This window comes from Drosophila tropicalis, unplaced genomic scaffold (genome assembly GCF_018151085.1).
Source record: "Drosophila tropicalis isolate 14030-0801.00 unplaced genomic scaffold, ASM1815108v1 contig_845, whole genome shotgun sequence".
Lineage (NCBI taxonomy): Eukaryota > Metazoa > Arthropoda > Insecta > Diptera > Drosophilidae > Drosophila > Drosophila tropicalis.
In genome coordinates, this window is record NW_027173338.1 from 2,777,082 (window position 1) to 2,849,170 (window position 72,089).

The 72,089-nt window shown below is 36.7% G+C and overlaps 1 protein-coding gene and 1 long non-coding RNA gene across 2 annotated transcripts; one reads left to right on the forward strand and one right to left on the reverse strand.

Moving 5' to 3' along the window:
• The first annotated feature begins 2,628 nt into the window (after window positions 1–2,628).
• On the forward strand, window positions 2,629–4,079 carry LOC137581191 (uncharacterized). The gene is made up of 2 exons (XR_011033096.1): window positions 2,629–2,723; window positions 2,791–4,079. It is a non-coding gene; the product is annotated as an uncharacterized lncRNA (long non-coding RNA).
• Window positions 4,080–12,607: 8,528 nt separating this feature from the next.
• On the reverse strand, window positions 12,608–57,298 carry robo2 (roundabout 2). Its single transcript, XM_068294561.1, is given in 15 exon segments — window positions 12,608–13,951; window positions 16,563–16,866; window positions 18,568–18,731; window positions 19,169–19,415; window positions 19,483–19,578; window positions 22,580–22,976; window positions 23,050–23,169; window positions 23,227–23,394; window positions 23,396–24,165; window positions 24,263–24,394; window positions 26,126–26,266; window positions 26,338–26,625; window positions 28,013–28,115; window positions 29,405–29,595; window positions 56,614–57,298. Coding segments are annotated over 15 exon segments (4,554 nt in total). The 5' UTR covers window positions 56,918–57,298; the 3' UTR covers window positions 12,608–12,822.
• Window positions 57,299–72,089: the final 14,791 nt, after the last annotated feature.

Genomic DNA, 72,089 nt, shown 5'->3' on the forward strand with positions numbered 1-72,089 from the left:
ATGCATAAGCGATAAAACCCTTCCTGCCGTTGTTGTTGCGAAACGATATACAAAGTGCTTAAGAGAGAATTTTTAGAAAGAGCGTTTAACACTCTACCGCATTCAGGGACAAATATAGCTTTCCATTTTTATGAATATTGAATATTGCAAAAGGGCAAATAAGAAACGGTTTTGGTGGATCTGCATTTGATTTTAGTATATTTAAGTATATTTCAGTAAAGCGACCTAGTCAGATGTATTTTTTAATCCACTATCAAAATCAATATTTTAATCGTAATGTTCTTCATATATTACTTTATTGAACTATTTTAGATAATTTGACTGCTAAACAAGGATAATAATGTTCATGTTGTAAAAGAAAAAACAAGAGCAAGTTTTTAAAAAAATTATGTTTATTCTTTAATAATTTTCAAATTTAATGTTTAAACGCGTTGCAAGCAATAATATCAAACAATAAGTAATTGCTTGTACTTGACTTGAAGTGCAGAATATAAAAAAATATAGAAAAACATAATCTTGACTTCAAGCTGGCAAAGCTCAGTTAATCATTTTCTTAGATAGCTGGAATATTTGCGATAATTTTTTCTGTTACTTCTTGTGTCTTAAAAATAAATACATTAAAATAAAAAGTTTTCTTATTATCGTTAGAAAACTTATTTCTTTTCCAACTACAAATACGACCTTCCGATATATCGCCTAAATATTTTCCCTTTCCAATGTTCCCCATTGTTATTTCGTCATGATGTATATCAACATTGACCGATGGAGGACTCCTGCGACGACGACCACTCTGAGTCCAACAATTATATGAATCATTAGAAAATGGTGTCATAGCTACACTGATTTCATATCGATATTTTGGAACATCTTCGCTTTTTTCAATTACAGTTTCCTTGCTAAAGATCAATTTATTAGCGTTTGTCAGATTTCCCACAGTGTCAAAAATACATTTACTAGAATTTTCCTGATTAAATTCTATTAGGAGGTAAGCCCTGTATTTGGCATCGTGCTCAAACAATTGGCAATGAAACAAATAACCAGCTCGATGATTCTGTATCGTCGTATTGCTGTATTCTGCTTCAATTATAGCTTGAGTGTTATTTGTTGAAATGACAACGTTACTCCAAGTTAACGCTAAGCTATTAGTCGATCGAACATCTTTCAATAGCAAAAGCTTTTGACTAAAGGAAGTTCCGAATGGGTGCGCTAATCGTACTGTGACTTTTAAGCCCTCACCAGAAAACTTATCAGTTTTCGATCCAGCGAATGAAGTTTTCTCCACTTCCAAAACGTCAACGTAGTAAATTCTTTTGCTCAAAGACTCTGTATACACGTAAGATTCGATGATCAACTCCTTCTCCTTCCGGTGCGGTGCAGTCAAAGCTGTCGAATACATGTTCATGTCCTTAAAATTTGGTATTTTTTCAAGTTCTGCATCTTTATCTCTGGCAAGCCAATTGATCCTGTCTGCATTGTTTTTAGTGTTGAATAATGGATTATCCGGAAGATGTAGTGGCTTCTTCAAGTTCGGACAATCGCCTGGATTGGTGATCCAAGAACGCAAATCACTTAGAGACGCACGCATATTAACTTTAACTGGCCAACTTTTTAAGAGCCATTCAATTTCCACATTTGTTCGATTTTGAATGAATCTGTTTTTTACAATAATGTTAGAATTGGGTGACAAAATATTCTGAAACTGCGTTTTCACTTCATTCGCTCTTGACACTTCATATCCTTCTTTGTCGACAAAGTATAAGTCCGCACACTTTTTGTTTCCATAATATTCAGGCAACGATTTCATTAATTCAGCACGCACTGCATTCAGCTTGGCGTCGTTCTTTAGAGTGATAGTGGTTTCTTGGTCGTCACTTATCTGAATCGTGATTGTGGCATTTTGATTTTCACCAAACACTTTATTACATTCCTCTGTGTTCACCAGTTTTCGGCGTTCATCCTTTTTAAGAATAACTATTCCTTCGTCCAAGAAAGAGTCACTGGATGAAAGGTTTAAGATATATCGAGCTTCTTTAAAGGAAACCTTATCCGAATCAAAGGAGTAATTTGCACTTTTGCCATTTATTTCAAAGCAAATCAATACCGCCGCCTGAAAATTGCCAATAAATACAGCAATGCAGTTGAAGAAGATGTAGACTATTAACGAATATGTAAATTTCATTACGAGTTTTTGCAATTACATCTGCACTGTGGAAATTGAAAACTTGCAGTAATTTTTTTATCGATAAAATTGAAATATGTTTTAAATCAAAGCACAGTGGTCGACGTCCTCAAGACGTCGACTACACCTATTTTTGAAAATAACCCCGAACCCCGGAGTACGTATGTAAATACAATTTTTTTTATTTACAAGTTTGGACAAGAATCTAATATTTGCTTTGGAATTTATTGTACCCTGGCATTTGATGTAAATTTGAGTATTTATAATGTGGTCCACTGTGCTATAATGTGAGTTGAACAAGCGAGTATTGAGGAAAGAAACAGATAAAGACGGAATTCTCAGAAATCGTGCTTAATGAGAATTTGCCTCGTAGTTTGCGATAAGGAAAGTGAGAAATGATTTGAGCAGATCAGCAGTCGATTCGAGCATTTTAGTATATTTCACTCTGGCGAGCTTGTCATATGTGTTTTTGATTTCAACAATAAAATGAAGTGTTTTAATTCCTTTATTCTTATTGTGCTGGTGTTTTCAATCATTTTTAATGGTGGGTACATTAATAAACCTACCACCGTCGACTTTTAAATTTACTATTTTATTAAAATACTTTTTAGATAACGTCACTGCTGAGCCTTTGCGAAATTGTTCATTTATCAAACCAGAACATTTTATACTTTACACTTACGATTTGAGTTATGGCTGGAAAACGGCGAATTATTGCAGTGTCGAAGAAATGAAAACTAAAACTGTTGCTCAATTTTTGCACGATCTTCAAGGAAAACAACAAGATTTGGCATTTAGCTCGCAATCCGCTTGGGAGAAAGTGACAGGTCAAAATGAGGAAGACAAAGCTTTTTCTACTGTTTCCTTGGACACTCCCTTGTGTGAAGTAATTGATGTACCGAGAAATGGAAACTCAACTCAAGATCAATATGTTTTATATGTAGGCACCTACTCGTATTCGCTGCAGAATCTGACAAAGAGATTTATAAAAGGCCTCATCTACGACCAACTAACCAGCCTCTTCAAGTTGGGTGGCTTATCGCCAATTACACTCGACAAAAACTTCCAACCCAAGCTTTTATTTTCCCAAACTATGGTTTATTTGAGTAACCGGAAAATATCCAGCACTAATGCATCCAACACACTTGAGTTTGAAAAATTTTTAGCTGTAATTCCTTCAATTATCCTACCTAGGCAAAGTGTAATAAACTCAAATGAAAAAGGTAATATAAAAGTGGGATACGGTGTTGTGTCGCTTATAAATGAAAAATCTCAATTGCTTATTGACGAAAACCAAATCGAACTAAATCCGGACTTTCGCGATAAACTCTATGAGGCTGCCAACAAGAATAATGTAACCAATGTGGAACGTGCAACGGAAATAATTGAAGTATTAAATAATTTTGGTTGGTACGTCGCAAATCACTTTGTTCTTGGTGGAAGATTCGATGTTTCTGTACAGTTAACTAAGAAAAGGAATTCTGTAGCAGTTTTGAAAAATATTGAAAACAAAATCGATTACCAATGGCATGGAAATAACACACAATTTACTAAAGAAGAAAATGTGACTACCACGTTGGACGGGGCGAAAGATATGAAGTCGTACAAGGATAACCTAGATGATCAACAAAAATGGAAAATCATTTCTGTGAAAAACATCATACCATCTTGTAAGTTTCTTTTCAAGAATGATGCCCACTTGATGGGTGAAATACGACGCTTGATTATCAGCCACGCTCATTTACCAGATATTAAAAAACTGCAACCAAATATTAATATGGTGCAGTATGTCAATGATTTGTGGTCGAAATACGTAACACCTTTTTAAGTAAAAAGAACAAAAATTCATATTTTAATTTATAAGTAAATGAATATAAAGGAATTAAATTAAAAAATGCAACGAATTATGTATAGTTTATTACCAACTTATAGAAGTGACGAATTCGGTTCTATGTAAAAATTCTAAATATACCCTTAATATTTGTTGGAAAATAATACTTTCTTAAACCTTTGTTGTTGGCCAGGATCTTTAGCTATGTCCATGGTGCGAAAGTCAATAAGTATGCCCTCTGGTTATAGAAATGTTTTCATGACAGCTGGTCGAGTACTTTTGAGTGTTTAATGAAGAAAAGTTTATGGCAAGACAACCCGCTGATGTGTGTATGTGTCAATATATCTGTATACAATTGTCAACTGCAATTTTTGTGTTTAATGCTGCCTGAAATAAGATTTTTTCGCCCCCATACAGGATGCTGTAAGCATTTCTTATGTCTAATATTTGTAATTTGAGCTTACAGTAATGGAATTTTTAAGTGAATGTCACCGAAATGCAAGAAATACAAAATAACAGCAAGAAGTCTGCTCAAATATGCAAAGACTTTTCATACACACACACATACACATCTAATATCTTCTTCATGTGTATTTATGAGATAGAAGGAAAATGGCATCAAAAGCAGATTGGGGGATAAAAAAAAAGAACACATTTTGTATGCTTGTTTTTGGTGTTTATTTGTGCTTATATGCACATCATCTATCATGAAGAGAAAGACGTCTCTCTCCCCCCCCTCTCTCTCACTCTCTCTCTGTCACTCTCCATCTCTCTGTTAAGCTAGTGCATCAATTTTCATAGTTCCAGTTACATTACGTATTATGATTGTTATTAACTTAAATAGAAAATACTTGACTGTTTCATAAATCTTATCCCAAAAATGCTGCCTGCTGGTTTTTTCCATTCTCTTTGGGTTGTGGAGTTACTCAAAGTTCAGATGCTTGCTGGGTGAAGTAGATTTATGCTTTGTTGTCCTCATAGTGAGTTGAGGGTGGTAGGTGTGTGTGTGTGTGTGTGTATGAGGGGTGATGATGATTGGTGCTCCATGTCTTTAAGTATGTAAGACCTGCTCTGGTGGTGGGTTTTAAATTTCCAGGAATCATATTCAATGCCAAGGAAAATGTAAATAAACAACTCTATTAGTTTGGCGAACAGAGCGCGAATTTTGAATGTGAATTTACACCAATTGTAAACGTTGTTCAGACTTTAGTTTGTTGAGTATACTGAACAACTAAATCTAAGACAGCTGCCTAGAATGACAGCTGGTTTCACAGTTTCCTATCGAAATGAATTCCTTTACCTCTAAAAAAAACACACGCCTTATAAAACATTTTTTTTATAGAGTATTGTATATTTATATTATTAATCAGCCATAATTTTAAAGGAAGCGAAATAATTTTGCCTTTGGTTGAGTCATGGAACTAACCACAAGTTAAATTAATAGCCTAAACTTTTTCAATTGATTTAAAATCTCAAAAGCATTTGACCTGTTCTGAGCAGAGAATATCTATATTCAGTAACATTTAATCCATCAACTCTGTCTGTCTTTGTCACTGCTTGCTCTGTTGGTTGTTTGACCAAAAGTTCAATTAATTACACACTTCATTTAGATCTTTTTTTGTAAATCTTTTTGAAGAGCTACGCACATTTGTCACACGCTTCCTTTCATCGGACTCATTCGTATATCATTCAGATTGCTTGTCGTTTGCCCTTATCCTTGGAGCTTTTCAATATTAATTGCATGGACGACGAAAGAGAAATCCGAAATCTGAAATCCTTGTTTGGGGTCAGTTTGCTTGAACACAAAGGATTTGTGCAAAGGACCGTACCCATGTCTTTGTCCGAAAATGTTCCTCCATTTTGACTTTTGATGAATGGACAAGAATTCGACATGACATGAATGAGAGCATTTTAAATAAATTAGTTGCATTAGAAACGAATGGCCAAAGATACGCTTATAGCTAAATTGATTGAGCCTTGAGATTTACATTGGAACCCCTCATATACTTATGAGTGAGTGTATAAATCAAAGAAAATTCAGATGAGAAATTGATGTAGTCCTCTTGAACTTTAATTAAAAATGCCAAGCGAGGAAAATTTATAACCTTGAGGTTATAAATTAAGCTAATAAACCACAAAAAATTGTTATAAGTTAATTAAGCTAAATGAAAAGCCTTTAAGCAATGCTTTATGAGCTCATGAGCTGAGCGAAGAAGCAGAACCCCAAAAGACCATAAAGGTAAAGGTAAAACGACTCGTGGAGTCGAATGATGGAGATAAATATATCAACTACAAGAGCGATGAGACAAAGACAAGGCCAACAATAAGAACAAGAACGAGACAAGACAAATGTCTGGCAATTTGGCTAAATGGCAAACTTTGGATAAGTAAAACATGCTCCAGAGCATAATCAAGACAATAATTATTATTGTCATGTGTGTATTTTGTACCAAAAGTTTCACATGTCTACATAAAGAACTTTCGTTTCGTCTAGTAGACACTGAACTATTTTATTCCACCACTTACACTGGGACAAATAACCCATTCAAGGTGCCATAAATTAAATAATGAACATCTTAATGCTAAAACATATATCAGCAAGATACAGATATAGTTTTTTTTATTCAAAATAACTATTGTAAAATGATTAAAAAGTTGAATTTCATGAGCAAAAATACTACAGAGTTTTGACGAGGAAAAACATCTATATGTAGCCCAGTGTGTCACGCCTTCAACTCCTCATTTACTGAACGTGTGTTAATTATGGCCATCTGCTAGACGAGCACCTAGAGAGAGAGATGGAGAGGGAGAGGAAGAGAGAGAGAGAGAGAGAAATGGTAAATGTTGCCTGGTTTTGGCCTGAAATCGCATTAAGGAAATTGCCTTGAATGGCATACCTATGCAAACATAAATAGTTGTCGTCTGACTGTCTCCATTGTTTTCAGCCATCAGAAGTAACCTGCCAGAAGCCGCTTAAAGGCTTTGCTCCCTCTTCAACTCGGTTTCTCTAGCTCGGTTCGTTTTTATTAGCCAACAATGCACATGGCGTAGGATTCCTCTACCCATCCATTATATAATTGTGAATGAAAGCTGGCATTAAGTTCTGTGTACATACTGATTGGCATTATGATTTTTCTATTGACATCCTTGAGCACTAAAGTATGCAGTTCTGATAAGCCTTGGCTCTAGTGTAAGAAGAAAAGCACCTGAAAGTCACATAATTTAAACTCATTAAAATAGACTAATGATGTGGTTTTTAAATTCCTGTATTTGGTCATTTTACTAAGTAACGATCTACTACAAATTTCGATGAATTTTCGTTTTGCTACTCTAGACAACTTGCACAATTGTTTATGTAGTCCTAAAAATTTGTCAGCTAATCTTATTTTAAGCATTCTGTGGGCGTGTCATGACTTGGCCAAAATACTGTGTATATTAATGCGTTTGTTTAATGAGCTATAAGTATCAGAAAACTGTGTAAAGCCATTTTGCTGGGATGGGGATGAGAAATTCTCATTGAGGATGATGATGGCGCCGCTAAGTATGCAACAAAACTTTTGACAAACGATGCTTCTCGGCGACCAGGCAATTAATTGTTAACTTGATGAGTTGGCAGATATACACAGATATATATATTGCAGAGCAAAATTTACTATATACATATATATAGATATACAAATTATTCAAGTCATGGCCATCACATTACGTCTCATTACCGCTTAGAAGGGAAATCATTCATTTCCACACCAGAAATGAAAATGAACCGAAAATTTTTCCGTCACTTTTTCAAGTGATTTTTCAAGTTGCCAAACAAACATAAAGTAAAGCAACATAAAAAAGAAAGAAAGAAAGAAAGTCACCCTCAAACAAACAAACAAACAAAAAATGTACCTAAAAGGAAAAGAGGAGGAAAAATACTTTTCAATTGAATTGATTTTGAATGCGTTTCGCCCCCCTCTTCCTTTCTCTGTCTCTGTCTGTTGTCTGGACTGGTCCATTGCCATTGAAAAGTGCGTACCAACTGAAATTTCGACTCCCCACCCTCAGGAGAATTGAATGAAATTTTTTTTGTCTGGTTGTATGTCTGCCACGCCTACGACAGAATGCACTGATTGACTTTTGCGTTGACATTTACGCTGGGTTATCTTTCAGTTAAGGTGTGGTGGGGGCTGGGTAGATTGTAGAGCTGCAGGGGCTTTCCCCATTTTCACTTTTGTTCTGCTTGTATATTTCCACAATAAACGCATTATGCTGCCATTAGTTGAGTGCCAGAGACTTCCGCTTGTTTGCCAGTTTCCGTTTTTTGTTTGTTTGTTTGCTTTGTTGTTCAGTTCGTTTCGTTTTTTTTCTTTCATTTTCACCTAACAATATAAAAATGCCAACTCAATAGGGGAGGACATAAAGCTTGAAAACTTTGCCTGCAATGAATTGTTAATTTACTTAAACAGGTTTTCCCATTGCTCCCTTTTGCTAGCATTGCAAGTGAAATTAAGCTTTGATTTTCTATTTCTACCAAAAACTATTAAAATGTGATTAGTGTGTGGGGAAACTTTTTATTATAAATAAGAGCTTTTTAGTTAGACATACTAATTTAAGAAATAGTTACCGAATGGTTGCCAATTTCTATATGGATAAAAAATCGGATTGTTAAGCCTAAATTAGGGAACACTTGATCATCTGCTTGAAATAAACTTCAAATCAACTTAAAAACAGTTTTTGGGAATCGCAAATTTAAATTTAGTTTTGTTCACATCGAATCAAACTAATCTTGAATTAGTAAGATAAAAACGATTAGATAAGGGATGAGCTCATTAAGTTGTGTCACTACAAATTGCATTTGATAATAATAATATGACATTTGCAATATTTAGTTCGGGAACCATTAAAATGATGAAACTTCTAAGCTCTTCTTAAGTTCACAGAATAATAAAGCCATCACGAACACGATAGGATTTCAGATAGCCATATCAGAACTTTAATCAATTGCCTTAATCGTATAACAATTGTAATTAAAATTTACGCCTTCAAGAAATAATTGCTTATGTGGTTTTAGAAGATGTAAAAAATTTGATGAAACGTAGTCAATTTCGACTTGATAATTATTGCAAGGTTTTTATGTTTGCAAATTGTTTTCCGTCCATTTTTTTCGCATAGTAAAAAGCTGTCATTAATATGTATGTGAACAATCATGGGCAATTGTTTTTGCAAGTATCTTTAGGACATCAGACAACACATCGTTATGATGCTTTCGCTCGCTTGTCTCTGGCCTCCCCCCTCTGGTCACATACTCTCCCACACTACCCCTTCCCATGCCACACTCTGACAGCGTAAAAATAACACATAATCATTTTATTAGCTTGAAGGAACGAAAGGACGTTGGTTCACTGAAGCGTAGCAACGTTCCGGCGGATTGTTCATCCTGTTGCTATCATCAGATACAAGATAGAGAGAGAGAGAGAGAGAAAAGAAGAAATAATGATAGAGAGAGGGAGAGCAAAGATAGAGCTAGAGAGAAAGTTGTTGGCAATGACTGAGCCAAGTTGAGGACGTGTTGGCGTTAATATCACAGTTGATGTTGCTGTTGTTGTTATTGCTGCTACTTGAGTTAACATGTTGCATTAAAGGCTCCAATCATGTGTGTATGTTGCTGCGGGTGTGTGTGTGTGTATGTGGACGAGCTGGAACGACCATCCAGTCAGTTGAAGTTTTCTCGTTAGTGAAACTAATTATCCGTTGTCACTGTCAGCAAATTTATCGTTAAACGTTAGGTGACAAGCTGAAGCCAACACAAACTGGTTCCAATCATGATTCAAGTCCATTCTAAAACGTGTCGATCAACTTCAACTCTTTCTTTTTCTTTTCGCTGCATAAATGGGAATAGAAACCGAAATTTTATTTTGCATTCTACTCAAAAGTATGCTTTTAAAATGTGATTTTTATATTTTTCATAACAAGTTTTTTCGGTATTTTTATTGTCGAATTTAAAACGAATTCTAAAGAAATAAATATTTTTAATTTTTTCTAATTAAGAGATTCAGCCAGCAATTGTATATTTCTTTAGAATTCGTTGATAACGAATTTATTTTCTTATGACGAATCATACAATCTTTTCTGTAGAATCTCTCGTAAAATTTATACTTTAGAGTCCGACGTTTGATAACAATTAATAAGCCGATGCTGCTCGTGACCATATGTATATATAAATATTATTAAAATAGATCTGAATTATTTATGTTGGAAGTAGATCTCTAAGACTTTCTAAGCTGATTCACAGGTAGCCAAAGAAGATGGCATCGGTGCAAAAACTTAGCAAAAATCTATATATAAATTGGGGTTTACCATTTAAAGCTCCATCCTCTTAAACGTTATCAGGTTTCGGCTATAAAGCATCACCCTTTGACCGATGCCATTTCTTTTGCTTAATACTGATTAAATTTGCATTAAGTATTATGATTATAATTTTTCTGTTTGCCTTGCGCCATGCGCATTCTGAAACCGCAGTTCACAAATGTTGCCCCATCCATTTCAAGCACCGGAAATGGTTGTCGATTTGCAACAAATGGCCACCGGATGTTACCGCATGACGCACGTGAGACTGCAAAACTCTGAAAACATTTTTCCCTTCAGCTTTTTTTTTTTTTTTGCTCTACTCGTCGTAACTCAAACCCTTTGGGCCATTAATTGCCTAGCACGTAATTATTTTGTAGTTAAAATGGGCGCGGTTGCCACACTCACACATACACACACACACACACATCTCTCAGCCAACTGACTTTTACAACAAGCCATGCATAATTTGGGTTTTTAGAGTTTGCAGCTAATTAAAAGCGCGTCGTTTTGTTGCAATTAGTCGACAGGAAAAAAAGGGTTCCAGCAGACGCACGTTTTTTTGGCTGGTTTGAGTAGAGTATTGTTATGTGGCATTTGGTCTGACAAAAGATTCTTGACGCACAGTTAGTTAACTCAAAAGCTAAATCACTGTACTTGACCAATTCTTCTGCAAATACACATTAGCTGTAATAACAAAGAAAGATCAACGGAAAACCTTCAAGTAATAGCAATTATTTGATTTGTTCAATGTGGCGTATACTTGATTTAATGCTTACTGTGATTGTATTCGTTTCTAAATAGTTTTTTGTTCCATCTCATTAATTAAAAACACTTTCTTTCATTCATATTTGTTCATAATTATGGCATTTGCATTTTCGTTTTTATTATTTGCATATTAATTGCTACATTTGTGAATACTTGTGCGTATTCAATATCAATAATAATAATTACAATTACAATTACAATTACACATAGACATAGTACACTTCATTTCACTTGCGACAAAAAACAACAAAATGCTAATCAAATTACATACCTACCATATAATATATATATTTATTTTATTTATCATGTTTTTGTTTTGCTTTTTATGCACTTAATCGTTTTCATAATGAACTTACATTAATAGATAATTAATACACGTTTATGTGTGTATGTATGCGATATATATGTATGTATATAAAGACATTTTTCGGCACATTTATGCATATTATCTAATTATGATTATACATTATGGGATTAGATATATGTATATATAATTGTCTGCCTTAAAAGTACAGTTCATTAGTGCGTATCTTGTGTATGAAAATGCATAAATGCATTTTAATCAAAATCTGTGAAATTGAAGGAGTTGCCTTGGTGGTATTTATGAGAGTTTAATTATGATTTGTATTAAACAACAACTAAATATGTATATAATATAATCATTAAATTACTATATATGTATATATGCACAATTGATACTCAGCTGTTAAGTAAATTTATTGTAAAGTTATTTATTTGCATAATTTTTGTATATGGTGTTTATTTACATTTATGGCTAATCTAATTAATTAAAATATATAATTTATTCTTGCAGTTAAGTAACAAACGAAATGCTCTGTCTGTCAACTTATGCATGACCCATCTCAACTAAGGTAGATTTATATATATATATGTGCTATCGGTATCTAGGAGCAGGCTTTACCTATTTGAGGCCTGCATACTTGGAGGAACTTATCATACGTTTTGTTCTCAATAACATGTACAATGATTTTCTATATCTAAGCTACATTTAAACACACAATGGTGAGGATAGAGAATGGAAATAGATTAATCTCTTAGGATATTTATATATAGTAGGTAGGATAGGTAGAATTGAGAGAAAGTAATAAGTAAGTCTATCACTAGCACTAGACAAATCCTTGGATAAAGCTTGTCGCACACTTGATGCGTTTACAAAAAGTTGTTAAAGTTTTTTGTTAAAAAAATGAAACCAGTTTAATGCTAAAATTAAATGAACAATTCATATCCGTTCATCAGAATCAGTCTCAATCATGGTCACTTGTTTTCTGTGTATTAAGTGACGAAATTGGCATTGGCTTTTACAAAATTTCTTAATCGAGATGTCTCAGATAATATGACAAGGTGAAAGAAATCATTACAAGGAATAATCAAAGAAAATTTAACTTGATTAAAAGCTAGTCAATGAAGTAGCCTTGAAGTAGTAAAGTAAATGCTTTCCAATTATATTTTATTCATTTTCCATATCGTTTCTATCACATGTGCAGGCTCACAGTGATTATTCCTGCAATCTTTTAGTCACTTTATCATTTCGTCCTTACTCGAAATTCTCGACTCCACCATTATTAAAACGTTCGCACCAAGCGAGCAACTCCCTTACCTCCCTGGCGTACAATTGTTCTTGGGATTGGGATTGAGTTTGGTTTTGGGTTTGAGTTTGGGATGTGATTAGAGATGAATTGCTGCTGCCGGCCAAGGGTCAGACATTGTGTGGCTGATTGCTGCTGCTGCCACTGCCTGTATTGCTGAGCAAACTTCTTTCGCTGGCCACACTGCCAGGTGCATAGATCAGTTCATTATTCTCCTTTGGATCTGGGCAACCGGCGGCCTTGCTACGATTGCTACGCAGACTCTGTCCACGCCATGATTGCTGATGATGGTGATGCGGATGATGCGGATGATTTGTTGGCATTATATGTTCACCTGTATGCTGGGGCACCAGTGGCAGCAGTTGTTGTTGCTGCTGGGATACTTGTTGCTGTTGCTGCTGCTGCTGCTGTTGCGGGGGCTGTGGCTGCTGCTGCTGCTCATCGACCTTTACATAGAGTCTCTCCATATCATCAAGATCACCATCGGCAGTATGATATAGGGCCTGTTCATCATCATGGGACATAAGCATGGCCATGGGTGATGGTGAGCCACCGCAACCGGAATCGGCTAGGCCATTATAACAGAATGAAGAGCCATCTAGATCGAGTAGATTCTGCTGCAGCTTAGAATCGCCAACATTTTGCGAATTAAGGACCTTGAAGCGAGCACTATCTCGTCCAATGCTGCAGTTGGGCGCCATCTGCGGATGACGACGAACACTAGAAAACTGTGACGATGAAGCGGAAGATGGTTTGGTCTGACCAACGACTACAACTGGTCCTGGTGCCGCCTCATAGGTATGACAATTGCTCAGTTTATTTTCTGTAATATGCATATGCATATGCTTGTCCTTGGGATAATAATAATTCTGCTCCGAATACACTGATCTGGCCGTGGGATTATTGCTGGGATATATCTCGCTTGTCGTCGACATTTGCTGATAGATATTATTCGAATGCGAGACTCCCGGATGAAGCTGTTGCTGCTCCTGCTGTTGCTGGTGTTGTTGCTGCTGTTGCTGGTAATGGGGATGCATGGGTCGTTGAAGGCCATAACCGACTGCACCTGGCCGTTGTTGATAACGTGGCTGTGGCTGCTTCTGTTGCTGTTGGTTAGGATTGAGTATGGCCGAAGTGGCATAGGGAGCTGGCGACCCCCTTCCATATTCACTTGGTGCTTTGCCGAAACTGGACACCTCGGCATAGTCGGTGGGTATATTCGAGTATTCGCCAACATACCTGCAAATGAAGAGATAAAAAAAGAGAAGAGAAAAAAACAGTTATTACTTGTGCTGTGCTCTGGCTGCGGCATGTTTATTACAATATTTCCTCAACCCAGAGGGGAGGGGGTAAAAACACAACCCTTCTTCTCAGACTCAACTCATGGCCATATTTTTGGTCTGTTATAAATTTGTCGGTTCTCAGAATTTATGTGAGGTGAAAAATTTGCATACATTTTTTTTGTTGGTTTCTTTGGTCTCATGTGGCAAAATGGATTTTTGGTAGCAACTAAGCGCTAAGACCATGTACTGGGAATAGTTAGTGGGTATTATCATCGTTAGTCTAGAATCAGCCATTAAATAAATTATGGGATTAAAATCGAAAAAAGGTGAAAAACGATGATAGGGCTAACAACAAGGTGAAAATGTTTTTAAAACCTTCTTCCTCCTCCCAGGCACCCACTTCACACCCCTTGTCCGTTTATTTTCGTATTTTAATACTGAAAGCGGATTAACATGGCGCCCATCGAACCAAAAACCAGAAATGCGCTGCCTTTTTTATTCATTTAAAGGGAAATCCTTCTACAAAATATGCGGCGTATTGATGGAGTCGCCATGGCAAAGACTTTCAATGAGTTTTTAATGCCCTTAATGAAAAGGCATGGCAGAGAAGCAGGTACATTTCGTAGACAGGAGGGGGATATAAAGTTATGAAAAAGGGTAAAACAAAATGTAATGCACAAAGTATTGAAATATCTCATTGGATTCTATAATAAACATTTCATATTCTTTACAAAGTGTTTGTGAATTTTCTAATATATACACACAAAAAAAGGTAAAGTTTGAGTGAATATATCCTCTTTCCCTTTAAATTAACAGGATATGCTTTTATTTCCCATTATTGCCATTATGAAGGGTTCTTTTTGCGCACATATGATAGTCATTACTGTATGATTACTTTTATTGTTATTGTTATTACCGCATTTCGCACACTATTTTGTTGCAATTATTAATATCCTTCTCTCTTTTACTCCCACTTTGGAAGGATGTGAGTGAATTGGCGAACAGAGAGGGCATTTTCAATTTGCGTTTTTAATGACTAATTAAGTGTGCAAAATAATTATTATTATCTGGGCAACGGAAAAAAAAAATTGCTGGCAAATATTATTATAGGTCGGTAGTAAAATAAATATAAATGAGACAATTTATTTAAATTTTTATTGTGTTTAATATTTATTTTGTGTTTGCTTTTTTTTTGGCCATTGTTCTCGTTCTATCCATTTTTTTGCATGACTCTTCAGCTTTTGATGGTTGATTGGCATTTAATTGCAATTTGTGTGGGACAGCAACTGAATTGGCATGAATGTGAATCCATCTGCCCTTACACACACACACACACACACACACACACACAACATTAATTTATTTTTGCACAACATGAGCTAGATTTTAATATTTTAAAGATGGAAATTTGTAATTAAGCTGATTAAAATATGTGCTTTAAATGAATGCCCAAAAAAGTATGCTATACTTTTAGCGCTTAGTATGCACACTGCTGAACAAGAAATCTTTTAATCTATTGTCAATATAAACAATCAATTTATTCTAAAATTTCATTTCGGCAAAACTCATTTCCGTTTATTTCGTGAGTATATCGCGATTTGATATTTGTTATAATTATTTCCTCTCCATTAAAAAAGGGGAACACAAAAATTAGCAACAAATAAATAACAATTACGGTTTTAGACTCGTTTTTTTCCCTCCATGCTGCTTTTCGAAACATATTTTATACGCATGTTGTTCCCCCCATTTCAATTGGTTTTTGTTTTTAGTCTGCATTTGCCAGCGGCCAGACAAATAAATTATTGAGAACTCGTTTTTAGGCCTGCAATTGTTATAAACGATTTTAACTCACAGCCACAGACTAGCAGTAAAAAAAAAAAAACTAATTCGAAGTGCGTAAATAAAACATTTTAAAGGTGAGAAGTCTGATGGCAAATTTATTTGCTATATGCGCAGTACTCAGACTTAAAAGCTTCATTGAGTCTAATGAAATATTGAAAATAAACAAACGAAATCGTTGGAATCAAATGGTGATCAAAAAAGTTAAACCTCAATTGTTTTGTGTTCTTAAGGTTCACCTCCTTTATGATGCACATTGGGTTTAAAATTTCAACTGAACTGAATGAAGTAAAACAGGTTTAAAGCCCTTAAAGTATTTGATAATTACACAATGAAAAAACTGTCTCGTAGAGTTTCAGGCGTTGCTTGGTGTGTGTGTGTGTGTGTGTGTGGGTGGGTCCTGAAAAACTACTGTCCACTGGGCATTGCCCAAAATCAACATAAATAGCGTGCCAACGTTTCTATTCCTAACTTGATTTTCATGGCGACAACGAAAATTCAAAAAAACAAAATGTATGCAAAAGAGAAAAAAACTCACGGGAAAATGCCTTTTTTTTTTACTCTGTGTCGCCAGAAAAATGCAATTTCACAGTTTGGTGAATTTTTATTGTCGTCGCTTTTGAGTTTCAACTTTATTTTTGGTTTTTCTTTTTTGTTTAACTCCCTTCCCCTCACATAAATTTTGTTGTTTTTTATTTTTGGGGTTTGAGGATAAAGTAAAAACTTACCGCTGCTGATTGCGTTCATTGCCATGTCCATGAATGTCATCAATGCAGCCAGGTCCGCCAATGCCGCTGCTGCTGTTGCCGCTGCTGGCGCCGCTGGTGCCGCTGCTGCCACTGCCACCGCCGCCGCCACCGCTAGCACCACAGACTGGAGCATAGTCGGCAATGTGATCCTTTTGCATCTCGAGTGAGTCGCCGCTGGGCGAGGGACGCCAAACCATGCCACCTGTCGAGGCATCCAACCAGTAGCCATTTCCATTGCGCGTCGATAGACTCGGCATTTTGAGCACGTCGCTTGGATGATTGCCTGCAGGTGAACAGAACAGAACGAGAGAGATGAGTAAGAGATAGAAATAGAGGGGGATGGGCAAAAGGGTATGTTTTTGTTAGCATAGGGACAGACAGAGCAATTAAATGTTGTACTACAAATTGTAAGCCAAATAAATTGTAGCCGGAAATTAACAACAAGAAAAAAGTTTTCGCTCAGTTCCATTTTCATTCGGTCAAACAAAGTTTTTGAAAATTGAAAATATTGAATATAAATTTTATTTATATAAGAAGACTATGTAATAGTCCAGAGGCAAGTATCAGGCGATTCTTCGATTTCTCTACATTGCTATGCATTAAATTCAAATGAAATTTTAAATTTTGAAATTCAAAATTAAGCTTATAACTTTTAAGTTAAATATGTAGAAGCAATCTATGTTTATTTTTCAATATAAATTGCATTTTGGTATATTTTCCATTTTCAAAACGAATTAAAGATTTTCAGCTGCATAAATTTTTATTTTTGGAGGGAAAACGCAAACTATTTAGTAAAATGTTTCGGTTGAATTATAGGTCGAGAATGCTTTTTGCTAGATGCTCAAAATCCCATTGCCTGCAACATTGCAGAGCTATAAATTCAGAGCATTAAAATAATATTATGCTTGCTATAGCTGGCTTAACTCAACTCACACACATTGCGCCTCACCCCTCACACACACACACACATAAAATCAAATAAATTATTGTCAATTTTCCAGTTGACGCCCTCGCTTTTGCCCCCACTTTACCCCTTAAGCGCCGCTTGGTCATCCATTGCATAGAGTAAAAAAATGTGTTGCATACTTTTCAGCCAGCGTATTGCATAAAAAATGCACCAATTAAACTGTCCCCGGGTTATAGCTGCGCATCAAGCGAATGTTTTATGGGATGCCACCCAGCTCTCTCATTGTTGTAGTTTTACCCCATATATTTTGTTGTTGTTGTTGCTTTTATTTGTTATTATTGTCTATGGCTCTTTTTCAGGTGGTGGCTGTGAAAAGGTTTTTCCTATGCAGCTTAGTTTTTTTTCCATGTCAAATGACTAGGTAGCATGAATATGCAAAAGAAAAAAAGGATATGCAGGATGCTCCCGTTTTTTGCTTTCTATTTTCTGTTCGTTGTTAACATTTTGACTGTGGACAATGGAAGCTAAAATGTTTAGTAAATAAAAGAACCTAGCCAAAACATTTGCACCTCTAACTGCCATTAAATTCGCATTTCGATGTCCAGGTCCCTGGTAAAAAGGCTGCTAATTTCAATTAGGCTGACTCTACAATAAATGGCCAACCTTTCTCCCACCCTTTCGCTCCCAGAGGATTCGTTGCACAACTTGTTGGTTGCTTGGTTAGTTAGTTAGTTGGTTGGCTGGCTGGCTGGTTAATAATGCACACAAAACTAAATGCATAATTGCACTGGCGTCGGAAGGGGAAGTCCCCGTCACGTGCAAAATGTTAATTTCGAAAATTCGTGCCTGCTAAAATATTTATTTGCACCTACATGGATTCCCTCTATACACACACACACACACACATGCACACAATGGAAAATTAGCGCTATTTATATATGCAAATGTTCGTTCGCTTGCTCGTTAGTTGGTTGGCTGCTTGGGGCCTCCTGCTCTACGGGCTAGGAAGGAAGTGCAAAAACTATGGCCTCCAGCCCCGAAGGTAGCCGGATGTTGGGTGCTGCAACTGGTACTCACCACGCATGGTATTCAATGCCGACTGCTTCATCATCATATGCTTGCGCTTCACAAAGACCATCGCACCGAAGGACAACATCAGGATGGCCAATATGGCGCCCAGGAGTATAATGAACCACGGCTGTGTCAGCACATCGTTTACATGATCCTGATTGATGGGATAGCTATATTCAGACGAAATAAAAAAGAAGAAGAAATAAATAACAATACAGACAAATATTTATAAATAGAACATATTACACAGGTCAACAGGGAAAAAAATGATGTATGTATATAAAGATATTGTTTCACGATCTGTATTCACTTTTATAAGATTTAAACATTATTTATTAGTTACGTTCCTTGCTAAGAAAAATTAAATAAAAAAGTTGGCAATCTTTTCAGTTTAAAACAACAAAACGTTTAAATAATTTGAGCCAAGTAGCTAAGAAAGCTCTGTTTGCCAATTTTCTCAACTTTTAATTTAATAATAATATTAAAAAATCACATTCCGCAAGTTTGCTTTTCATTTTCAAGCCTACTCATTACAGGACCATGTCGTCCTGTGTTATGACTGGCCGGAGGAGCTAAAAATAATTTACTTTTTTTTCTGTCAACTTACCGTTGATTGATAAACGGATCCAGACGCTTTGTGATGGGATCCAAACGTAATGTGGCTGGTGTACAATAGGGACCAACGCCTGCATTATTGCCAGCAGCCACGCCCACAGTGTACATGACACCCTCAGTGAGATTAGCCAGGACCAGAGTGGGTGAGGCGGCATCGATGGTGACATTTGTCAATATCCTTGAGAAATTATGAGCCGTATCAATGCCACGAACAATCACATGATAGTTGAGCAAAATGCCTAAAGAGGGAAATCGCATATTTGGTCAGAACTTGGCACTAATGAGCGACAGGGCTAGACAACTTACCATGTTGAGCCTTCATCTCGGGTGCCTTCCATTTCAAGAAGACAGCCGAGGAATTGAGTAAAACTGCCTCCATGCCAAATGGCGCCTCATTGGGCACTGTAAGTAAGAAGAAAAAATGAGAGATGAGTTTTGGATAAAATGCGTTTTTGATACCCTGAACAGCTGACGTTTTGTCGTAATGAGTTTGTTTTTTTTTTCGATTCGTTTTGGTGTTTTTATTGTAATTAATTAGCATTTAGTTGGTTAGTTCCCTTGTGTCTGTGTGTATGTTTGTGGGAAGGATACAAAAGTATCCTTTATTTCCTGTACTCACACACGTTGCCACACTTCACTTAGACTAATCCTCATTTGTTTATTTATTTCCTGATGTCGCTTTTAACAGGACCAACCCACCTTACTCCCTTACTCTTTTTTTTTTTTTGAAGCTGAGTGAAGCAATTTCTTTAAATAAACACACGTGCAAAACAAGAGAGAGATAGATAGAAAGAAAGAACGAGAAAAGAAAGGAGTAAAGGCTCTCCAAATAGGCTACGTCTAGGGAGTGTGAAGTTCTTTTTTGGCTTTTGTTGTTCTACCTGTGTGTTCCCATGTGTGCGTACCTCTTTCTCTCTCTCCTCCTCTCTCTTTATGTGTGTATTTGTGTGTGCAACATGCTAAAGTGCCTTGTCGTGCTTTTGTTCTTGATGATGATGATGATGACGATGTTGCAACGCGGTGCATGCATACGCTTAACACGTAGCTGCCATTGTGTGCCACAAACGACCCCCAAGGCAGTCGCCTTGTTAAATAGACGGCATTCACCGTGGCGACAAGCAATTGAATATATTGCACAAATACTACCTACATAACAGCTATATAGAAACTTATAGCATGATCTCTACTGTTGCCGGCAGAGCTTATCTCTCAGTGGCTCAACTAGGGGTTAATTTGATTTGTTACCAAAGAAAAGAAATAGTTAGTCAACTTGGGAATGACTCATGTAGTGCGAGTAGTTCACTTCAGGGGTTATTTTGCACGTCTGCATGTCACTCCTATTCTTCTTTTTTTTCCTTCTTGTTTCCATACTCGTTTGCAAGGGTGAAATCAAGAGAGACAGTTATTAGTATTGCATCCCAATGGATGTGACCCCGACGTTTTAATAAAAGAACTAACGTTAAGCTTAAGCAAGACGAGTAAGAGAGTTGTTGTCAAAGACATGTTCATTAATTTTTGCTCATTTATTAAATCTTCTCCTTTTTAATGTTTTTATAGAGCATTTTCCAAGTCGCCTATATATTATGGCCAATTCCACCCCACCATTTCATGGTAGTTCTGTTGCTGTTGCTCTATATTTCCCACCTCAGCTAAATAGCACACCTTTATTTGCCAACTTCCGTTTTGCTAACTGAAAACGTTTTCATCGCTCCCCACATCAACACATTTGCATTGCCCTGCCTTCGGCCCACTGTGCACATTGGTTCAGGTTGGGTTAAAAGGGTGTCCCTTCCACATAAACATATATACACATAGCAGCAATAATTGTTGTTTATCTTTACACAATTGCGTTGGCAATTTCTTTGAGTTGCCAGCCAAACTCAGACACTCAAGTGGAAATGTGATGCATACGAAATGAGTTTTGATTTGAAGTGAGACTGGCGCAAGGATAGAAACAGCGGGTCGGGCGAAAGGACATGGTGACGTTTGTGCATTTTATATTGCAACCGCTTTGCTTTGTGTCGACGTTGTCGACTTCTGTTGACTTTTTCGCGGCACTGTGCGGTGGTAAGAGTTTCGATGTTTGCCGCTGCGGTTTGTGTCACCGCCTCGCTCAGGCTCTTTGACTGTTTCTAGTAATTCTTTTTTATTTTAATTATTTTTTAACTTTTTTCCAACAGAATTTTTCACTCTCTTTCCTTTTTTTTCGTTATTGCATTGCAGTGCAGTCGCATTGCATTTTGCGTTGAAGTTTTCGTCGGTGATAAAATGAAGTGATAAACCTGTCTGGAAAGTTTACCATATTTTTTTTGTTCTAGTCTTTTCTTTCTCTCTCTTGTTGTTGAGTTGGCGTTTTTCTTCTGTTTGGCAAAGTTTTTTGGCCAAAAATCTTATCTAAGCGAGATATGTTTGCTGCCAAAGCTTTGAAGTGACATCTGGGCAATAGATTGTGGAAAAACTATAGGGGATTACGATGGCATTTGAAAAGGCTTTGTATTCAGTTTGTGTTCTAGGAATGCACCTAAGCAATATAATTAATGAAAGTACATATATAATGGGAAAGAAGCTGAAAGTCATGATCTCATTAAAATTGCTAAAGCGCATAAGCTAATCTTTAAGGAATACCTTTTTCTTGGAACAAAGAGTTGCCTAAGCTGACGATAAAGTGACCTCAGTTGATAAAAGCTTTTCAGTGAAAACCTTTAAAGGCAAATTCCATTGAATCAATGATGTCAATGCCTGGCCAATCCTTTACCACCCACAACATTACACATGTAAATCTTAACATCAAGTATTCCACACACACACACACACATCAGCAAGAAGAGAGGGAGAGATGGAGAGCAGGAGGAGGTCATACCCCCACCTGGTCTGGGCCTTCATCATGCGTATAGGATTTCCCTCAGCCATTGTTCGGCATTTACTTACGCATGATTCGCTTTTTGTTGTGTTCAATGATTGACATACTTTTTATTTGCCATATCCGAGCGGCAGCATCACCCACCCCCCATCAATCCAGGCCCAATCTGGCCTTTTTTTGGGTTTTTCTTTCTTTCTTTTTTTTTTGTTGTTGCGACGACCCCTCGAAAATTATATGCGATTATGCGACCCGCATGGCTCGACAGCTGATGTCGGATAAGGATAAGAGCAAGGTTTCTGCACTTTTTTTCTTTTTATTGAATTAGGTTATTGTTGCAATCGAAGAGCTATAGCCCCGCACCGCCTTCTGCATTTGTCATCTCTCTTTCTCTCTTTCCCATTGTCGGGGGTAGTTTTGTCATTATTGTAAAGGTATGTTATATGGTTAGTTGGATTTTCCTGGATTTGGCTGCATATGCTTCATTAGACCCTCCCTCCCCCCATCACACCCGCTTCGTATGTAGAGAAAAAAAATGTTACTCACCATCTTCCAGGGTACGCGCCACACGTGAATTTGAAGGTTTGCCCTCAACGGATTTGTAAAATGGCACAATGAAGAATTCATATAACGTATACTGTACGAGGCCGGTTAAAGTACAGGATGAGGCTCCACCGCCATTGAGTATAGTCAGCATTCGATATTTGGTACTGAAAGTCGATGGCGGTGACTGCTGTGGCGTCTCATCACGTTTTCCGGCAGCGGCAATATTTGGTTTTGTCGAAATCAATGCCGATGCCGAAGCCGAGGCCGATTCCGATGCAGATGCAGAGTCCATCAGTGGATTGGTGTTTGGCGTTACAGGAGCAGGATTATTTGCTATTGGATTTGGTAGCTGACGTGCATAGATGTAGAAGCCCTCGACGTATTTGCCATTGATGATCTGCATGAGTAAGCATATGGAAAGCATTTGAAAAAAGGATGGAATGAGAAATGTTTACACTATTGCTACGAACCTGCCATGTGAGTTTCATACTGGTGGAATCCACAACGCTGGCATTGGTAAGCTCAACCACATCCCCGGAAAGAAGACTAGCTCGAGCTTCACTTAGATCCAAGCCACTGTTGAAGTAACGCTGCAACAAATACTAAAAATTAATATCATTCACCTAATGGATTCATCATTAACTTACCGTTCCCACTGTTATGGGCTCCGACATGGGACTGGGCAGTGAGAGACCATGTGAGTTTTCCGCTCGTATTAGGAAAAAGTAATTAACACCCGGCACTAAACCCAATTGAGTATAGGTTGTATTCTGGACTCTAGTGGCCACTGCCATCCAACCGTCTGTCTCATTTTTTTCCAAACATTTCAATCACATAACCCACTAGGCTGGAGCCGCCCACTTTGTTGCTTCGTGTCCAGCTCAATGTTAGAGAATCTTCACCCTTCTCCACCAATTGTGGCTTACCCGGTGGTCCGGGATAAGTAGACAGTTCGGGTGCTCGATAAAATTTAATATTGGGATTTGTTGGCGTATCCAGGCGTAAGTAACCACTCCATGACGATTTGCCATTACGATTGCTGGCCACACAAGTGTATAGACCCTCATCCTCGTGTCTTTGCAAATCGGATATGGTCAGAGACCCCGAATCGGTTAGATTTCTACGTTCATGCTCTTGAACATCAATGGGTATGCCATCCAAGTACCAAGAGATCTCAGGTGCCGGTGAGCCTAGAGTGCGACATGGCAGAACCACTATGGACTTGACGGGCAAGGTTTGATTCACTGGACCCTGTTCAATAATCGGTGGCGGTAACTCAAATTGTGTATCCACACTGACCACCGTACGACTGCTGACACTGCCGACCGCATTGAGGGCATTACATACAACCACTTTACCAGAATCCTCGCGGGCGAAACGTGTTATGGAGAGTACGGAGCGTCCTTCGGGGGTTAAAGTGACCTCTAGACGTCCATCACGATAGCCGGGCAGGAGGAGAGAGCTATTGCCCTCCACCGACCAGTATAGAGTGGGTCGTGGATGACCGCTGGCCTGGCATTCAAAGAGCACTTCATCACCGATCTCGACAAGTTGATTTTTGGGGCGTATAACAAACTTGGGTGGTGCTGTAAGAGAAAATTGAAGATTAGGTTTAAGCCCCCACATCGTATACCCAACTCATTCCCATCTCATCCCCATCTCATTTTGAAGCAATTAACTTACCGTGAACTGTGAGGACGCTCGTGGCCGTAATTGAGCCCACCGCATTGTCCGCCTCACAACTATACTCGCCCATATCCTCCAGCGTGACGTCGTCCAGTTTCAGACTTCGGTCCTCAAGTATGCGCACACGACCTGTAGCAAGTGCAATGAGAGAAGAGCTCATATGAGTTTCGGATGGTCAAAAAAAAAAATAAAATGCCATTAAGGTGGGGGAAGCTGGTGGAGGAGATGAAAGTCTCCACCCACTTCCAAGCAAAAACGAAGAAGCAAAGGAAAACAAACGTAGCCACTGAACTCAACTTTCACGTTGTCCTCTTCTTCTACTTCGTTAGTAGTTCAAGTAGCGTAAAAATGGAGATGCCACAAGAAGAAGAATAGCAAATAACCGCAGCAAAGTAAGCCAAGATAGCAAAACCTAGACAAAAAGGGGGGAACCCACCCCACGCATCCACTCACACATTGGGCATCACCTTTTGTGGTTTTTCTTACAAATAAAAAAGAGTGGGAGAGGAAAAAAACGAATGAAACGAAGACCAGGACTTTGCTTTCTTTTTGGTTGGTTGACTGCGAAATAGGTTTTAAATGTGCGCCACTGTGCCAATTGTTTGCTTAACAAAAGTTTAGGACAACACAACACACAGCATGGTTGATACGATGTGGTGGGTGGTGAGGGGAAAAAAGGGCACGGAGTACGGGTGGGTGGTTCTACTATTATTTTCTTTTACTGCTTTGGCAACGACAGCAATTTAAAGAAGCGTAAACTAGCTGCTTGGATGAGGGTGAGCTCCATTTCCTAGTTCGCCTCTGTTGATGATGATGATGATGACTATGACGATGATGAAGGATGAAGGAACCCCCTCCTCACAAATACTCTCTCTCCTACTCCAGCACTCGGTGAGTAGTTGCACTCGTTTTTAGTGTGTCTGGAAGGACAACAACATTGCAACAGTCGAGTGTTGTGCAAGCAAAATTGTTGATTGCTGCCAACAGAGATTGGCAATTAACGGAATTAAAAGTTACAGTTGTGTTTGCCCTGTTGGGTGACCTAGGCAAAAAGAGCTCAAGGGGAGAAACCAGGACAACGGACACCGAGGGGCTCAGTGGCTAGAGGGGATCAGAGAACGGGCCCGACCACAACACGAAAAGAATAACAACAACCTAGAACAAAGACTGAGTGTGAGTCAAGGGAGAGCAGTGTTACTTTATTTAGGTGTTGCATACACTGAGAGAAAGTCTACAAAAATGATCAAACTAACAAATATTTTCAATGAAAGTTAAATGTCGATACGGTCACGATCTTCATTCGAGACCTACAAATATTAATGTCTACCTATATCTTTCCACATTTGTTTTTATTTTTACTTAGTCTAGAAATATTAAATTATTTTTTTGTAATCTGCTCTGCATTTGGTTCTCATCCGATGTCGATACTTTAAGAGATCAGTTTAGGTTTTGAGGATTCCTCTCGAAAATTTCTAAAGGGTTCTTAAATAAACTTTCATTCATGGTTAACAAATATTACATTCGAAAAAATTGTTCACTGCATAAAACCAAGCTAGAATTTCGTGTAGTGTTCGTTGGTGTACACACTGACCGAATGAGAAGCACAAAAAAGCCACAGGCCAAAGCAACCGCATAAACTAACTTTATTTCCACCCCCAACTCTATGCCTTCTCTCTCTCGTATGGTAAACAAAAAGCTTTAATTTCATTTCAAATGTACGCACACGCCGAATGAAAAACTACCGAAACAACAACAACAAAACGAACAAGATAAAAAAAAAACAGAAGAACGAAAAAAATTGTAAACCAACAACATGGCTAGCAGGGTATTTCCGGTTAATTGAACTTGAGTGAAACTTACTCAAAGGCATATGGCCACCGGAGGCGGCACGACGCCACAAGACATCTGGCAAAGGATCACCACCGATACGACACTGGAATACAACGGAGCTGCCCACCACAGCCGTTTGATTCTGTGGGCCACGTATGAGGAATGGACGCACTAGAACGAGAGAAAAAAGTAAAACGAAAACTGAAAATGATTCTTGCAATCGTTAGTAAGGTGTTACTTACCATGAACCTTTAAGAATGCAGTCGCCGATTCACGTATACCCACAACATTCTTAACCACACACTGATAACGACCATCATCCGACTGACGGGCATCCTGTATGGCCAAATTGCCGCCATCGACAATGCGAATACGTTTGTTGCCACCGCTCAGGTTCAATGTTTGACCATTCTTGCGCCATGAGATTTGCGGTTCAGGTGAACCGCGAGGTGCACCGCACTCCATCAAAGCCACCTCGCCCTGGGCCACTCGGGTATTTTGCGGCTCCAAGCGAAACTCGTCGCGCAGAACTACAGTGAGACAGAGAAAGGAGGAGAAAGAGTCAGTAAATGGGTGGTTTATGGGTTGCCAGTGAGAATGAGTGGCAGTGCTTTGATTGATTCAATATTAATAACTGTCAGTTGAACAGGTACTAAAACCACGTCCATTTTGCTTTTGCCCTTTATCCATCCATCCTTTTGGCTAGTAAAGTAAGCTCGTCCCCGGCATATTCTTCTACTCCATCCCCTTTATTCCTCTTGTTCCCCCTTCAGCCCCACCAACTCCCATTTTGCTCATATTTTATGAGTCGCCCATTTGCCAATAAAAGCTTGATAATGATGCCCAGGTTCTTGGCTTGGCTTTGAACCTTCTCTGGTCTCTACTTTGCCCCAAAGCAAGCAGCAGCAGCAGCAACGGCAGTTACAGCAGCAGCTAACTGAAATATTAATAAGCTTTGGCATTTGCAATACGTATTTTCTCTTCTTTTCACTCTTTTTTTTTTCCATATTTCTTTTTGTGTATTTTTATTGCTGTAAAATGCAAAAAACTGCACTTCAATAAACGCATAATGCGCTTCATTGCACGCCAAAGGCAAAAGGGAAGACCCAACTGAATAACTGACTGAATGACTGCCTGGGTTGGACTTTACTTTGGCCATCAAAGCCAAAAAGATGATCAAACGCTTAAAGCTCTTCAAAATTCATTTTATACTTTTTAGACATTTAATTAATGTACAGAATATCATTTACCGAAAAGGAGAAGAGAAACATATTTTGCAATTGCTTTATTTTATTAATTAGAAAGCAATGTGGGATTATTGTACATCATCCGTATGACGAGAATGACAGGACAAAAACTGAAGGTGGAATGAGCTCTTCAGTGTAACATGAGGAATTGCAGCTGTCTGGCATGGAGTAGGAGGAGGAGGAGGAGGAGAAATAAGTCGAATGAAATGCAACAACCCTCCAAATTGTTCATTAGCTGAAATTTGTACATGGACTTTAATCGATCAATGTCCTTCGTTGCACAGTTTATTGCAGTATTGACGACTAGGGTAATACTCTACAAGAAAAACTATAACCGCATTCGGAAGATAATTTAAGCTTAAGTAAGTTGATAAATTATGAAGACTGTGATTAACTTAAAAGTTTAATATTTTCAAATAAGTTTTCATTGAACTCAATCTCTAGCGACTTTGTATATGTGTAAATCGGTATATTCATTTATATTTAGACTACAATTCCAAAATAAAAACCTATAATGCCATTCAGAAAGTCAATTGCAAATAAGCAAAGATCTAGCAATAAGTGAACGTAGTCTTGTTTAGTTTCAAGATATAAAACAGCAAGCCCAGTCTCTTGCTTTCAAATTCACAGCTAAAACTATTTTAGTTAGTAATTATCTAAATCTACTTACATGCCACTTGCAGTGTTGCATTCCTTGAACGTGCCACACCAAACTCATTTTTGGCCTGGCACCAATATGTGCCCGCATCGCTTTCTCTACGTGAATGTATGACCTGCAATAGAGAACGAAAAGAAAATAATGATTATAGAGAGAGAAGTACTGTGAAAAAGATTATTAGAGATTTTAAGTAGTATAGTTTAATAGGCTGTTTTGATGGGTCCAGACACGTGTCCCTGATACGAGGGATGTGTGTGTATGTGAGAGATCAAAAAGTCTTTCAAAAATTGCTCAACCGAAAGCAAATAAAACGTGAAACGTGTCTCCTCAGTTAAGTCTCTTCCTGTTGTTACCATTGCTCTTGACCAGTCCCTGCGTATACGCAATTTAATTTAATTAAAAAATACATTGAATAAGACTTTAATGTCAGATCCACCCCATGCACACATACACACGCATATACAGTATAGTATTTGAGGGTCCAATTGGGGGTCTGTGTGCGGCCCTTAATCACTTGGCCACTTCAATTTTAATTGGCAACAAACTGTAAGCTCGTCGACGACAATTCACTTACGTTTTTAGGCAAAATACAAAAAAAAGTGAAAAGGAAATAAAATTAAATGGGGAAGGGTGAAAAATCCAACAAATTGTTGAAGTGTTAGGCTTGAGATAAGACCCCATCTTTGCCGCTCCATCTCCTTGGCCTCAAAAACTCAGTAATTTCAAGTCAATTTAATGGCTGCTGGCCATTTCCTTTATTTAATTTTTTTCTCTTGCTGTCTTCTTTTGTATATTATTTCAATTTAAAACTTAGTCATCTAGCAATAATTTGAAATGAAAACAATAAAAAAAAAAACAAAAACAAAAACAAAATGTTGCATTTAATGAAAATAACAACATGACAAGAGCGAAGGGTTGAAGGAATTTAATAAATATACACACACAGAGTCCGAGAAAATTGCAATAGAATAGAATGAGAGCGACTTTTGCCCCCTCAGTCATGCTTAGATTCGAGTCTCTCGTTAGCTAAAATTGTGAAATGTGCACGCACGAAATGTTACGCAGGGATGAGACACAGAGAGCCCTTTCAAGTCACTGAAGGTGGAGAAGGCCTATGATGTATCCTTCTCTCTCCACACAGAGTTGAGAATGGGCTTCGAACCCATTGTTTTGTTATTTTTATCATACCATTTGGAAATGTATTTTGGTTTTCGATCGAATATGCATTGAAACGGAAGCGCATAAAATAATATGAGAATGAGAAATTTATGCACAAATGTTGCCTTTCTCATGAGACAAAGATCTGTTCAGAAGTAGGGGCGAAATAGTGTGTATAACTTTCTCTTTCTCTCCTTTTATCAACAGCTGTAAAATTCATCATAATGATAGAGGTTATGTTTTTACCTTCAGAAAGAATAAACCACCCGCGGGCAGCATTATGCGATGTGAACCCGCATCCGTTTTCAGTTCCCGTCCATCTTTATACCATTGTATGGTTGGTGTTGGATTGCCTTCGGCTTTGCAATTAAACGTAAATGGATCATTTTTTGGCACCGTCGTGTCCATAGGGTGCTCAATGATGCGCGGATTTTCACCTGGAACAAGAAAAGAGAAACCAAAATAAAAAAATTAGTTATCAGTAAAAAGGAGACTTTAGTGAAAGAAAGAAAAACATTGTAAAGATCTTTTCAATTGACAGCGGAAACCCTTACAGGCCACTTGTAGAAAAATCTCATCTTCTCATTTTCTTCGGTTTTCTTTGTTGCCCACCAAGAGAGTGTCAGCTAATGTTTCACCCATAATGACAAGGATCCCTAACTCACTCATCATCATCCCATCGATGTGTTTTTTAAGAGCTCACACATGTTATCATTCCCTGCTCTAGGGATTTATCTTCAGTCTGCCCGTTTTTGAAACAAGTTTTGTCACTTAAGGAGTGAGTCCAGCAATTAAGATGCCATTAACGTTTCAAAATCTAAGTTAAAATTATGTTAAAAAAGAAAACCTCCTTGAGGCTTTGTACTCTAGCCTCTCTCCCATTCCACTGCTTAAATTCAATTAACTTCAAGAAAATATTTGCTCGCCCAGGGTGCCACATGGAGAGGAGACAGAAAACAGAAGACTAAACATAAATTTCTGCATGTCGATAAGGATGAGACAAAGGACAAACGCTAGATAAACTTTATTAAAACCAGGAACAGCCAGAGCCAGCCAGTAGGAGCCAGCCAGATCCAACATCCAACAGATTCCCAGAAAACAACAGTTTTGCGGAGTAACCGAGAACAGCTGAAATGTAATTACAAAAAGCGCTTAAAGGTGAAAAATGTGTATATTGAGCATGGGTGGGGAATGAAAGAGAAATCGAGTGGGGAAGAGAGAGAAAGCATAGCTTTGTATCTATGTCGATTGGAGTTTGGGGAGGGGGGTACACTAGGTTCCTGGTTAGGTAACATCATTCAGCCGGAAATTAAGTTTTGCAGATTTATTGAAAGCGGATAGTAATGAGAGAATGACTGCAAAAGTGAATTCACTTTGGTGTAGAGATGACCAGAGACAGCTGCAGGTCACAAGGTATATAAATCACCAAAGACATTTGATAAATTTACAAAACTAAGTAGAAATGGTAAGAAAGATAATGGAGAGTAATTAAACGGACAGTGGAAGAAATTTAATAAGTAAATCCATTCAACAGATATTATTAATAGTATTAAAAATCTATTACAAGATTACTTTTAATGCCGAACTGGGAATTGAAACATCCTTTCTTAAATATTATACTATTTTATATTATATTTTATATCAACTTTTATCAAAGGTATATTGCAAGAATGAAGAACATTCAAAATAAAATTATGCTTACGATTTCATTGAATGCCATTTCCATGGTAGAGTCTATCTATGGAACTGAGGGTTCTCATATTACCTCATCGGTGTTAAAGGATTAATTTTGGCCATTTTTTACGCCTTCATTGCAAAAATATGCAAATCAAGTTACGGGTTTATCGTGACATTGTTATCACTATTGAAAAAATCAGTATTCACAGTGATTCTGTTTCATCCCCAGTTACAAATGATATTTGTCAAATGTGAGTGCAGCAGCACCTTGGTTGGCCCTAGTTTTGGCTGGGGTAACTCGGTTTTGACTATCTCCTTTGTGCTCTACTCACCAATCCAGGCAACAAGCAGCCTTTTGTGTAGCTGCTGCTTTTGCTTCCTCTCTGCTTTGTTGACCAGCTTTGAGTCATTGTCTGATTTTGGCCATGATGCCAGAGAGCCATTGTTCATGTTGTCATGGCTACCCAGTAAATGACTATCTATGTATATCTCAAAGTATTTTCTCTTTTCAGTTTTTCATGCTAATTTAAATGATGAAATAGCTCAGATGAAATATTTGTCTACCAGTTGCTTATTAAAATTAAATAAGAAGTACAAAATGCAGAAAACCTTTTTGTTCATACGAGTCGACACCACAAAAACCAAATGTAAGAAAATTCTTTTGCCAGGACTAACAAAATATTTAATTAAGCAAAAATATGTTGCAGTGAAATAAACACTGAAAACTTTAGATTTTTCCCTTATATTTTCTGTTCTGCATTTACTAGGAAACCACATGAAAAAATAACTGAGAAACAGAGGAAGCAACTTCGATAAGTTAGCCAGGAGCAAAAACAAATCAGGTAAAAATGAAATAACTGAACTTTGCTTCAAGAATTTTCCTCTACACACACGCAAAACAGAGGAAAAGCAAATGAGAGAAAATGGAAAACTGAAGAAAAACAGTTGGAATTTTTTTCATATTAATATGTATGAAAGAAACGCAAAAACAGAAAGCAAAACTTTTCATTTCACGGCAAAACTGAACTGATGTAAGCTCTATGTTGAAGCTGATTATGCTGATAGCAACAGATGCAACAGTGTTCCATACAAGAGCTCATACGGAAATGTTTTAGTGACACTAGCCAACAAAAGAAAGCGGACTAATAGGGATACAAAGGATACAAGAGGATTTTCAGCAAATAAATTTCTCATTTTATAAGTTTTTTTTTTTTTTTGGTAACATGAAACTATTCATAAAAATTACTTTGTTTTATAACTCCTAATACGAGGGGTAACTTCGATTTTCTGTTCATCAATAATTTTAATAATATACAGACTTATGTTGTTGGTCGAGTTGTTTAAATTTAGTAGACAGCAATCCTAATACTGTTAGTAAAACCCCAAAAATATCATGAATCTTGCAGTAGTAAAGTCTTATACTAGCCCTCGTATAAATGTTTCTCATCAAACTGGCATACAAGCATAGAGCACTTAATTACGTTCATTTGGCATACTACTAGATACTCATTTGTTGTGTATGTGTGTGTCTGTGTATGTGTTTTGTAGGTATTTGTGGGTGGCTTTGGCAATTTATGCATATGAAACGAAAAAGAAAAACTCAAATTTGAAAGAAGTCTTAAGTAAATAAACAGCAGCAACAACAGCAAAAAGTGCTGCTGGCATGCACCTAAGTAAACACAGTGAGTGCAAGCAGTAAAGCAACAAATGTGTGGGTGAGAGAGAGTGACAGGAAGGGTAACTGAGGGGGCAGAGCAATGAAGTGAAACCCACAGCTCATAATGCGCCACTAACGTGTTGGAGTTGCAGGAACAGCAGCAGCATCAGCCACAATAATAACAGGAAATGCATTTGCTGTTGCTGCTGTTAGGAAAATCTTTTCTTACTTCTGTCTGTTATCTTAGTTTATGTATGTTGTTCTTGTTGTTTGCCCAACATAAGCATACAACAAAAAATGAAAAACAAAAAAGCAAGAAGCAAAAGCAACCGTCAACAGCATCTGCTCTTGCCTGTTGCCACTGTTGGCACTGATGTTGCAGTTGCAGTTCCATTTGAATTTCTGCTAATTTACATTTGGCCAAAGGTGCTAAAAGCCATTGAAGTTCTTTCAAGCGTCTTGGGGCCGAAACATACATACATATACATATGTATGTATATGCAATCATTATTAGCATGACAAGAAAAATCACAACTTTCCACAAATCACACGGCAAAACTTTAAAAAGCGTCCCCATCCACTCTCTCCCGTTCCACTTTTCAGTTCGTTCTCTCATTACTCTAAACATTTGCTTTAAATTTATACATATGCAAATCATTTGGCTAGTTTCTCCTGCTCTTTACATGTTATCGCACCCACAAGACAGGCTTGTAATCAAACAACAAATAGCCGCAACTAAGTGGAAGATGCAAATTGTCTACCCAATGGTTGAGTGTGTGCGTAAGACTGTGAATGTGTGTGTGGGGTGGGTGATATGTGTGTGTGTGAAGTAAATATGTTGGCATATATTGGGGTAGTCTATAGGAAAACCACTAATTAAGATGATATGTGCATAGAAATGATATAACCAAAGCTCATTATAAGCAAAAGTGAAGCTACTAAAACAACGTTAAGAGTAAACTTTTAACTAAGGGCGTAACTTTACCAAAACTATTCTGAGAATACTAAGAATTTTAGTCGTAGGTTCGAACTTAGCTAGTCCAAATCTCTTAGTTCTCTTCTCTATATCTATCTATAGAATCATAGATTCATCTTAAGAATTAAAAAATATTAATATTTATAATTGATTCTTTTAAGCACTTTTTTGTGATTTGAGTTCTTTTGCCCTTATCAAACATAAAATGTAAGTCAAAGTTTTGTTTTGTGTTTTTGTCACAAATCAAAATGTGGCAGCTGTTTCACAGAATGTTCGCTTTTGTAAATTTAGTTGCTTGACTCACGGAAGTTGTGACATTTTGTTGCTTCAAAAGACTGAATAAAAGAGAGACAGATTGAGGGAGTGAGCAAGAAAGGGAAACTAAGAGAGAGATAGAGAGTATAAAAATTTAACAAAGCCTGACAAAGGGGCATGCTGTAGGGGACATTCGATTCCTGGTTCCTTCTCCTGTATCTCCTTGTTGTTGCAACAATAATTTATAAGCTTTTAGTGCAACGCGACTTGAAGTTTTTCCTGTGCTTTTTTTCGTGTTTTCCGTTTTTTCTTTTCATTGGTTTTTTTCTTCTTGGTAGTTGTTGCTTTTGATTTGCCGCCAGCTGCTGATGTTGGCTTTGTTTTTGTTTCTATTTCAACTTTTTGCTACCATTTATTTATTTATGCTGAAATGTTTAATTATTAATGTGCATGCAACTTTGTCCAAAGGGTTGCTTGTCTTAGGGAAGAGTAACAAGGAGTTGTTGTTTGACGAGAATGGGGGATGGGGGTGGAAGGAAGAAGCGGGTATCTGTTTGATTGGTATGAGGTGGAGAGAAAAAAAAAGGAGCTGCCTTTGCTTGTTTGAAAGCTTGAGGAGTTTGTAAGCCTTTTGCACAACTTTTGCCACTTAAGCTTTGTTGTAAGTTAATATGAATGAGTGACTGTATGGCTGTGTGTGTGTGTGTGTATGTGTGTGGCAGATTTATATTTACTTGTTGTTGCTGTGGAGCTAAATACGCCAAGGCGCTTATAAATGTTTCGTTTTTTATGCTTGGCGTTGATGGGTTAGGGTAAAACTGGAGCATATGGTGTATTTAATGGAATTCAATTTATCAAAATGATTTTATATTACATAAAACATGAAAATTCATAACTAAGGCATACTTTTGGGAGCATTTTGAGAAAGTTGTTTCGGTCTCCTCGTTCGTAGAATCTTAACAAAGACTTTTAACAGAATTGTAATTTATAATATTTAACTTTAATTTGTTTAATTTATATAGACTATAAAACGAATCGGTTTTAGTAGATTCAATGGCTAAGAAGAGATTAAAATTACGAATTGTTTGTCAGATTTTTCTTGATAATTTTGAGGAATATAGAACATGATGGGTTAAATATATTATATATAACTTTATATGTAAAAATTGTGAAACATGAAGTTGCTCTCAAATGCAGAGTATTTAGAATTCTATACAATTTCTTTCCAAACGTCTTATTGTTCTTCAGATTGCAATGCTGGAAGAAAATGCTCTTCCGTTTTTCTTTTTTTGTTTAATTTTTATTTGTTTGTCTTTGTATTTGCGCGCCTTGTGATTGTTGTTGGTGTTGCTATTGTTATTGTTGTATTTGTTGCTGTTGTTGCTTGTTTGCTTAGGTGCCGAGAGCAACAACTTTTAGCAGGCTAAAGCGGAAGCTGCCTGGTTGCCAATTATTTAAATGCTGGTATTTACCTACCAACACGGCGGATGTGGGCCAAGACAAGAAACAGAAGAAAACAGCCAAGAGAGTATAAGAGAAAGGAAGAGAGTAAACAGAAGCCGGGAACATAAATCATTATCACATTTATGTAATATGCAGGAACGAAAATATATATGTATATATGAGAAGCAAAACAAAAAATATCCAAAAGGAGACAGCCAAAAGAGCAGTCAAATATTTGCCCGTTTTCCTTTGCCTCCTGCTTTTGAGGACCTCGACCAGGGAGGGCAATAAAAACCGCAATAAACCAACAGGGATTATGGTTCATAATGTGAGGATTTTCAACAAGGACCAAAACACACATACACACAAACAAGCACACACCACATTTAAGTAATGAAAGTCTAGGGGCAACTTTTATTGTTTTTATTGTTGCATCAAGAAAACGCAGACATCGATGGCAAGGAAAGAGAAGAGAGAAAAAAAATGCCCGAGAAATCAAAAAATCAAATAAATTATTCAAAATGCTATTTTGGCATATTAATATAACAAACATATTGGCATATGTCCTTAGGCCCCTTCTGGCAAAACCCAAAAGGACCAAAATGCCATCCCTTTTTGCCTTTTGACTGGGCTAAACATTTGATTAGGCAAAACAACAACAACAACAAAAACTGAAAACCGCAGGCAACTCCCTATTGAGTTATATGTATACGTAAGTGCCATACGCACAGTGGTTGAAGATTGAAAATATAGAAAATATATATCAAACAAATTAGAGAAGAGTTGGATCTATAAGCTGATCAAACGCAATCATGCCTAACGATTCTTAGAAAATAAATTCTACTTACAGCATAGGCTTAAGAAACATTTCTAAATTCTTAACATTTTACCAGTTATTAACATATTTAACTTTAGCTTAAAGACCTCTTTGCCAAAGTTGGTTATTATTTTTATGGGTTCTAACCTCTCTTACTTTTCAAATTATTCAATTTGTAAACATTTATCTTTGTTTTGAGCCACTGTGGCCACTGATGAGGGAGCGATTTCAACTACTTGAGCACTTTTCTTAACACATTTTCAATGTCAAATTTATGCCAGGGCATGTCTCAGACTGCCGGAGACTTTGAAAACGTCGTCGCTAATGAGCCAAAACGCCTGAAGGTGCCTGGGAAATGTGCTCGCTTTCAGACAGAGAAAAATATATGAAGCAAGAGAGACAGAGAGATCTGACAGGGAATGGGCTAAAGACTTGTGTTTTTTCGCACATTGTACGCATATTGTTAATTTGGCGCCGCCGGGCAATTCCCAGACTCGCCTCCCACTCACTTTACAACAATTTTCCATTGTCTGGAACCCCAAGTTCTTTGGGTGTTTTATTCTTTTTTTTCTTTTTTGGCTTTTGGTTTTCTTTTCCTCTGCGACTTTTGCGCTGTTAATTAAATTCGACATGTGTAAGTGTGTGTGCTTGTGTGTGTTTGTGAGGGGTTACGTGTGTGTGTGTGTGTGTGTGTGTGTGTGTTGGGAAAACCACATTTTGCTAAAGGGAGTTAAGGGGCTTTCGTTGGCTTATCAACTTTTTGCAAGTTTTAAATATGCATTTTGCACTGGCTAAAAGAAACCGCCATAAAAAGGGTCGCCAGTGTGCGCTCTTATCAATAATTTCATAAACGAAAAAACACTGAAATCCTTTTAAAGTTTTGCCCATTGCAAACAAAAAAAAAAAAGATATTGCAAAACCCACAAATTGAACCCAGTCATAAATACTTATATATGACAGAGGAAAAAAAGGGCTGCATATGGGATAGGATGTGGCCGAGGCAGGACAGAAGAACAGAACAGAACAGGACTCATATGTATATACATGAGAAAGGCAGCAGCAGGCAGCGATCAATGTCATATTTTCCCCCCACTCTAGTCATTTTTTTTTCTGTCTCTTATCAACTCTTTATAGTTTATATCTTTGTTTTCTATCTACACTTTTTATGTCCCTCTTTCCGATGGAATTCAATCTTGCTCCCATTCGTTCGTTTATCCCTACAACTTTTTTTGGCATGTTGAAAAATTGCATTGGCATTGAACTCGGAGTAGTAAAGTGAAATGTGGAGTGGCTTTTAGGCGGAACTTTTATCATAAAGATAAAATTATGTAAATATTTTATGGTCTTGGCGAGTGATGTAAGTTTATTAATGAAAAGAACTCGGCTCAGGGATTGGATTATGGCCAGTTTGGACTATGTTAATATAAGAAATATGCATTATAATAGGCAACTATTTATCATAAGATGAAGTGATAAATAGATTTTTCAAGTATGGAAAAGGTTTCGGTCTAAACTAAAGCGAATGTGAAATACTCTTTAACAAAGGAATTATTTGCTAGATTAAAAAATCTTAAGATTATTATCAATTGGTTGTAACTTTTGAAAATATTGATAAAAAATATAAATAAATAATAACGAAAAATTATTAAAAAAATAAAACTTGATGGAAATTTTAAATATTTAAATTTTAATAATACGCCAGAAGAGTCTTAATCAATTTATTGAATAAACTATAACAAAAAAAGTAAAATTTCATAACATTTCAGTAATAATTATTACAACAGTTTCATATGACATCAGATTTATTTGCATTCGGCTAAACTAATTGAATACACCCTGTGAAATCTGTTCTAATCAGTATTTTGAAATCAGGAATTAAAAAATTAATCCCATCCACATATAAATTAAATTGAATTCTATTTTTTTGTTCAACGCCTCACCCCAAGTGACACCTGCTAAAAATATAAACAAAATATATATATCTGGCCCTACCCTAACATTCGCTCTTTGTGTTTTGTCTAGCCACACAACAACAACAACAGAAATTAAATTTATTTGACTATATATATATATGTATACATATGTGTATACAAAATGAGATGGTAAAATCCAATTAATCATTTACTCTAATCTCTTAATTGTATTTTATTTAGATTTTTGTTGTTTCATTTCGTAAGCCGCTTTAAACAATTTCATAGTTCACACAGCCGCCAAAATAGTATTATGCATAATACATATAATAATTTTTATAATTTGTCAATTTTTTTCGACAAAAAAAAAAAAAGACATTCAATTAATTAGATTTGTCATTTCCATTGACATTTCGACAACTTTTCTATTAATTATTTTTGATAGATGTGGTAAGAAAAAAGCTCTACAACAACTACAAACGAAATGTGTCAATGGCTTGTCTGATTTATGAGTCCGACATAGTTTCGACAAAACCAAAAACCAAAAAAATAAATAAATGCTCCACATTTGTGAGAGAAGCAGATTTTTCTATAATTTCTACATTTTCATTTAAATCAATACCTTGTATTCACAGACTAGAAGGGGGTATATAAGAGTTGACTACATCTACCAGCACTCAATTCTATTTTAATTTAAATAGATTTAAAGTGAGACTATCTTATGTGATTCTTGCACTATGGTGATCTCTCTAATGACACTTCAGGCCACAGATGGCGCCAGAGATCCAAAAAGACTCATTTTTAATACTTAAGCTGCTACAGGGTATGGTTGTAATCGTTATGAAATGATCTATATTATATAGTTTACTGTTACAAATCGTTTCCAATCATTTTGTAGATCTTGTGGTATGCACGTATGTATGTACATATGTATATGTAGACAGTCCCATTTTGCTTACCTAGAAGAAGAAAAATGACAAAAATGAAGAAAATTTATTAGTCAATCATGTTGAGCATAAGAAATTAGTTAAAGATCGTTCAAGACAACAGAGAGAGGAACAGTAGCAACAAAAGTCATAAACAATTGCACATAAACCTTTTTTGGATTTGGGTTTTGGGTTTGGGATTGGCTTTTCCGACATTTTCGTCGCATGTGCAGCATAAATTATGTTTTGTCTTTATGTCGTTTTGACATCCCTGACAGATATGCATCGGACTTGAGCTCTCTCTTTCCTCAACTGGCCTCTCTATACACATATAGGTTTGTAAGCATATCCGTGTATATATATATATATATACGATTGTACTATATAACCCCCAGGGCCAGCTGCTGCTGCTGTTGCTGTTGCTGCTGGGCAACACAAAGAGATCATTATCAATTTGAGAAGAGGGTTGAGTTAGTGAGGAGGGGGAAAGGGAAAGAAATGTTCACAGATGTCGTTTATTGAATATCGATTTACGTTGACTTCGTTAGAGAGACAAACGCATGTTAAATGTAAATATGAATAAATGAGCTGAAAAATGGTTAAGGACAAAAGCCAACAACAAAAAAATGCTTAAGTATATGTATATCATAAATAAAAGTGCTGCGGCTCGAGGGTCTTCAGAAAGTGGAAGTGGAGCCGCCTCTGTGCTCTCAATGTCACATGTTGCATGTCCTCCGGTCTCCGAGGCGAGGCCACTCAAAGCGCGAAACTCAACACTGGCTCAACACGGTCAACGAAAAATTCCATTGGCAAAAGATTTTCAACTCGGATAAGCAACATCAGACCAGGACAGACCCAAGGCTAGTTCCTGACCAGACAAGACCAGATCAGACAAGAAGACTTCAAGAAAAAGGGCTGCCAAGCCGTCGCGTCGTCGCTGGCGATGATTGATTTCATGCCAAAGTTGATTTCAATCAGCAAATTTTATGCAGCTTTTTTTTCGTTGCTCCATTGCTTTGTGTCGGTCTCTGCCTCTTTTTGTGGCCGCTTGGGGGTTGCCTCTTGACAAGAATTATGACACTAACCATATTTGGCGATCAAGTCTCTGGCTATTTGTGTCGTTTAATTGCTGAGAGCTTATATAATTATAAGAACCTCCAACCAAACGGCCACAAAAGCAAAAAAAGACAGAAAAAAGAAGTTAATAGGCTTTTTATTTTGCCACTGGGGCTATATTCCCCCGAACTTTTGTCCTCTATGGTATGGGTTTCGTTTGGTTTTTTCTCTTTTTTATGATACCAGCAAAACAAAACACGAATAACTTAACTTTAATCAAGAGCCATGAAATCGCATTGGAAGGCAACGATAAAAAACCACATCAAGAGACTATGGGGAGAAAGAAAAGAGGAGAAAAAGCAAAAGCAAATCAAAAATGCTAAGCATTATTATATTGGAGGAGCCTCGAATTGGGATGATGATGATGATGAAGAAGATGATACAAATTGCTGTTATTAGAGTGACAAAAGAAGAAACAGAAAATGATGTGGGAGAGCGAAATGATTGTGTATCAAACACAGGAAGGAAGTCAACTTGAAACTTAACCAAAAATTAAGTTTTGTTTCCGAAAACGCAGAAACAAAGGTTTCAGTTTTTAGAGTTATTTTTTAGTTTCTAATTCAAAACATGGAATAGAACACGGCAAGTAAAGTAGCATCTTCGACTGTTCTTTTACCGTTTCCGAAAACGCAGATGGTAAAAGAACAGTCGAAGATGCTACTTTACTTGCCGTGTTCTATTCCATGTTTTGAATTAGAAACTAAAAAATAACTCTAAAAACTGAAACCTCAAAATAGACTTGACTAGAGGCCTAATTTTCTAAATTTCAAGATAAAACCACAATTAGAGCAATATAAACTAATTTCTGTTTTAGTTCCATTACAAAGAGGACTTCAATTAAAATGAAACCCATATACTCTTAGATATGCAACCAACTCAACTTTTGGGTTGAAACCCTCTATTACCCTTGAAGTTTACGTACAAACCCCTAACAAATCCTCAACAAATGTCCAGCTTTTACCCCCACATACACACACACAGACATACCCGCACCCATACAGTTGCAAAAACATTTAATAAACGTTAAAAGTAAATGCCATTAGAGGCAACTAACTGAAATTTACTCTCACAGACGGCTTCCATCTTCTTTCTGACACTTGATGAGCCCTGTCATAACATTAGATCTCATCGCAAAGAAGAACGACCTGAGGTTAACGAGAAACTAAACTGGAGCTGGGGGTCTCATTAGTCTAGAGGAAGGGTGTCGGATAAATGTTTACTTTTGCTTAGTATTATTAACATTAATAAAAAAGAAAAGTGGAAGCTGAAAGAAACGAAAAGATGCGACGACTTTAACTTGGCAATGTTTAACTTAATTTAGGTCTAAAGAAAACTGCTCTAATTGATTGATTGACGTAAAGATGGATTGAGTGAGTGAATGAACGAGTGTATAGTTGATTGATGGATAGATTGAATGGATCTTCAAGAAGCCATATGCCAATGTCAAAGGTGTCAAACCAGAAAGTTGTTTGTGCTTTTTGAACTAACTTACTGAAATATTTATTTGGCTTAGTTTCCAAACGCAGATGACGCAGATGATAAGGGGGAGAAGAAAATTCGTTAAGCCTAATGAAAGCAACTTATACTTATGTATATATATACATACATATGTATATGTATATGACTAATCAACGAAAATGATGAGACAATTTGTTACACTCCACTATTAAAATGCCATTGAGCTCAATGAGAGAAATATTGTCATGTTGGAAAGTGTGAAAGAATGAATGAATCTTGATTGAGATGTGGGCAGAAATGAATAAAAATGAGTATTAATGCAAGTAGAACGAATTGTGGGAAGAGACCGAAGAGAGCGATAGAGGGCATGGCAGTGCAGGGCAGGGGTGAGGGAGTTCATGAGAGATTAAAATTTATGATGGAATCCAAATAGACGCGAAGCCATATTATTTATTTATTTATATAGTTAAACTGTAGTCAACTATTTGTTGATTGGCATTTTGCTTCAGCTCAAATGACTTCCGTTACAGACACAAATTATAATGTAAATCGATGCAACATGAACATGAAATATAATTGAATTGAAAACTGTTGCCACACACAGAAGCAGCAGCAACCATCGAACTGACAAGCAACAAGCTAAAGTAAAGGGCAAAATGCTAATAATAAAAAAAAAAGGAGAAGAAGAAAATCAACTCTAAACATAACATTGTGGCTCGTTTAGCAACCTCGGACTTGGGGACAACAGAAACAGAAACAACAACGTCATGTAACATGTTACCTGGGCATCAAATATGGATAGACCCCAACCAAGAAGCAACGGCGGCAATATATCATCAAAGTGGAAGCTCAGACCAAGAGAGATAGATCAGGCCACTCAACCGCCACCCAAGCAGCGGGTGAAGTGGAGGAAAAATCAATGCAATTTCTATTTGTAAATGACCAAAATGAGCAACAACATCAACTAAACTCAGACAGAAACACAGAGAAAAAGAGGGAACAAAAAAATGTTGCTGTCGTGCAGTCAGCAGCAACATGTTGCTGCTGTTGCTCGATTGCAAGTTATGAGACCACCTTGAAGATGCAAAAGGAAAGCAACATAGATACATACATATGTATGTGTATCCTGTAATGATCATGCAGAAAAATCCCTTTGCTTTTTTATATTTTGTCTTCTTTCTCTTTTCTATTTCGATTCAGCATAATTAATAAACACATGGCAAAACAATTTATCAGGTTTTCAGTTATTTTTGTCCATGCTTTTTGCTGTTGCTGCTGCTGGCAAATCGATTAAGCAATCTCGCAACAGACAACAGCAGCAACAACAACAGCAACAAAAAATGAATTAAAATTGCTAAAAAAAAAAAAAAAAAAAAACATGTAGAGAGGGGGTAGAAAAAAAAAATAATAATAAATGGAGGCAAGCATGTGAGTGAAAAATATGAAAAACGGCGCCGACTTTTTGATGCATGTTGCCAAAGGGCAAACCTTTGGCGACTAGCAACGAGCAGGTCCTACTACCAGGCAGAAAGGAGTTGGAGGAGGTGGAAGCAGGCTGCGCTCAGGCAACTTGTCTTCTCTTTTGGCATATTTGTTTTCCTTTTGCTTCACTTTGGCGGCATTGCAAGAAGAACAACAACAGCGACGACGAGAAAAAAAAATTCAATTTAAAAATTATTGCTGCACTTTGCTTGTTGCACGGCAGCAACATGTGCCTCAGCCTGCCTCCAAAACATGTTGATTATTTAACAACAACGAAAAAAAAAAAAAGGAGAAGAAAAACAACCAGCAACTAGTCAACAGAAGACAGTTTAGAGCATGTATCTCAAGAGTTGGAAGAGAGAAGACCAGCAGAGTCTCAGTGTCTTGTTGCTGCCGTACGCAGCACCAGCAACAGCAACATAATTTGTTGCCAGCAACATGATGGTCGTGTGTTCTTTTCAGCCTTTAACTTTAATTTCGCATTTTTGCATTTGGCATTTGGCTCATTTGCATTTTACTGTCAAATTAATCCAATTTACAGGAGTAGAAAATGGGTTTTTCTTTTTCGAGGGTCCACAGTCATCTTATACGCAAAATGCGGCCTGCCAAAGCGAACAACATAATTACCGTTAAGAATTGTGAGCAACAACAGACAGCAAAAAAACAGAACGTTTTGGGTCCCCCTTAATTGCCTTTAGTGCAACCATTTGGTGGCAGACACAAAGAAACAGAGACAGCCACAGAGACAGAGGCAGCAACACCAACCAACCATCCAACCATCCAACCGACCAACTACAGCTGCCTGCCTCTGGCCAAGACCACGATTTTCTGCCTTCTGACTCGCATTAGCAATATGGGAAACGAATCGCTGACCATCTTACAAGTTAGAGGACTAAACAGAGATGGCTCTTATTGTTAGATAGATGTTTATAATCAAACTCACGAATTATCCCTCTCATGTTTATCTTTGAGATTTAATTGAAATTATTTTAGAAACAAAAAGTAATTTAAAATTTTGGGTTTTTAGACCAATAGTTAGTTGTGTTTGCATTCGAAAATCAAGAGATATGGCAAAAGATTTGAATTTGGAAACCTTGATCATGTGAAAGAATTTCGTGCTAGGCAATTGCCTCATCTCTGACAGTGGCAACATAGCGGCATGTGCAACATGTTGCTGCTCCCTTGTCAGTGCACTACCAACCGCTGGACATTGGCCGCACGTATCGATCGCATTCCGCGTTCCTAATTCGCTAGCATTTTGCAAGCGGCAGCAGCAGCAGCAGCTTCTTTTTACCATATTCAGCAGATAGCAAAGAGTCTTTTGCCTTGACTGTCGCAAATCAGATACAGCAGGAAGAAGACTCTAGAGAGAGATACCAAGGAGAAGAGGAGGAGGTGGTTGAGGAAGATAATGGGGTAAGACAAAGCTAAGGCTGAACTGGACTGGAGTGGACTCGAGTGGAGTGGCCGGACTTGTCCCTGTTCGGTACGCTCTTCTTCTCTTGAGGTTTGGTTGGTGTTCTTGTTGTTTAGCATATGCAGATAGTTTGCCGGTTACGCACGCTTGATTTGCTACACAAAATATTTGCATACGTTAGCCGCCCCCCCTCTCGCGCCTTGTAAAAAGTGTAGGTATATGAAATTTAAAACGACCAACAGACGAAACGAAATATGTTAAACGCGTGACTAATGTGAGAACGTTCCATGAGATACATTCAAACATGGATACATACATATATTCGTTTGTATGTATGTATCTATGTAGATATTTTGTACATTTTAGCCTTGATCAATGATCACACACCGACAGCATCGGCCAAAAACTTTTGCTGCCTGGTGCCTAATTAGCTATGCAAACTATGAGATACACAACACAAGATACCAGGTATTTGCAAAAGACGAAGACTTGGAGGAATGCCTGCGGCTTCATGCGTGTAATCCATGGTTTGTAGTTGAAGTTTTAGACGTTTTGTTGTTGAGGAAAGAAAGTTTAACTCGATTTAGTTCCAATTAGCTGCCATTTTCGGTCTCGTGTGTGGGCGCCAAATTTGCAAAAAGCAAAATTGTCGGTAATTTGTCTAAACGGAGTGGCAACGGAGAGGCGAACAACAAGGAAATCTTTTTAGCTAAGCGCTGCCAAATGATCTACAATAACCGGCAATTTCAGATACATTTTCAAGTAAAATGCATTTGCCACATACACAAACGAAATGAAATCGATTATGAGAATCGAGAATGATTTTTTTCTGTTTCAACCATTTTGAACTATGCATTCTGTTGTTTCTTCTTTTTTTTCATTATCTGGCTATCACCAAATGGCTTTTTCTTTTGGCCTTTTGAAAATGTTGTCCCTTTAGGCTATATAACACCTGCATTCAATTTTCTTTTTGAGATACATTTTGTAGATCTCTAACCGAAGCCGCCGCCGCCTACCCAACCAATTTTTGAAATGTTGTAGAACCTTTTTTCTATTCTACTTTTATCCACTTCAACTAGTTTTTTTTTTTTTTGTATCTGTATCTGCGCCTGGGTGTGTTGATGTGTGTGTGTGTGTGTATCTAACGCATCTTTTGTTTGCCCTATGCGATATTGTTTTTTTCTTCTTCAACTATTTGGTTTTTATTATTATTTTCTCAATGTTTTTGTGTGTGTGATGTTGTTTTTTTGTTTCTCTAAGGCAAAATTTATGACCTCGCCTTGTCTTGGCTTGAGAATGCGTTTCTTGTTACGTTTCATTGTTTGGTTTTTCTTTTAGAGTCAGAGCCCAAGAATCCAAGTCGAATCTTCTTTACCTACCTACGCAAAAGTCTGACTCAAACTCGACGTTGATGGCGGCGGCGGCGGCGGCACAAATTGCCTTTGACCTTGCGTTTAACAGGAGGAGAGGCAGTTGCCAGAGAGCTATGTAGATTGAACAATTTTCCCGCCTTTGCCGCATTGCGTTGGTTGTCGTTTCGCCCTCAGCTTCAATTAGGCAAACATTTTGAAGTAAAACTTTGGCACATTAAGTGAGGAAAAACAGTTGCTTGGTCTCTCTCTCTTACTGTGTAAGAGAGATAATCATAAAAATTTAGCAGCTTTCCTTCTGTTAAATTTTATTGGCAAACTTCTTTGTTTGAATTTAATTTGCGCCTTTTTGCCAAAACAACATCAAAAGCAGCAGCTGCCAAGAGGAAAAACAACGCAAAAAATATAATCATAAATACTTTTTCCTATATAGATTTCGTTCTTTTCCCTTTTTGGTTTCAGTTTGGTGTATCTTTTTTTTTGTTACCTGACTCTGTGTGGGATTATCCCTACCAATGCGAAATTATACAACTTTCTGGTCAGTAGTAGGAAAAAGGGCGATGGCATGGGCAGCAGGAAGCAGGGGTAGGGGTAGGGCGAGGGACTTTGCTTTTGGTTTTGTTCTCTTTTCTTTTATATTATTTTTACTTTTTTTTTGTTTGTTGCTGCGTTCTACGAAAAATTGTTGCTTATTGCTTTTGGTCTCGTACTGTGAGTTATTGTGTGTGTGTGTGTGTGTGAGTGTGCGTGTGTTTGTGTGGGTGCAAGTAAGCATGAAAATTTCGCTAAGCCAACTTAATGCAACTTCTTTTGCCAAGTTTTTTTCTTGTTGTTCATATTATCTTCCTTTCCCCCTTTTTTTTGGTATAAGGATTTAGCCGTACGCATTGTTTTCACTGTTGTCTTGGGTCTTGACCTGCTCCTTTTCTTGTGATCTCCATACACCTTGCAAAGGGCATATTTGTTTTAAAAGGAAGTTTGTGATCCCAGAGAAGGTAAAAGTATTCCAACTTATTAAGAGATGATAATGGAAAGATAGAAAACACCAACAGATAATGGGAAGAGACAGAGAGAGAGAAAAAAAGCCCAAGATATTATTTAATCCCAGGCAACATCAACTGATATATACAAATTATACTTGATCTTTCTCAGAAAGCTATAATTATACTTTTTTGAGCAAATTGATGAATGATTTATGTACTTTAAGACAATATTCTAGAAAGATATGGCTAAGTGAAACTCACAAATGTGGGCAGTCTAACAGTCTAATATAATATTCACCGATTATGTCGGAACGATACATACATACATATGTATATAGAATCTCACGAACTTCGTAGATGACTTTTATTACATAAACCCACACTCAATATTCGGCGACAATTTTTTCAAAGTATAGAGTATTGCAACTTTGCCAAACTTTTCGGATTTTGAATCTTTATCTTCAACTTGTATCGGTAATATGTATATATATATGTGTTTGTGTGTATATGTATGTATTTATGTAAAGATATGAATGCCATATGTATCTGTGGAAAATTTAATTTATACATTAACCCCTTTGGTCATGTTTCGCGTTACTCCTCGGCAGCAGCAGCAGCATCGTGTCACACGATTTACATTGCATGTTGTCACGTCATGCTGTCAACAGTTTGCGCTGGCCGTGAATTATCCCAGCCCAACAACAACATCGACCAGAAAACACCAACAACAGCCTACCGACCAGCATAACAGATATGTCGGTTGAAAGGTGCGCGAACTGGCACCTTGGTGACTCTCTGCCACGCCTTTTGATGCCTAAAGGAGTCGCCACACTCAATTGCCAATTCAGAGGAGAAAAATACTTAAGTTGAGTTTTTTTTTCCGCTTTACTTTTTTCCTCTTTAGGTGTTGCTACCATGAGTAATTAAGTCAGTTGGCTGCCTATAGCCTACCCTTCCTTAGTCCCTACCTACCCCCTATCCCTGTTGCTGGCACTCTTCAAACGTCAAGTGCCGACCCTTCCGTCCTTTGTCCAATTAAAGCTCTATAAAAATCACTCAAGGGCCCGCGCATTTGACAATCAACTTTAATAATCGTTTTCACTCTCTCTCTCCTCAACCTTGACCTGGACCCACAGTAAGGATTTTCCCCCCCTCCCCATCCCCCCCAAATTGTTTTTTTTTTTTTTGTTAACTGGAAAAACATTGTAAAGTCAGAAGTTAAGGGCCAAAAAGGGGAACAAGTTACGATAACAACAGCAGAGAACAGGAGAAAAAGGGCGCAAAAAAATTATGAAAAATTAATTTCTGCCCGACGGCTGAGCAATTTTTTTTTTTTTTTTTTTTGTTATTGTTGTTGTTGTTGGCATCTTTGGGTAGACAGACAGACATAAAACTGTTGCAAGGGTCAACGATAATGTTTATGCGTGTCAGATAATTGAATCATGAATATTTGCCACAGACAGACAAAAATGAATGTAGAATACCTTAAAATTAAGAGGAAGTTTATCGAGTTGCCTTTTATTTAAATAAAAATTTAACAGGTCTTAGAAAATGTTGAATCAAAAAGTGCAAGATGTTTGAATATATTGGAAGAATATGGTAGATGGATTGTGGTAAATCCTTTTGCTTAATCCAACTCTTCTTATCTATGTACGTGTCTTTGGTTTATCACTGCTTCTAATTCATTGTCCTAAAGGATCTAATAATCTAAAGGTATTGACTCTTAAAACTTGACAAGTTTTCATTTTAAGATTGCCTACTCAAAACATTGTTGAAATGATATCAGGGTTTGTTTTTTGCTACTTGAGATTTTGTGTTTTTGTTTTCTTTTTTATATCAAATTGTTGTTGGAATCCCGCATAAACTGTTTGGGTTCACACATTCCATAGAAATAAAATTCTCCCATCACGCTTTGGGTCTCTGCATGTGCGTTTTTTTGTTGTTGTTGTTGTTGTATTTTTTTGCTGATGCCCCTTACTTAGTTGCAATTGCTGTGTCTGTGTCTGGTGTTGTTTTTGTGCCTGTTCGACTACCATGTGCTTGCTGCTCTTTTGTGTTTATGTTTTACAATACATTCCACTGTTGTGGTAACGATGACGATTGCTGTCGATGCCACCACCAATACCACCACCACTACTAGCAACAACAACGGTGGCAACTTTGGCCTGCAGGCTAAACCATCCACATCGACATCGACATCGCCAACTCCAACTCTCATTTTGGTCCCTTCGATTTGTTGGTCTGTCATCATGCCTCATCATTGTCAGCCGCCAACTCGCGACTCCTGCCTCTTGCCCACTGACTCTTCTGACTCTTTCCTCAAGCTGATGTTGTTGTTGTTGTTGTCGTCAGCATGTGCAACATTTTCATCATCATTATTTCATGCTGCAGAAGGCAACCCCAAAGGCTACCCAACTCCGTTTCCTTTTTCTTTCCACTCGTTTGGTTGTTGTTTCATCTTCTTCTGCTTTATTTTCCTTTTTTTTTTTTTTTTTGTTGTTGTTGTATTTATGCATTATTGAATTTTTTTGTTTTGTTTATAAAGCGACATTTTGTGCCTGCATAGCAATTATATACATACATATATTCAAGATTCATTCCTGAGAATATTTACACAAATGTCAAGAGCCGATCCAAGACCAAGAAGAGATTTGATAGAAGGATGAGAATCAGGATGAATGCCTCCCCCCTACAAAGACTTTGATTTCAATTGGTTGGCATTAAGTTATCACTAGTCAAAAAGAAGTTGGCAATTGTCACAAAGAATCGAAACGAGAGATTGGAATCATCATCAGCAGCCAAAGTGGCAAACAATGTCAATCTCTTGAGTTGATTCTCGTGTTGATGCCTCTGTGATCAGTGATCTTGCTGTGATCCGCCGAGTGAGTGTGTACGTCTGTCTGTCTTTCTTACTCCTCGTTTCATTTTGCACGCCATGAAGCATGGACATTGATTTTTATTGACAGCTCACAGCGGTTTATTAATGATCGTGCTGGGCCTGTGCTTGCACACAGAAAGGCGATCCCAAGCAGATGATAGCAGGAGATGGGCTCGGGTTGGAGATGGCTATGGTTATGGAGGTCCAAGTCAAAGTCAGAATCTTTTGCACGCGATGCGCATCAATCTCAGACAAAGATCACTCAACTGTCGTACGACTAGATGCAAATTCGATCTTTCCTCCTTTGTCCCTCTCTCTCTCTCTCTCTCTCTCAGAGTATATCTCTCTCATTTCGCTTGATTAATTGTTGATGCAATTTTTAATTAATTTTCCTCTCTTTTCTCTTGTTTCTCAAACACTTGAAGAAAAATTGTTTTGTAACTTTGTGTTAAATACCTTCATCAGATTCATCAGACTTTCCTTTGCAAACTATTCAATATAAAGAACATATACGATTTCAGTATTGATAAGACAGTATCTTTGTTGAGTACTCCTGATTAATCATTTGTATTATCTTCAATTAAAAGCCGCTGGATAATAATTAAATATATCACTTGTTGTTCTCAGAAACATTTTTTCTTTAAGTGTAATTAAGAAATTCAAATTCTTCGAGTTGGCAGTTCAATTAGTAGACTTCATCTTTTTCTAGGCCCCTTTGGGCCGATGACTGGCAAAATCCCTGAAACGATTTCGTAGAATTTGAATTCATTCAAAAGAACCCGCCGCCATTTGCATTCGAAAAATTGTTATTTCCCACAAAAGGTGCGTCACCAAATCAAATATTTACTCCCCGAGACTCTACCTATGTAGGATGGTTGGTTGGTTGGATGGATGAGTGCGTGGGTGCCTCACCCGGAGTCTCTAACCCAGTTCTAAATTTTGATTGCAATGTTGGTTTATTTTTTCCCTCACTCTCCCTCTCCTTTTGTTTTTGTGTAAACAATTCTGTAATTTGAGACTAAAGTAAAACGAGAAAACCAAATGCAGGCCTCGACGTTCCTCTTCAAATGTAAATAATGCTAAAAACAGAGACAGAAATATATATGTATATATATATTTAGAGAGAAAATGCCAAGGCGACAAGTTGAGGCCTTATCTTAAATGCATGCCCCTTGTAAAGAGTAGTAAAGAGAGATAGACCGAGAGAAAGAGAGAGATAGAAAGTGTCGCCGGCACTCTCAAGTGATTGGCATATCGCATTTCCCCATTTGCTCAGGCAAAAGTGCAATAAATTATATGAAAATGGATGGAGAAAAAGAAGGAAAAACTTAAGTTGAGTTTCTTGCCTGACAAGTTGTTTCTAACGCATTTGGATTGGTTCTGCCGCTGCTGCTGCTGCTGAGGCCTATATCAACCAAATAAGTGAGTGAAATAGGCAACATACTCCAAAACTAAATTAATTTTATGACAAACTTGTTAAATGGCTAAAAAGCTACCATCGAGAAATGGTGGGAAAGACGGCAGATCGAAAAATGTTTTTAGCTATCTGAATTGGGTGATGGCTAAAGTGTTGAGATCATATGTAATAGCTACTTAGATAGAGAGAGAGAAAATGAACAGATTATGGAGAAAGCAAAGTGAACCACATAACAATTTCTTTTCAAAGAAAATCGTAATAAAACTCTTTGCAGTCACATTCAACAATTATTTTGAAAGAAAATTCTAATTTTTAAGACTAGTTTGTTGATCGAGTTGAAAATTTATGGCATTTAATGTTAGAGTCTCTTCCTTATCAATATTCTGCTATAGTTTTTCAAGAGAATTAATAGAACTAGTTTCTGAAATGAAGTTTATGGGCATTGAAAATTGAATTGGATATTCATATTACTTGAATCGTTCCCAACATCATCGAATTTCCATGAGCAATAACTAATTGCTAAAGGTTTATGGCAAATGCAATGCCACTGCCATATCAATATCAAGTTGTATTTCGTTGTTATTGCTGTTGTTGTTGTTTCTGCTTCTCTCTTTAGCATATTTTAGAGTCTTATCAGGCCAATGGCAGCAAATGAGTCTGAGTCTGGTTGAGACTTGGTGCTGGAGCAACTGGCTGTCAGTTGGCAACATGTTGCCCCGTAGACCCGCCGTTCGTTGTAGGTTTGGGTTGACAGTCATTTAGATTTATGGCTGATTGTCTGTGTGGCAAGCCAAAAGCAACAGCAGCGCCTTTTTATAGCAACAGGCTTGTAGCTTTGTTGTTGCTTTTCCCTTATTTGCACGCAGCCGCAGTCCAATTTTTGCATGTTGTTGTACGCAGGTGAGTACAACAGAGACAGAGACAATGATGGAGCGAGAGGGGGATAGAGTGGGCCAATGCAGGGGCAAAACCAAAACAAACTTGTTTAGCAACATTGACCAATTTGCATGTGTCGCACTCGACGACGACAACGACAACTGCAACAACTGCAACTGCAACAGCAACAGGAACGTGGCTCCAGGTCTGATATTAGATATCCGAAATGCGATAATAGTTATATGCGCCTGCATGCAGAGAAAGAGTCGGTTTTATTGATTTAAATGCCGCCTCATCTGAAGGCATTTTGGCCACAAAACTGTTAAGTTTATTGCCATCATTCTCCTCTTCACTCTTAGTCGCTTAGATTAAGATTAAGCCGTTTGTCAACTTGTCATAATTGCAGACCACGAAAAAAGGGAAAAAAAAAAAAAACGCGGCGCCCGTCGCGATCGGCTTGTTAGCAAATTATAAACTTTTCCGCGACGACGACGGCGACGCCAACGATGACTCAAGGCAATTCTGTGAAAATTTTTCATAATTTTTCTCTTGCGCTGGCGCGTAGGCTGAAATACCAAAAAGAAAAAACCGAGAAAAAATAAACGTGAAAAAAATCCCAAAATCTTGACGACTGCCGGCGGCAAACAACGGCGACGACGACAACGACAACAACTAGCAACTTGTAGCTCCAATCCCAACTTCAACTTCATCAAGTGCAAATATGCAAATCTCTCTGGTCAGAGCTGGTTTTTCCTTTTCATTTCTTTGCCTTCCACGAAGGAAATGATGACAAAGACAAACCTCCTTGGTCGTTTCGCTTGGGTTGCTTATAATTAAAGATAAATTAACTTTTTGCCGTCCTCCAAAAAAAAAAAAAAAGGGGCGGAATGACACGCATGAAAATGATGATGCGATCAGTGACTAACTAAGTAAAAACAAATGAACTAATGCCACAACAATGATACTAAAAATAATCAAAAAAAAAAACAAAAGTTGTTCAGATATTATTTTTCCTAAAGTAAAAACAGAATTCTGACAAAAGGATATTAGTTTATGTTGTCAGGGAAACTTAACTAAAAGGAAATGCTAAAAAAAAATATAGTAAAGTCTGACCTATAATAAAAATAAGGATAATCGAAAAAACTACTGACTTAATCATTCATTTTAAACAATTTTTTTTTTTGTTTTTTAGAAAGCATTTCTAATGCCGACTTAAGTCCATTTTCACAAAAATTCATACTTCGCTTTAAGTTTTCGTTTTGATCCTTTCAAATTCTTTCCCACATTGCAAAGAACTGTAAATTTTGCATCCCTAAACCATTTCAAATGCAATTTGCAAACCTTTTCTCACCCATTCACCCATCACCAACATCATTATGATGTTTCTCAACTGCAGTTTACTATATATATATAGAGTTTTTTTTTTTTTGGATTTCGTTGCTTGAAGCGCAAAAACCCAGTAACGCCTTCTCTCATTGCCAATTGCATTGGATTGCATGCAAAAATGTGGGCAACTGCAACAACATGGCATAACTGCAACATTTTCGGCTGCAAGTTTGCATTTTAAGCGGCTGCCAGGCTTAATTTTCCTTTATTTTTTAATATCACAAGACGAGAGAGCGACTACAAAAATAAAAGGAAAAAAACTGAGTGGAAAACCCACGGCTATATAAAGTACAGCTACACACACACACACACACACACACACACACACATACACACATTCGCAATGGGGCTGTTGGCGTGTGGCGACCACGTCAAGATTTTCAAGCCGGTCCCCCGGCTCCAGGAAGCAAACAAAGAAGAAGAAGAAGAAGAAGGAGAAGGAGACTTGGCGTATTTGCGTAGGCAAAACTTAGTTCGTTGTTCTTGTTGTTGTCTTGTCTGACTCGCCTTTCAGATTCTTGACTTGTCTTGACTTCACTTGGCTGTTGTTTTTAATAATTAATTATTGTTTAGTTGGAAAATAGTCAGCAAACTAACATAGTCAGATACCAAATAGCTCAACGACTTGCCATAGATAGTTGTAATTAGAAAATTGTTTTCCCAAGGAGGCATGGCAATAATAATAACAACAACAACAACATCAACCATAACAACTACAACACTTGACAGCCTTTTGGCAGATATTTTGATGGAACCTCTAATGTTAGCCGCTAGCTTGCCAAAAAAAAACCAAAAACCTTCTTAAACCAAGTGCAATCATGTGATTGAAGAAATAATATGTTAGCCATAGAGTACCCAGCACTTGACTCCATTTCCCAGAAAGAAAGTAACCCGCTACTTAGCCCAATTTTTTTGTATAATGCACTCAAGTGAGAGAGACAGACAGAGAGGAAAGGATGGGATGGGGGGAGGAAAAATCTCCGGTTGCTTGGAAAATTACACAAAAGCCAAAAGGCAAAAGACCAAGCACAAAATGAGCTGCAGCAATTGTAACACTTTTTTTCTATACCCTCAACCCTCTCACCATTTTTTTGTTTTTCTTTCTTGCATCCTAAACTAGGCAATATAAAAAATTGTTTCATGAAAAGTCCCCCGAGACAAAATGCACGCCAAAAAAACTTCCCTTTCTCTCCATCTCTCTCTCTGGCTCTCTCTGTGTATCTTTGCCTTCCCTCTCTTATTTTATGCAACTCGTTTGGTATTGCGGAAAATTGCAGCCAAAGCTGGGAAAAATGCTCCCCAGAGTCACATTACAGGCAAAGTCAGCTCTTAGCTCTCAGTTCAGTTCAGTTCTGTAGCTTTTTCGTTGTCAACCCTGGGCAATAATTTTTATGACCCGCTTTGATTCTCAAGCTGAGCAGAATTGACCCACACAGTAGTACCACCCAGAAATTGGTCATACACAAACACACACACACACACACCCACCCCTTACCCCCGCCCACTCTCTGCCGTGTGCCACTGAAGATAATTTTATACAATTTATTATCATCGTCGCGTGCAACACTTGCCACAGCTTCGAATGTTGTGTGTGTGTGTGTTGCGTGTTAAATGTTTTCACGTGGCGCACATGAAACATTTTCTGAAAATCCCCGTCCGAAATCGGTTATAGACTATATTGCGTGTTGTCTCTCTTAACCCCCCTTGTCGCCCCTTCCTGAACAACCATTCTCCAGCTTATCAGGCGCTTGCATTAAAAAGCGTTTAATAAGCATTAGATTACAACATATATATAAGCACATAAAGTGAGTGAATGGTGGCGGGTCAAGGGGCTGATGCCTGTTATTGGTATTATCTCTCATCCAATTTAATGCCTGGCAGTTGCAAGTCAATCAGCTTAAGAATTTTTCCAAAAAAATTAAAAAATGGTAGCCATGAAATGGCCGAACATCATATTTGGTATCTCTATTTTTAACCAGTTTCTGGAAAAACCAACCACAAACTTAAGACTTATGTCCATGTGATTACATAGAGACCGCAAAAACCACAAAAAGAATCGTAGATCTTACTTCATTTTGATGCTTTATTGTAATTGCAATACAGTGTAAAGGAAACTCATTTTCGATTGAACAAAAACAAGAAAATGTAAACGTGCAAAGTCATAAATTTAAAGTGTCCCCTAATCAAGAAAGGTCGAAAAGGACGAGTCCAGGGGTTCCGAATACATTTGCCTGCATTGAGACAACCTTTTTGCACTACAAATTCTAGGAAATCTTGGAACAAAGGTAAACACATCAATGTCAAGAGTTTGTTATGGATCAAATTTCTAACTTTTAGACACATAACTGTTCAAATATCTTCTATTTGTATTAGGGACGTTTTTGAACTACAAATTTATATCAATTTTTATATAGGGTTAAGGTAATTTGATCTGAGTAAAGTTTACATACATTAATATGAAAGAAATCCGTGTCTAGAATTTCAGCAAAGTAACAATAAACCATAAATGAGAATCATTTGCTAAGTTTGATACTAAACTGATCGATCAATTGAATGTGATGCAAATCATTTTCGAAATTTCATTAACTTCATAAAGAATATATCCGTCTATATTTCCCAAATAAATTGGATTATGTTGTAGATATCAACTTCAACTAATACTCCAATTTTTATCTTAGCATCTGCTTCATAAAGGGTTTTAGACAGAAGGCATCCCTTCTCTTGTCTATTCTTTGTTTAGATCCCAACTACTGATTACTTTCCACTCCATTCAAATACGAATACCAACAAAATCATAATTTCAAAGTTAATTTGTGTATGAACCAAATAAAAGTTGAATTTTTAGCTTGTGAAAACTTTGTCCACATGTGTGAATAGACAAAGAGACACAGAGTCAGATAGATTCAACAAAAAAAAAACAACGAGAAACAAATAGACAGACTGTGAATGAATCGCATGAATAATGCCCTATGAATATAGTCGATGTCGTTGCCTATAAAGCGGCATTAAAATCCATTAGCGAACGTCGCCAACATAAATAAAAACCGCAGTGCCTTAATTTTTTTCTTCCCCCGTGTGTTTGTCTCTATGTCTGTGTGTCTGTTGTTGCAACTGCAGCAACCAAATTGTTGGCCAGTCCAAAAATAGCCGAAATACGTAAATGGAAACAAATGACGCTAATAAATAAAATAGTCAGAGGTTAGAGGGAGCAATGAAGGAAACGTTAGCAAAGATCCAAAGACTCTAAAAAGCCATATTTCCACAAAGGATTTGTTTTGGTCATTAGCGAGAGAGAATATTATGTAGAGGGAGGGAGGAACAGAAGGAAATAGTTTGTCATAATTTTTTGTTGCCCTTCAAATGGTTGGCATCTGTTTTGGAGTTAGCTGGTGCCTTCCTGACACTACTTACCCTTGAGCGCTGAAACTTGTGTTAATCCATTTAATCCCAATCCTCCGTCGCATAGGAACAGCAGGAGCAAGAGCCACTGCATCCCAAAATGGGATGGCAGCAGCATCTTTGGTTTGATTATTTTTAGATGCCTTAGTGGCGGCGACGTTGGGGCGACATTTTGATTGTTTCTATGTTGTCGACGTTTGATCTCGCTGTTGGTATTTTTAATCTTGTATGCGTTAGATAAATGCTGAGGTGGATGCCGCTGCTGCTGCTGCTGCTTCTGATGCTGCCTTGTGGCACGCATTTCACATAAATGCATTTTGTCAAAAGTTTTCTTTGTATCTATCCTCAGGCTTTCACTCTCTGTGCTCGAACACTCTGTTAATTTAATTGCCCGCAATCTTTCTTGGCACCAGCGAGACACCTTCTTTCAAAATAGACTTGCACTCATTTTATTCGGGGTTTCTGATTTTCACAGATTTTTGTGTAAACAACGATTTTGATATTTCATAAAATTCTTAATTTAATCATATAATAAATATCAATCCATGGCGCCGGTAACCAGACACAGACGCACGACCACGACCACGACGTAGACGACGATGAGCTAAACACCCACAATCCACGACGGAGACGACGACGACGATGCTCACGTTCGACCGACGGATGACGACGACGAGAACGACGGGACTCAATACCAAAGAACCATGCGAACCGTTTGGCTAACGAAAATCAACTGACGGCCGCGCGGCCGGTTTGGTTTCGTGGTGGGTGTTTCGTTTCCTCGTTTCATTACCATTTCGTTTCTCTGCTGACGCTTGTTGCATGCTGTGGATTGTATCTGTATCTTTTGTTTACATGCAACAACACACGGCAACTGCTTCGTTTCGGGGTTTGTTTTGTTTCGCTCGAGTTCCATCGTTTCCACTTGGCCTAGGTTCGTTGTCCATAATGTTGAGATACATATCTAAAGCGAAAGATACACTTTTTGTGGCTGTAAAAACCATAACATTTGTTTGTAGATACATTTTGAATACGAACTATGTTTTTACTTTACTTTATTGAAAAGATTGGGGATTGAATGAGTCGAATTTCGCTTTGAATATATGGCATATATATGGCACTTATTTCTATTGCAAATTGTCAACTTAAGTGTACAATCTTTTCAAGGATAATAATTCGTTTCATTCATTTGATTTTATTTTTATCAAATTTCTGACCCCAGAATAACCTTCAACTGCATAATCAATGCAAAGTGCATCGACAAATATATCTTCCCATTCCATTTATCATTCGTGTGAACATTATTTTCCATTAGACTATCGATATTTCTTACAATTTCGACACTTTTTCAACTCTTCAATCGTACAAATTACATTCCTTTGTACTCCTTTAGTGTTCTACATTCCTTTTTTCCCCCTTCATCTGCATTTCTTTGGATAATCTTTTCAGTTCATGTAGTCAGCTCATTGTTAAGTATGCTCTCCACTCGCTATCTCTTTTACTCTTTCCCTTTGTCGTTCTTTTAGAACAGACGACCATTTGCTATCTAATCTTTTCGAGTGCCCTCACTCACTCTCCAGCTGTTAGCTCATCTATTTCCAAACTGCAATAAACGACCCCAAAGACATGGACAGAGACTGACAAAAAGTTCTGAAAAACCCAAACCATTTTCTCGGACGTACATTTCACAACCCACGGGAAAAAAAATAAGAACAACAAGTAGAAAATCAAGGCACAATAAGATACACTGAGACCCCATTCCGGTCAGCAAAGATATCACGTTGGAGGCGTCGTCATCGTCGTCGTGGTCGTCGTCTGCCGTTAGAAGCCGCTAATGAATTTCGTAAAATCAATTGAATGGCCAAACGATGGACGATATTGTATTAATTTATCAAAAGTGCATATCCAAAAAGCCTTTATTTTTTTTCTATATATAAATCGCTGCCTAATTTCCCAACGTTTGTTAAATAATCAATAACTTTTCTCCAGGTAGATCCCCTCTCCATCTCCATCTCTCTCACTCTGCCTTGGCCTATCCCAGTGTGTCGAGTGTGAAGACTGTTCATTAATGCAGGGCAAAGTCGTCACCGTTGTAGCCCTAGCCGTAGTCATCAAAAGATACAGATACATTTACTCTTGGAAGTGTAAAATAAAGGTGTGTGTATGGGCCGTAGGAGAATTGTGCGTGCATTGATGTTAGGGCAGGTGTTGGAACCTTTAACAATATGCATTGTATGTCTCTTTCTCTCTCCCGTTGGAAAGAAAGGTCAAAGTGCATACAATGCATATTGTGAGCCCTGCAGTTCCTTGCTGGGTTCACCTTTGATGTCGCTTTGAGATGCAGGTAGAAATTGAATTTCAAGGCAGGTAAAACATATTTCAAATGCTGATAATTGGCCAATTTACAACCACGAAGAGAAGTCTGTTGCCAGTTTTTAAGAAATTTGACAACGTGGCATTGGATTTACTTTAAATATAAATCGTCTAAGGATAGAGGATAGTTTATTCGAATATTTAAGAAACTTGGCAACAATGCACAGACACAGTTTTGTCTAGGGCAAAATATTTACATAGCCTTAGAGGCATGTAAATGTTTATGTTCTTCACTTCTCTTCTGTCTGTCTGTCTGTATGTCTGTTTGTCTGCCTGTCTGTCATGTGTTTTGCCTTAAGCCTTGTTAATGACATGTAAGTTGCGTCTCAATTGCGGATTTGTAGCTCAGCAAGCAACAAAATGAAATGACAATTTTTGTTTTCTTGGCTTGCCAAACAGCAACAGCAACAGCAACAGAAGAAAGCAAAGTTCATTGGAGATTTACAATTTTGTATTTCATTTTATTTTTCTCATTTTTTGTTGTTGTTGTTGTCTTGTAATTAATTTATTCTTCTGTTTCCTGCAACTCTTCAACAAATTACGTACGTGTACATTCAAGATAATTGAAATTAGCGTCTGTGACAGCATGATTACCTTTTGAGACAAGTCTTGTGGTCGTCGGGGTCGGGGTGGTGGGAGGGTTGTCAAATCTTTGCCAAACCACAAATCTTTCTCGTTTTCTGTGTTCAGTTTTAGGTGTTTTGCTTTTGTTTTTAGCCACGCATGCAACTGAAAGTCTTGGCAAACGCCCACTCAAAGCCAAACCCCAATTGAGTGGGCTCCTTGGACAGAATTGACTTGGTCTGAGTCTTTGGTCTTCGTCTTGGTCTTGGCTTTTGGCTCTGGTCTCATCCGCACGCACTTGGATGATTGTGACTTGAGTTTCGTTTCGGTTAACATTTGGGCCTTTTCCTCCATCTGAGGCACGAGTTTCTTTACTTTACATTCATATGTACATACATACGTACATTTGTGGATATGGATATGATAATGAGCAGGAAATGAGTTGAGTGTGAAATTTATAGGCAGGAGTGTTCCTTTATTTTGTTTTGTTTTTGGGTTTTGCTTTTTGTCTATGGCCCAAACCAACCCCTTCTTCAAACATAAGTAATGTTTGTAATTAAAAGTTTTTGGTGTTTCCAACCAAATGATACATGGGAAAATTATGTTTATGCTTCTTTGATAGATGTCAAAATAAAATTTATCAATTAAAATATATACACTCAGATCCATTATCTTAGATTTGTATACATTAGTTTTTTTAAAGGTATATTACTATTAAAAGCGGTATGGAAATCATATCTAAATTGACATTTCCGATATGTGATTTAGATCTGATCTTTCTGAGTTAGTTATCTATTACTTACTCCTGAACAATTTCAGTAAAAGCTTGTCTATTGCCTTCAATTTACAAAGTTTTTCACAACTTTGGAGTTTTTCCATTCAGGGGCTTAGAAACCTAAGGCCATAGTCGATAATTCACAGGCCTGGAACTGTCTAGGAATCATTTTGAATTTCGGGCCGACTAAATATATATATTTATTTATGATGCATGTCTAAAGTCTTTGTAAGAATTAGCTCTTAAGATAAAATTAACTTTAGGAAATGGCAAACTAGAGAGCTTATCACATTTTCAAAGAACTTGTCAAACAATGTCATCCTTGCTTGACATTCTTCTTTTTTAATCTATGTATGAGGAAATTGCATATAAACAAAGATTGACTGAGCTTTTCGGTTTTGTTTTTCCTTGTAAATGGTTTTTGATTTGATCTGAAAATACCGAATAGAAATACATATATTCAAACATCTGTATTTATTACGCATTTTCAATTAGAAATTCCAACAAAAAACAAATATGTAAGCTAGTCATTTCATAGGAAAAACAATGCTCAAAACATTCACTCCTCCCCTCCCTCTGGCACACAACGATGTGTGTGTGTGAGTGTGTGTGTGTCGATCGAGCTGCGCAATAGCAAACAAATAATAAACAAACAAACAAACATTTTTATATGTTTGTATGTAAAACAGAAAGCAACTGAATATTTCGTCATATGTACAAATGTCACACAATTGAAATATGTAATTAATTATACCCATTCATATATACATAGATATAGGCAGCAGCCAACATCAGCATTTTGGCCGCCCGCTGCTTATTGTGTGCTACCAAAAATTCGATAGAAATCTACAAAACTATTTGCCACACAGAGTGAGACTTATAGTTCGAGTCAGAGTCAGCCAGACCGTTGGAACAGTGGTCTGAAAACGGTTTGGATGGAGAAAAATTAGAGATTACTTTTTTATTATACCCTTGCAGAGGGTATTATAAAATTGGTCAGATGTTTGTAACGCACAGAAGGAGACGGTTTGGATGGAGAAAAATTAGAGATTACTTTTTTATTGTGTTTAAAAATGCTTTACATAGATAATGAATAAACACAATATCGAATTTTGAGAAATAAATGTAAAAATATGTAAGTAGGATATATGTAGGATAAAAATCAAGTCAATTCACGATTGCTTCGTCATTTTAAAACCCAGAAATGTCCTAATTCAAGTTTCACTGTCAAGTGTTTCCATAACTGGACGAATCATCATTTGAACCTCCTTGTAAAATTTACCATTCCATTTAAATTCATTCAGATTGCTGTGGGGTAAAATTGAAATGTTAATCTATATTTTTTTGTTTAAAGAATTAATGTCTTACCTTGAACCACATGCATTGAACCACCATCCACTTTTTTCCTGTTTGGCACAACTAGGACACCAAAATTTCCATATAGATATATTATCATTATTGTTGTCCGAAGATGAGAACATCATACCCTCGCTATTACGTAATCCGTCTCCGGCATTACCCGAATATTTTCCAATAGAAAGGAGTTTATAATATTCTTTTTCGTTTCCAACTAAAAAGAAACTGTAATGCGCATAAAAGGAGTTGTTATCAATATCCTTTAGGTAAATGTAAAGCTCGTGCGGATGTGTAAATGATAATAGATGCTGATACTCCAGTCCCAAAAAGAAATCATTTGTTAAATTTCCGACACCATTCTTGTATGACAACCAATTTTGATTGAAGGACACTTCCTTTTGAATCCGGTGTTGTATAACAAGCCATCCCTGACCAGCTATAGAGCTATCGCAGAGAACAGGGAAAGGTAAACCTCCCAGCATATGTATCAAACGAGTATTCGTAGTCTCATTATCCGGAAGACACAACGTTGGAAATAAAAAAAAGCTTTAAATATCGCTCATTTCTTTGTCCTAGCGTTTTTATCGCATTTTCTTGGACACTCTTAGTTTTATTTAACGCAGTTAACATATGTCTAATCATGGAAGAACCACTTTCATTTAAATGTTGAATAGTTTTGGCATTGGCTTCATTTCTAAGCTTCCATAACAGTTTAGAGGTTTCGCATTTCTCAAGAGCTACTTGTAGGGCCTTTACTTTTTCATTTTCTTTTGGTTCCGTATCGAAGCTTTTGGTAGTACCAAGGGACTCTTCCAAAGAAGTATAGTTTATTTTATTATCAACTGCTTCTGATAGAGTTTTCGAACTCGATATTATTATTAACAGAAGAAAACTTATAAATTTACACATTTTCTTGTGTGCTTGCTCTTGAAATGTTGGGTAGAAACTATTTAAATTATGCGAAAATTAGCTATTTATATTCCAGTACAAATCATATAGAAGCAATCTGTAAAGGGTTATTCAAAAAAAAAAAAAAAAAACAATACCTGAAGAAAATCAAATTAAAAATCAAAATGAATTTTTTGAAAGTCTCGCGATATTCTAAAATTTTTACTTTTGACATCAGTTAAGTTAGTTGAAATCAAAGAAAAATCAAAACAATTGTTAAACAGAAATCAGAAAATACCGAATCACCCTAACAAAAAGTTCATATTGAAATGCTCAACATAATTTTGAATGTACATAGTAATTATTTATTTTTAAACATTTAATGAAACTGATAAGAAAAATTTATTATTTTGCAAGAATGTACATAAATGGTCTTAGAAATGGGTTATAGCTTATGTGAAACTGAAACTAAGATAAGGAAGAGGGAAAAGATTTTAGATTAACCTATCTTAAATACATTTAAAAACTTTCTTCAAACGACCTTGACTTTTTGATTGGTAAGTTTCGTATGTTTTCAAAAACTCTGTGTTTTATTTCATTATATTTAAATCAAAAGTATTGTTAGTTAGTTGGATTTGTTGACTTTGAAAACTAAAATACAAAGGTAGAATTTCTTCAGATTTTGATTCCTTGTATTCTAATTAAGTTAAATAATTACCCATTAGAAAAAAATGCAAACATCTGCTACAGATTGACCACATTTAGAGGATCTTTTCGTTTTTATATATATAAAATTATCATATTTTTAAATAATACTTCGGGAACATACATGTATAAAAGATTGAAACCTTTTGGTTAACTTTCCTCCACCAACATCAAAATGATGACTCATATAATAAAATGCATTTAATGTTCGATTTTAGCCCACTGTGTGCCAACCAGCAGCTCCATATGCGGCTGCCCCGTTTTGTATTGCTTTTGTCTTTCTATGCTGTTCATATTTCGTTTCAATTTTTAATGAGCTCCCACCGCCCCCCCGCCCTACACTCGGCGTTTGAATCTATGTATCTGATTATCTTGATTTCGTAACAATTTTCCAAAAAAGCAACTCCTACGCCCACTCTGAATCCCTAAACACGATATGTATTTTGAATTTTGGTTTGTTGGTGGTCTCCAGAAGAAAAACAAAAACTATATTAATTAATGAATTGTTATCATTGGCTTCCACATTCAAATTAATATCAATGGCACACAATTCAAACACAATTAAGTTTACATTGCAAATACGGAATTATTCATATTTTTAATTGTGTAATAATTATAATATACAATATATTGAAAGGAGCGGGGGACATCTTTCTATGTAAATATTGTTCTTTTTCTATTCCACTCTATCACATATCCTGTAAGTGCTGAATAAAATGGATAATGTTTCATATTCGTAAACATTTCGATTACAAAGATTTTAAAAAGGAAAATTTTCTCATAAAGGAACAACAAAAATTGCAGACTTCTTCCGTTTCTCGATCTGTTGAGAATTTTGTTAGCCTTTATTTAGGCCAAGTTATCAAGTTTTTACAACTTTGACTACCCTTTCATCGAATAATGGGTATTTTAAAGTCGATGCAGCATTTTGGACATTTTGGGACTGGTTAATTTATGAGTGACTGATTTTTATTTCATTTGTGGTGCAAGTTAAAAAAAACACTTTTTATTGACTTTTAATTTCATTAGTTTTATTTACCTTACGTTAAAAGGGCTTTATTTTTATGACATTTTGGCAGTTTATTGTAGAAAAATAAAAATATATTTGTATTTTTGCGGTTTTTATTGCCGCACATCATCTGTTGATATTTTTGTTATTGTGGGCGGTTTGAATAGGTGAATGGATTTAGATGAAATAATAAATGAAGTTAAAGGAATGTCATCAAGTGGGCATTAAAACAAATTAAACATAATTATTTGTTTGAAAAATATTTTCAACTGTTTAAAAAATCGAATTAAAACAGTAAGCTATTCAAATAAGATAATTTGAATAAGTTGTATAAAACTATCAGATAAGAAACATTTGTTTTAATATGTCTTAGAAATTTCAATTATGGATCATGTATCGATAAAAGAGATTGTGGAAATTGAAGAAGGTAGAAGTGAAAAGTGATGGTCATATTGAAATAATGATTAGTCTTTTCATCATGATCGTTTTGATCGCTGAGTTCATTTGCATATCAGATATTGACTAGGATGTTGCTCCATGGTGCCCCCATTCCATACTAATTTTACACACAAACATTTCGTTATAGTTAATTGCAAAGTCCGATGTACAGTATAGGCGAATGCTCTACAATCATGTTAAGTCCTATAATCACTTAATATCTCCCAATACCCCGATACTAATGATGGCCAGACAGACAGCGATCTAATAGCAAACTATATATCTATATGTATGTCAGTTTGTAGCGTGGCCACGTCAATTTAACAACCATCTATCATTAAATAATTTGTTAAATTTTCAAACTAAAAGCGCCACGAACCACAAACTGAACAGAAAGACCTAAACAACAAACCGACGAACCGACCGACAATCCGTCCAAACGTCCAAAAGACCCAAGGGAGATCCAAGCGTTTTTTAATTAGTTGTGTGCAGTCGATAAAAATGCGAGACCAAAGGCAAAGCATATAAAATAAAACACACACACACACACAAACACACAAAAAGGAGAGAAAACAAGAACAAAATAAAAGTGAAAAAATTAAAAATAAAAAAACAACTGGCAAAAGATTCGCACGCAGACAGCCAAAGAGCTTGAAATAGTATGGGGGATCGGGCTTTGGAGTAACTGGAAATGGTTTGTACGTGATCGGTTCATAAAAAACTCTAAAGCAGCCCATAAACTGATAATTTGAGAATTTATAAATTTAAAATGCAGACGTGGCATTATGGGACTTTGAAGCGTCTCTGCCGATTCGATTGATCGCAGACAAAACGGCCACAGAACAAAAACTTGGGCAAACAGACAGGAAGCGCCAATCGGATAATAATGATCACGATGATCATGATAAAGTCACCGATGAAAACCAATGATAATCATAATGTTTCCGAGAAGATCAAAAGTCCACAAAACGATGAAACTAAAACAATAAGAACGAATATATTCTAGATTAAAGTCGTTAAATATTTTCAAAGGGCTAACAATAGAAAGAATGAAGACTCCAAAGAAACCTGGAAACAGTAAAATAATATGTGATGATTTTTAAACTAACACTAGACATTATTAATTAAATGTTATATTTTTAAAACATATTATTTACTAAAATTTACTTTCAACTCTCAACAATTATTTTTTAAAGTCCTTTTTGTTATAATCTTAAATTTACTAAGCTGCATTTTAAACTCAACTGAATTAAATTTTTAAATTATTGATAATTTATAGAGATTTTCTAAACTTAGAGCAAGTTTCCCTTTATTAGCTCTCGTAAGTTCAATACCTTTCGATTTTCAAGCAAGTCGTTTTGTCTTATTAGTTAGTTACTAAAAATAAATAGTTACCTAGAAGTTGAAGATGTAACTGAAATGTATTTATGCACATATCAAAGGTCTTTCCCCTGGGTGACGTTTTTTTAATTTAACCAAGAAGTTTAAAGAATTTTTTCGTTTTTGTTTTATAGCAAAAGAAAATTTCCCTCATGGGCCTATGCAAGGGTCTTAAATGTTTAATGCCTTTTTTTAAGAGGTTTCATTTTAACACGCCTCTAAGCATTTACCTTGTGCAAAACTCTTTCTTCCATATGGGGGACAGAGTATATATACATACTTATATATATATATATATATGGAATAAAGACGAGACATGCTACTGCTGGGTCGTAAAAAATTTCTCGGGGTTTTTATTTTTACGCTTTAGATCGTTTTGTGTTTGGTTGTTGTTATTGTTTTCTTTCTTTCTTTCGTTTTTATTTTTATGAACGCCACACAATAATTAAAATATTAAGCAGAAGAAAATAATAAAACTGAAATTCGTGTTAAGTTTTAATGCTTCGATTTGCAATTTGCAATAATTAAGCATTAACTTTTGAGTGTCTCATAAATCTGTAGATGAAATCCCCACCGGGCAGACAATGTCCCAGAGTAATCTCGACCGACCACGCTGCAGGTCTAGATTGAGTGTGATTGAGAAGAGGATAAGAGAATAGAATATGAATGAAATGAATTGTGTAATGAATGAAATGGGTATACAGATATGAGTGCTCAGACATCGCTAAGGGATCACATGGATTCTATTTCTAAAGGCATGGCGAATTGAAATCAACGCATCCTCATTTGGTTTTTTTGTTGTTATTTCTAGTTTTTTTTTGTTGGTTTACTCGTATCTTTCATTCGCCTTTCAATCGTCAGTCCAAGGGTTGTCGCCTGTCCCCTTGTTTTCATGTGTGTGTGTGTGTGGAACAGAGGCGTCGATAAAACCACAGGGGGTCATAAATTCTTAAGCTTCTTGCGTTGGTTTTATTTACTTGAGATATCAATTGAAAAATGCCGCCTTTCTTTTTTCCCTTTGCAGTTGTCGTCTTTGAAAAGTTATCGCCAAAAAAAAAAAAAAACTGAGTCAGGAATGTATGTATATGGTGTATAGCTTCTTGAATGCTTCTCCTGCTTACCTGAACCTGCAGAACCTGCAATCCTGCTTTAATGCACTTTTTGTGGTGACTCTTATTGTTGCCGTTTTTGTTGCTCTCAGTTATGCGTCATGTTTGTATTAAACTAAAGGGAATAAAAAGATGTAAGTTTCCCTTTAGAGAGTTTAATTTGTTTACTTGTTGATGAAGTAGTCAAATTATTAGTGGGTATTTTACTATGCCTTTTTGGAAACTCCGTACTTTGGAACATTTCATTCCCCTTCGAAAACGGTTTTAGTAACTAATTTAGTTATTTGTAATGATTTTTTTATGATTTAGGATATTTAGTTTATAAAAATTACACTTTACGATTTAAATGAAATACAACAATCCAAATTTAGATATATTTGTATAATTTACTGATTATTACTAGACTATTAGCTTAAATTTTAATTAAACCAATTTTGAATTCTTACATCTTATATCTTATATTTATTCAACATTTTATTTTTCAAGTGTTTATCATATTCATAAGTAGAAGAAATCTAAAATCAATATATAAGTACTCTTACATTAAATTTTAAGTCTTCTAATCGCCTTTCTTAGTTCCATAGCTCCATCTTCACATTTTTATCTAAAGTTAAATAATATCAAAAAACTAAAATTGATTAGCCTCCAAAATACAAAGAATTTATTTCGACATTTGTAAATGGTAAATTAAAGTTCCGTGACAACTGGTTCACTTAACATTTACAGGTCATTTCGAAGTCGTTTCAATTCTAAAGTATTTTATTTTGGTTGTTTTTCGGCTCAGTCGGTTGTGACCCATGCTATCGCATACGATTTAGTGTCGTCTTTGTTGCTTATCTGCGGTTGCTTTCTTTCTTCGGTCTTGGCTTTGGTTTTTGCCCCATTCTCCCGATGGGCCCAACCCGTTGCCTCCGGCCCCTAACCAATTCGCGTCTGCTTGTATCCTCTTCACTCCTTGGGCTGTCTTTGTATGTGTCATCGGACGTTAAGTGCCGCGGCAAAGAGTTAATCTTGTCGATAATTATAATTTATGGCTCGCTGTGTGTTCACCTTCTTCAAACTGCTCCAACTTTATACATTCGTTTGTATGTATTATGCAGTTCAATTTGGCCTCTTCACTCTCATGCATGTTGTTCTACGACTCACTTTTCGTTATTTTTTTGTTCTTGTGGTTTATTCTTTTCTTTTCCTTTTCCGTGCTTCATCATAATCACAGTTTTTTAATTGGAGTTTCGGCACACAAAAAAAAAAAAAAAAAGAAAAAAACGCATTGACTTTTCTTCTTTTCATTCGTTCATAATGTCAAACTGACAATATTTATGATCCAGATTGCTCATTGTAATTGATCATTGTCTGTGGCGATCATAAACTATATGCGCATGTGGCTATATGTATACATATATACATTTTTTTACAGCTTACCCAATTATGTCAATCACAGTTACGGGCTACTGCCTTTTCTACCCACCAAATACAAACTTGCTAGTTTTTTTTCGGTTTTCAATGTTTTCCCACCTAGTTAGATATCTCGCTTCATATCATAATTTATCATATTGATAAATATTATGGTGCCTTGCCTCTCACACCCCACAGAAAATAATCGTCCCCCCATACGATTGAGTTTTGGGGCAAGACTGTGTGCCGCCAGCTATGAGATAAATGGATGTGAGTGCAACTCAACTAGTTTTGCTTTTATGCCAAAAATGATCAATGTATGGCCATGATCGCTCCTTGTCCTTAATTCTAGGGCACATTAACTCAATTGATGTGATAAATAATCGGCTGGCAAAACAAATGTGCGAAGAGCATTCAGGCAAATCGACTCAAATAAAATGCAGTCTCAATCATAATTTATCAACACAAATCAACGCACAGTGGACAAAAAATTATCTGTAATAACCTTCAGTAAATGAAACTAAAATCTCTTAACTGATTTAAATGTCAATAGTTTCCCTATTCAAAATATGAAATAGAATATTCCAAAGAAGTTATAATAATTCATAAAATTCGAGTAAGATGAATTTCTCAATTTGTCGAACTATTGTATGTATTTAGATGTAATATTGAAAAATTTCTAAATACTCATACTTGAGTCTTCATTTCTAATTGGAAAATTATTAGGCTAAAATAGTTTTCTTATATCACGAACCAAAATTTCGACCACTGTACATCATAACCTGACTAGCTATCCTAGCCAAAACGTTTCTATTTAAAGACCTTGCCATGTGTCTTAACCTCCTCCCCCCTTTAGCAGCGGTCACCCCATCATTTCTTGGGCAAAATCAACGCATCAGCAGCCCAGAGCACTTAATCATGCGAGGTTTGCGTAGATTAACTCATTACTTAACACTTTTCCACCGCCGACTGACGGATGTTGATGAGCATAATTGTGTGGCCACAGCGAAAAATCGGTTAAGGCCTCTGCCTCTGTTTCCCCTCTCACCCAAACTGCACCCGTCGCCGAGGCCCGTCTCCCCGATTTCAGACAAAATGATGGAGACGACAACTGATGAACACCTACAATAGAGCATTCGAGGCATTTGCTGATGTTTTGTGGAGGCGTGCCATCGATTTTGTTGAAGTTTTTCGTTTTACGTTTTTTTGGTTTTTTCGTTGTGCGTGTCAGAAATGTTTCAAATTGATGTGCAACTTCTGCCACCCTCTCCTACTCACAAACACACACTGCCCTTAATGACTCGAAAGATGTTTGTAGTAGTTGTAGCCGCATTAACATTCCTTTTGTTCGGGCATATATTGCATAAACAGGCTTAAGTAGAAGTCACTTTAATGCGACTAAGTAGTAAGTAGCAGAGGGTAGAAGCTACATAGTGCCCAAAAATGTCACAGGAATATGTTTATTCAGTTCATGTCATTTCATTCATATGACTACATATGAATATTAATGATCTTTTTTCTCTTTGCTTGAGCAGATCTGAAATTTGCATCAGGAAGTGAATGAAAGATATATAATTTAGCTGAAGAAAAGCAAATTTACTTCAATAAAGATAAATGCAAAAGTAAAGAAATTATTTTTCAGAATTTTTATAGTCATTTCGTTTGCTCTTTGCATTGCATTAGTATTTTGGTATTAGTCAGTCAGTTATTAACCTTAACTTTTGCTCTTTATGGAGCTTTATCATTTTCAGGATCAGGAGAACTTATAACACTAAAACTTTCCTTTTTAAAGCAGTTGAAATATATTTTGCCACTTGGAATCATCTCTTAATGGTGATCCCAAAAAAAAAATATTTGTATTTTCAAAGGGGAAATTTAAGAGGAAGAAGGTAACTAGCCAGAATTACCTCAACAATAGAGTCCTCAACAATTTTGTTTGGCTGGACATAAGGCAACGGTCTTTGGATTTACTAAAACTAATATACTTACTTTTTTAGAAGGGTATTAAAATAGCAGAGTCTGCATATTAAATTTCAGATTAATATTTGAAGAGTAGATAAAATGTATACCTAAAAAATTTTCCATACCAATTGACTGGAAACATTTGTGGTAAAACTTTGTGGTCTTTAATTTTATTTATTGAATCCATAATTCGTGCATCTAAGAAATTTCTATGCAAGTGTGTGTGTGTGTTGGGGAAAATTTATGTTATTTCTGAACAGATTTACAACAATAATTAAATAAAACTCTCACGCGCTCAATAAAACTATATAAAATGTAGCTGACAGACGTCAAAAACTGAGAAATGCGTGCATAAAAACTACTGAGGAATCGAATCGATGTCAATGGACAGCATGGAAAACAGTGGGAAAATGAAGTGGTATTTGTATTTGATTTTCCTATTTTTCCCGACAACGAAAAGCCTGCACCATTTATGGTCAGAGTCCGTAACCAATTATTTACCAACACATTTCCCTCTATCTCTCTCTGTGTGTGTGTGTGAGTATTTCGCATATCCTGCAAATGCATCGGAAGTGCAGTCAAGAATGTGTTTCGTGTGTGTGTGTGTGCAACCCCTGTTCGGATCTTTGTCCTCGAACCATTTCCACAGCCATTTCGTGTAATTATAGACATTTTTGCAACTATTGTGTTACAAATTTAATGGATTTCTACCTGAGGAATGAAACCAAATTGTCATATATGCAAAAAACGTAACGAGGGAAAATATTTCAACTTACATATACACATTTAAATACCCTAACAAAAGTATATAGTTAGTTTAGGGTATCTTAAAAATCTCACTTTATAGAGGACATAGTAAAACCAATTTAAGACAATAAGTTAAACCTTTCTAATTAAAATAAGTGTTTAGAGTATAAAAGTTTCGTTTTTTTTTTAATCTTTCGCTGAATTCTAAAATTTTTTATTTTATTTTTGCTATTTTGACTTTGTGTGTGAGTTTAATGGATAAGATCTTATATACAATTGCATTCTACCACAAATCTGTGTGCAAAAGAGATGGAAAAAGAATAAGAAAATTGAAAGAGAGACAGACAGACATTTAAGGCAATTCCAAATGTCAATGATCAAAGCATAATTTATAATCCTTTAATAGTTCTGTCCTGTCCACCACAAAGCATTTGATAAATTTCATCTCGCATTGTTGTAGATGAGTAAGCACTTGAGATTCTGACTCCAGGGAGTCAATCCATACATATGTTGAGAATGAGAAACGCGAAAGGAGCAGAGAAATGCACTATCTGAAAGAGTACATTACATTATTCACTCGAAATAACAAAATTATCTGATCGGATGACTAGATTAGTAAAGATTTCTTTGGCTATTGAGCGAATAGTTATTCTGCACTGACAAATCCAATAGGTTTTTATTGTGTCTTTTTCTAAATTTTGGAATCATTTTGTGGCTATTGAAGAAACTTTATATATGTATAACAGGACTACAGCACTTTTATGACTTTTCTATACCCTTTCGATTA